The following is a 63682-nucleotide window of genomic DNA, read 5'->3' as shown; positions in this document are numbered from 1 at the left end:
TGCTAAACCTCAGAAACTGTAGCAGCCGTCCTTTTGTCAACAGACCTCAAGGGGCCTCAGGGGACGGGACAGGAGACATTCATCTCCACCCAGTTTTATTGGCCTTCAGCCCCACCTTGTGCTGCTGCCAGGATGGCAGTCTTTCCCCTGACGTTACCATTTTGTCAGGGTAAACAAGCTGTTCCCCAAATGGCGCCATCCACCCTCGGTAAGCATACGGGCCCTTTCCCCTGCCTCCTTGGAGCCCTCAGTAGGGTTATATGCAAACCAAGTGCCAACCTCACAATTTAGTAAAAATTTCCACTTCAGGTGTGCCTCTATTGCAGCAGTTACTGCTTGTCTGCCCCACCAGACTGTAAGTCCCTAGAAGTCTCTGGCACATGCCAAAGAGGATCAGTCTCCTGAGGAGAGGAGGGAAAGCCCTGGAGAGAAAAGGGTTGAGGGCCTTGTGCAGCTAGGAGAGCCTCTGTTCCCAGCATTTCCCCTGTATCACTCGCAGCAGTGATTCTGAATGCCAAGGGAGTGGAATATCTTTATTTTATTTTATCTTATTTATTTATTTAATCTTTTGAGATGGAGTCTTGCTTGGTCACCAGGCTGGAGTACAGTGGCACAATTTCGGCTCACTGCAACCTCCGCCTCCTGGGTTCAAACGATTCTCCTGCCTCAGCCTCCTGAGTAGCTGCGACTACAGGCACCCGCCACCACACCTGGCTAATTTTTTGTATTTTTAGTAGAAGTGGGGTTTTACTATGTTGGCCAGGCTGGTCTTGAACTCCTGACTTTGTGATCTGCCTGCCTCGGCCTCCCAAAGTGCTGGGATTACAGGCGTGAGCCACTGTGGCCGGCCAGATGATGCTTTTTAAAGAGTAACATCAGCCTGGCTATCATGGCAAAACCCCACCTCTACAAAAAACACAAAAATTAGCCGGGCATGGTGGCACGTATGTGTAGTCCCAGCTACTCAGGAGGCTAAGGTGGGAGAATCACTTGAGCCCAGGCAGCAGAGGTTGCAGTGAGCCTGAGATGGTACCACTGCACTCCAGTCTGGGCAAGAGTGAGCCCTCATCTCAAAAAAAAAAAAAAAAAAAAGAAGAAGAAAGAAAAAGGAGTAACAGGATTAGATTTTAGAAAAAATGACTCCCAAGTATAAACATGTATTTCCAGCTCCTTAATGAACATATCTATTGGAACATCTTGCAAGGACTACACATTCCTTGCATCCAGTGCTTGTAGGGGTCACCTAGGGTTTGTTTTATAGCTTAATCAAGGCATAATTGATGCACAGTAAATTGCACATAAAATATACAATTTGATAAGCTTTGATACATGTGTATACCCCTAAAACTATCACCATAATTAAAATTAAGAACATTTCTCGCTGGACGCAATGGCTCACGCTTGTAATCCTAGCACTTTGGGAGGCTGAGGCAGGCGGATCACCTGAGGTCAGGAGTTCGAGACCAGTCTGCCCAACATGGAGAAACTCCATCTCTACTAAAAATACAAAATCAGCCGGCATGATAGTACATGCCTGTAATCCCAGCTACTCGGGTGGCTGAAGCAGGAGAATTGCTTGAACCCAGGAGCACAGATCGTGCCATTGCAATCCAGCCTGGGCAACAAGAGTGAAACTCCGTCTCAAAGGAAAAAAAAAAGAACATTTCTTCATCCCTCAAAGTTTCCTCATGGACCTTTAAATTCACCCTCCTCGACTAGGCGCGGTGGCTCACACCTGTAATCCCAGCACCTGGGGAGGCCAAGGTGGGCAGATCACTTGAGGTCAGGAGTTCATGATCAGCCTGGCCAACATGGTGAAACCCCATCCCTACTAAAAATACAAAAATTAGCCAGGTGTGGTGGTGTGCGCCTGTAATCCCAGCTACTAGGGAGGCTGAGGCAGAAGAATTGCTTGAACCTGGGAGGCGGAGGTTGCAGTGAGCCAAGATAGCACCACTGCAGTCCAGCCTGGGCAACAGAGTGAGACTCTGTCTCAAAAAAAAAAAAAAAAAAAAAAAAAAATTCATCCTCCTTACCATGCTCCCCTCCTATCACTGGTCTTCTTCCCGTCACAGGCACTAACATGTCTGGTAATAGTGCCAGTCACAGTTTGCCATTTCCCTGGCCATAGGATGGACACATCATGCAAATTGGGCCAGTTGAGTTTTCTCTAAGGAATGTAGATCTGGAGAAAACACAGTGGCAGAAGGTGGCAGCTGCTGGAGGGGCTGTCCACATATTCCTGCTGCAGACATCTGGGAGCTGGCTCTTGTCCTTCTTGCAGCCTGGTTCTTCTTTTGGCTCTGTGAGCTGTCTAATATCAACACATCCTTTTTTCTTTTTCTTTTTTCTTTTTTGAGACAGGGTCTCACTCTGTTGCTCAGGCTAGAGTGCAGTGGCACAATCTCAGCTCACTGCAACCTCTGGCTCCCACATTCAAGCAATTCTCAGTGCCTCAGCCTCCAGATTAGCTGTGACTACAGGCTTGCAACACCATGCCCAGCTAATTTTTGTTATTTTTTGGTAGAGACGGAGTTTCATCGTGTTGCCCAGGCTGGTGTCAAACTCCTGGGCTTTGCCATGAGATCAGAAGCGATCTGCCCATCTCAGTCTCCCAAAGTGCTGGGATTACAGGCATGAGCCACCATTCCCAGCCCCAACATATTCATTTTTTTTCAGTCTCGCTCTGTTGCCCAGGCTGGACTGCAGTGGTGCAACCATGGCTCACTGCAACCTCTGCCTTCCAGGCTCAAGTGATCCTCCCATCTCAGCCTCCCAAGTAGCTGGGACCACAGGTACATGCCACCAGGCGTGGCTAATTTTTTGTAGAGATGGGGGTCTCACTATGTTACCCAGGCTGGACTTGAACTCCTGAACTCAAGCAATCCTCCGGCCTCTGCTTCCCAAAGTGTGGGATTACAGGTGTGAACCACCACGCTCAGCCCCAATATATCCTTTATTACTTAATTTTGTCAGTTTGTTGCTTGCAACCAGAGAACCCATATAAATGTACTTCTTTCTGTGGTCACTGTTAGAGGGAAAGACACCACCAAGTTCTAGTCTCTCAAGCCTAACTTAGAATAATTCCTGGCCAGGTGTGATGGCTCGCACCTGTAATCCTAGCACTTTGGGAGGCCATGGCGGGTGGATCACCTGAGGTCAGGAGTTCGAGACCAGCCTGGTCAACATGGTGAAACCCTGTCTCTACTAAAAATACAAACAGTTACCCGGGCGTGGTGGTGGGCACCTGTAATCCCAGCTACTTGGACGCTTGGGCAGGGAATCACTTGAACCAGGGAGGCAGAGGTGGCAGTGAGCCGAGACTGCGCCGTTGTACTCCAGCCTGGGCAACAAAGCGAGACGCCATCTCAAACAAAACAAAACGAAACAAAACAAAAACACCTCTGTTTTCATGATGTGTCCCCTTCTGGCCCATCACTAAATCTTGCCCATTCTGCTCCCTGCTCAATAGTCTATCTCATTAAAGATCTTATTTTTACCCCCCTCATCATTATTTCCCTCATTCCTAGTACTGGTACTCAGTGCTTGGTAGACAGTTGATGCTCAGTAAATGCTTGCAGAATGACTGAACGAATGGTGATATCATCACTCTAAAAACAAGAGCAAGGATGGAAGGGTTTTGGCATTTATCAAGGTGGCAGGTCTTCAGAGCTATTTTGAAAATGTTTTCACAAATATTTTCACATAAAGTAATGATAGGACTTGAATCCAAGACTTCCTTTTTTTAATTTTTAATTTTTTTTTTTTTTTTTTTGAGACAGTGTCTTGCTTTGTCACTCAGGCTGCACAATCTTGGCTCACTGCAACCCCTGCCTCCTGGGTTCAAGCAATACTCCTGCCTCAGCTTCCCGAGTAGCTGGGACTACAGGTGCGTGCCACCATGCCCAGCTAATTTTTGTATTTTTAGTAGAGACAGGGATTCACCATGTTGGCCAGGTTGGTCTTGAACTCCTGACCTCGTGATCCACTTGCCTCAGCCTCCCAAAGTAGCTGGGATTATAGGCGTGAGCCACCGTGCCCAGCCTTTTTTTTTTTTTTTTTTTTTAAGACAGGGTCTCCCTCTGTCACTCAGGTTGGCATGCAGTTGTGTGATTGTTGCTCCTTGCACACTCAACCTCCCAGGCTGGAGTGACCCTCCCTCCTCAGCCTCCTAAGTGGCTGGGAGTATAGGTGCGCTCTACCGTGCCTGGCCTAGTTTTTAAATTTTTTGTAGAGATGGGAGTCTATGTTGCCCAGGCTGGTGTCAAACTCCTGGGCTCAAGTTATCCTCCCGCCTCAGCCTCCCAAAGTGCTGGGATTAAAGGTGTGAGCCACCATACCCAGCCCTTTAAAATTTTTTTTAAAAATAAGAGATGGAGGTCTTACCATCTTGCCCCAGGTTAGTCTCCAACTCCTGGGCTCAAGCAGTCTTCCCCCGTTGGCCTCCCAAAGGAATCCAGGACTTCTGACTCCAAATTTCATGCCATTTCCAGGATATGATTTTTTTTTTTTTTGAGACAGAGTTTCGTTCTTGTTGCCCAGGCTGGAGTGCAATGGCGTGATCTTGGCTCACTGCAACCTCCGCCTCCTGGGTTCAAATGATTCTCCCGCCTCAGCCTTCCAAGTTGCTGGGATTACAGGCATGCACCACCACACCCAGCTAATTTTGTATTTTTTAGTAGAGACGGGGTTTCTCCATGTTGGTCAGGCTGGTCTGGACTCCCGACCTCAGGGGATCCACCCGCCTCAACCTCCCAAAGTGTTGGGATTACAGGCGTGAGCCGCCGCACCCAGTGGAGATGATTGTTATTATTATACTTTGTATCCTTTCAGTTTCATATCTTCCTCTCTTGTGCTCAGACCCTTACTCATATCAAGTACTAAATTGTAAACACTAGATCTAGCTCTAAAATGTTATTACCCCTTTCCAAGTATATCTGCTTATCAACCAAAGTGGGAAGTACATGCTGGATTAAGGAGAAGAGACTGTGGCCCTTGGTATCATAAAACAATTACAGTCAGGAGTTAGGGTGAGCTGGGGGTCAGGGATGTGACTAAAGCTTTCTGAACGTGGGGCAGAATCAATAACCGTACCTAAGTGGAAAACGGTGTGCTGGGCTGGAACAATGCCCTGTGTCAAATAAACAATCCACAGATAGTCAGAATCAGACTTTATTTAACAATCTGAAAATGTGTTCTTCTGGCTTTAAGTCTTGGAAAATGGGTCATAAGTCAAAGACAGATTTGTTCACTATCCTCTGAGTCATGTGTGGTTATGTCTCTGTGTAGACAAGTGTCTGTGTCTATAGATACTTTTGGTTTTTATAGTGATTAAAGCTCCACTTTAGTTAATGTATAAAGTCTTATTCTAATAATGCTAAAACCAGAATTAAATATTTCCTGAATCTAATGTTCTCTTCTCCCCAGCCTGCCTCCCTCCATCCCTCCCACAAGGCTGCTCCTCCACCTTGATTAATGCCAGGTCTTTAGACAGCACCAGCATTCCCACTGAGAACCCAGGAATAGATGCTGGCTCTTATATCCCTCTGACCTATACCCTCTGGTTGAAGAGCTTCTCTGGGGAGGTGTGGGGCAGGGGGAGTCTTGGCAGTTTCTCTTTAGAGTTGTGGATTTTCACTTGTAGACACCTGGAAAGTAAACATGATTGTGTTAGGTGTTGACCTGCCTTCCCACCAACCACTTATGGAGGGGTTAAACTCAATCTGCTTCTACTGAATTATACTTCATGTAATGCCACTGGCCTCTCTTGAGGGAGGCAATGTGAAACTGGTTGTTGGGATTATTGCAAGGACTTGTTGCAGACATTGTTCATTACATCATTCACAATCTCTTTAAGATGTTTCACAGGAGAATTTCCTTTTTTTTTCTTTTCGAGACATAGTCTTGCTCCCAGGCTGGAGTGCAGTGGCACAATCACAGCTAACAGTATGTAGCCTTGAACTCCAGGGCTCAAGTGATCTCACCTCAGCCTCTGAGTAGCCAGGACTACAGGCGCACACAACCATGCCTGGCTAATTTATTTAAAAAAATTTTGGGCCGGGCACGGTGGCTCACGCCTGTAATCCCAGCACTTTGGGAGGCCGAGGTGGGTGGTTCATGAGGTCAGGAGATCGAGAGCATCCTGGCTAACATGGTGAAACCCTATCTCTACTAAAAATACAAAAAATTAGCTGGGCGTGGTGGCGGGCGCCTGTAGTACCAGCTACTCGGGAGGCTGAGGCAGGAGAATGGCGTGAACCCGGGAGGCGGAGCTTGCAGTGAACCGAGATCGCACGACTGCACTCCAGCCTGGGCAACAGAGCGAGACTCTATCCCCCCAAAAATAAATAAATAAATAAATAAATAAATAATTTTTGTTGTCTAGAATGGTCTTGAACTCCTGGGCTCAAGTGATTCTCCCACTTCAGCCTCCCAAAGTGCTGGGATTACAGGTGTGAGCCACAGCACCCAGCCTCTTTTTCATCTTAGTAGGAGTTGTTGTTCTTTTAAGGAATGAGCATCATGAATTGGGTTAACTGATCAGGTTTTTCTCTTCTTGGATTTTAGAAAGTCTGGAACTAATTTCATGGTCATCCTTAGTAAGCTTATTTTATCGAATGCATTTTTTATACTTGCCTAATTCATGGCTCCATTTTATATCACTATCCTGTCTCATATAATTCTGAGTTTTTCTGCTATATGTTGTGTATATGTGTGTATGTTAATATAATAAACATATATATATGCAGTTCACGTGCCACATAATGACGTTTTGATCAACAATGGACTCTATATACAAAGGTGGTCCCATAACATTATAATAGAGCTGAAAAATTTATATTGCCTAGTGACGTGGCTGCTATTGCTAACACTGTAGCCTTCATAACATCACAGCACAACACATTACTCACATATTTGTGATGATGCTGGTATAAACAAACTTACAGTGCTGCCAGTTGTAAAAAGTACAGCACATGCAGTTATGTACAATACATAATACTTGATAACAATAAACAACTATATTACTTGATTTTTTATTTTTATTTTTTGAGATGGAGTCTTGCTCTGTCACCCAGGCTGGAGTGCAGTGGGCATGGTCTCGGCTCACTGAAAGCTCCACCTACCGGGTTCACACATTCTCCTGCCTCAGCCTCCCGAGTAGCTGGGACTACAGGCGCCCACCACCACGCCTGGCTAATTTTTTGCATTTTTAGTAGAGAAGGGGTTTCGCCGTGTTAGCCAGGATGGTCTCGATCTCCTGACCTCGTGATCCACCCGTCTCGGCCTCCCAAAGTGCTGGGATTACAGGCGTGAGCCACCGTGTCCAGTCACTTGATGTATTTAATATATTATGCTTTAAAAAATAATTTTCTATATATATTATTTTTGAAACAGAGTCTCACTCCATCACCCAGGCTGGAGTGCAGTGGCACAATCCTGGCTTACTGCAGCCTCCATGTCCTGGGTTCAAGTGATTCTCATGTTCTCATGCCACAGCCTTCCAAGTAGCTGGGATTACGGGTGTATGCCACCATGCCCGGCTAATTTTTGTATTTTTAGTAGAGATGGAGTTTCACCATGTTGGCCAGGCTGGTCTTGAACTCCTGGCCTCAAGTGATCTGCCTGCCTCGGCCTCCCAAAGTGCTGGGATTACTGGCATGAACCACCATGCCAGGCCTACAATACTTTTTATTATTATTTTAGTGTGTATTCCTACTTATTAAAAAAAAAGTTCTGCTTATTGGCCAGGTGTGGTGACTCATGCCTGTAATCCCAGCCTCCCAGCACTTTGGGCGGCTGAGGCGGAAGGATCACGAGGTCAGGTGATCGAGACCAGTCTGACCAACATGGTGAAACCCCGTCTCTACTAAAAATACAAAAATTAGCCAGGTGTGGTGGCGCCACCGGCTGTAATCCCAGCTACTCAGGAGGCTGAGATAGGAGAATCGCTTGAACCCAGGAGGGGGAGGTTGCAGTGAGCTGAGATTGTGCCACTGTACACTGTACTCCAGCCTGGGCGACAGAGAGAGACTCCGTCTCAAAAAAAAAAAAAAAAAAAAAAATCAGTCCTGCTTATTAAAAAAAACATTAACTGTAAAACAGCCTCAAGTAGATCCTTCAGGAGGAGGCGTTGTTATTACAGGAGATGACAGGTCCATTTGTGGTAGTACCCCGAAGACCTTCTAGTGGGACAAGATGTAAAGGTAGAAGACAGTGATATGGGTGATCCTAACCCTAGGCCAATGTGTATGTTTGTGTGTTTTTATTTATTTGTTTATAGATGGTGTCTAGCTATGTTGCCCAGGTTGTATTTGAACTCGTGGGCTCAAGTGATCCTCGTGCCTCAGCCTCCTGCATAGCTGGAACTACTATAGGCACATGCCACCACACTCAGCTCTGTGTCTTAGTTTTTAACAAAAAAGTTTTAAAAAGAAACAGAAAAAATATGGAAAAAAAGCTTATAGAATAAGGACATAAAGAAAATTTTTTTTTTTTTTTTTTTTTTTTTTGAGACGGAGTCTCGCTCTGTCGCCCAGGCTGGAGTGCAGTGGCCGGATCTCAGCTCACTGCAAGCTTCGCCTCCCGGGTTTACGCCACTCTCCTGCCTCAGCCTCCCGAGTAGCTGGGACTACAGGCGCCCGCCAACTCGCCCGGCTAGTTTTTTCGTATTTTTTAGTAGAGACGGGGTTTCACTGTGTTAGCCAGGATGGTCTCGATCTCCTGACCTCGTGATCTGCCCATCTCGGCCTCCCAAAGTGCTGGGATTACAGGCTTGAGCCACCGCGCCCGGCCATAAAGAAAATATTTTTTGGCCAGGTGTTGTGGCTCACGCCTGTAACCCCAGCACTTTGGGAGGCCAAGGCGGGTGGATCACCTGAGGTTGGGAGTTCAAGACCAGCCTGACCAACATAGAGAAACCCCGCCTCTACTAAAAATACAAAATTAGCTGGGTGTGGTGGCGCATGCCTGTAATCCCAGCTACTCAGGAGGCTGAGACAGGAGAATCGTTTGAACCTGGGAGGCCAAGGTTGTGGTGAGCTGAGATCATGCCATTGCACTCTAACCTGGGCAACTAGAGTGAAACTCCATCTCAAAAAAAAAGAAAAATATTTTTAATGGTGTAGCTTAAGTGTACAGTGTTTATAGTCTAAGTAGTGTACAGTAATGTCCCAGGCCTTCACATTCACTCACCACTCACTGACTCACCCAGAGCAGCTTCCACTCCTGCAAGCTTCACTCATGATAGTGCCCTATACAAGTGTATCACTTCTTACCTTTATAGGTATTTTTACTCTACTTTTCTATGTTTAGATACACAAATATTAACCACTGTGTCACAACTGCCTACAGAATTCAGTAAAGTAACATGCTGTATAGGTTTGCAGCCCAGAAACAATAGGCTCTACCATACAGCCACACATAATGACAAAATCGCTGAATAATGCATTTCTCAGGGCATATCCCTGTTGTTGAGCAATACATTACTGTATAATATGACCTTTTTGTATTTTTTAAAAATATCTTAACCTCTTTAACTCCTTTTTGAAATAACTTGAGATTTAATTAAATAAATACCTAGAAGATAGGGCCAGTTTAAGGTCAAGTATAGGGAAATGGGCACAGAGACACCATGAAGTCCCAGTTCATTCTTGTTTCTTCTGGTTCCCACCTGCTTGACTGCCCTAAGGGTATGGTTCCCTGCTGGATTCCCCTTGTAGCCTGTAGTGAAGATTCCAGCCTGTTCCCAAACCTGTTCCCAAACCCCTGTCAACCTAATGCCCAATCTATTCTCTGTATATCTGGTCTTACCTCTTCTTGAGGTTCAGGTGCTGTGAGGTTGTTGTTTTCTGGTACCGCGGAGACTTGAAGCTGGTCTTGGCCCTACAAAGAGAAGAGTTCTGTCAGTTAAGAGGTGGCTCAACCTTTCCAGCCTCTCAGCGTAGAAGTGTCTTCTGTGCCTTATACTTTACAAGGGTCTCAGTATTTGTACTATTACAAAGGGCAAAATACAATGTTGTTTCACCAGAGCCTGAAGGCATCGGGAAAGGCTTTCATCCATCCTCTTTTACAGATGAAGGAACAAGAAACTAAGATTCAAAGGGTAAAAAGACTTGCTGGGACAGGAAACCAGGTCTTTGGATTCCAGTGCTGCTTCCACGATCAAACACCACGTAATCTGTGTGACATGGTGTGGATGTGTATCTACAAGGGAGTGCGAGGTCTTAAAATTACTACCTGCCATTTTTAGATGAACCCTCCTCAAGAACATACTGCAACTCTCACACTTAAGTGATCCTAATCCATGACATGCAGTTAGGAGAAGCAAGTGGTAAAATGATTTCTTTGGGAAAAATTTTAGGTTCTGAGATGGGAACCCAAGGTGTAGGAAGCCCGGTCTAGGCCATGTGCAGGGGTGCTGTAGTCCTAGCTCCTCGAGAGGCTGAGGCAGGAGGATCACTTTGGGCCAGGAGTATCAAGGTTGCAGTGCACTATGATTGCACCTGTGAATACCAACAGCACTCCAGCCTGGGCAACACAGTGAGATCATCTCTAAAAATATAAATTTAAAAAAAAGAAAGAAAGCCCTGACTAGAAACCGCTATGCTAGGGGAAGATCCTGTGAGGTTTAAAACAAGTTTTTAAAAGAAAGAAAGCCCTGACTAGAAACTGCTATGCTAGGGGAAGATCCTGTGAGGTTTAAAACAAGTTTTAAAAAAATGAAATTTAATTTACAAACTATAAAATCCATATTTTAAAAACAGAACCAATTTCTTTTTAATTTTTTTTTCTTTTCTTTTCTTTTTTTTGAGAAGGAGTCTGGCTCTGTCACCTAGGCTGGAGTGCAATGATATGATCTCAGTTCACTGCAACCCCTGCCTCCCAGGTTCAAGTGATTCTCCTGCCTCAATCTCCCAAGTAGCTGAGATTACAGGCTCCCACCACCATGCCTGACTTTTAGTAGAGATGAGGTTTCACTCTGTTGGCCAGGCTGGTCTCAACCTCCCGAACTCAAGTGATCCACCCCCTCAGCCTCCCAAAGTGTTGGGATTACAGGCGTGAGCCATGGCGCCTGGCCAACAGAACCATTTTCTAGCAGTGTGATAGTCACTTGAAATTCCATGATTTCTCCTTGAAGGACATTTTCTCTCTTCTTACTCCCTCCTCCCTTTTCAGGTCATGAATTAGCTCAAAGGTGATGTTATATCACCTCCCAGAAAGTTATCAAACGTTCCATCTCTCTGAGATGATTCAAATGGTAAGCAAGAACAGATTTTTTCCCAGTAATTTTTTTTCAAAAATGTCTGTTTTTTCCCAGTTATATTTATATTTACCCATTTTTACATGTGACATGTACATAATTCTGCCTGAGAGAAAATATGATTTATAATGCATCTGCAAGGGAAGTGAGCATACATAGGCTTCAGAGGATTGATAACACGAATAGGCTAGGATCTAAGATGCTCTATTGCTTAATTCTATAGCAAAAATATTTCTCCTTAGCTGATGAACAAAGCAATCCCACCAGAGAACTGGAAATATTATAAATCTCAGATATAAGGAGAAAGACACAGGGGAAAGGAGAGTGTATCCTGTACCTCTTTTTCAGGGATGACAGTGTTACTAGCCTGTTTGTTAAAATGGTCAGAAAGAGTCTTGGCTCCTATAAACTCTTCCCTTTAAAAAGATTACTCAAAGAATGCAAGCTTGTTTTGTCATTCCCCAGAGGCAAACAAAAGGTCACTCTATTACTGTCTCCATCTAAAATCATATAATACATTATAAAACCAAACTGAAATCAATTCAACCACTGAGTTGCTCTTTTCAGTGCAGAAAAATGAGAAGTGGCTGTACTTACCTACTCAAAACCCTGCATTTATCTTGCGCTTATTCACTATCCACATGTCCTGCCTATCTCTCTCCATCGGCACAGTTGCCTCAGACTAAAACCCGACCAAGGAAAAGTTATTTTTATTATTAATTTAAAAAATCTTTTTTTGAGATGGGGTCTCACTCTGTTGCCCAGGCTGTAGTGCAGTGGCGTGATCACGGCTCACTGTACCCTTGACCTCCCTGGGCTCAGGTGATCCCACCTCAGCTTCCCAAGTAGCTGAGGCCATAGGCATGTGACACTATGCCTGGCTAATTTTTGTATTTTTTGTAGAGATGGGTTTTTGCTATGTTGCCCAGGCTGATCTTAAACTCCTGGGGTCAAGTGATCCACCTGCCTCAGCCCCCCACAAAGTGCTAGGATTACAGCCACTTTGGGAGGTTGAGGCACTGCACCCAGATCTTTTTATTAAAATTTTTTTAAAGAGATGAGATCTCATTGTGTTGCCGAAGCTGGAGTGCAGTGGCTATTCACAGGTGTGATCATAGCATACTACAGTGTTGAACACCTGGGCTCAAGTGATCCTCCCGCCTCAGCCTCCTGAGTAGCTGGGATTACAGGTTTGCACTACTGAGCCTGACTTAAGGAAAAGTTTTTTTTTTTTTTTGAGACGGAGTCTCGCTCTGCCGCCTAGGCTGGAGAGCATTGGCACGATCTTGGCTCACTGCAAGCTCCACCTCCCAGGTTCACGCCATTCTCCTGCCTCAGCCTCCGGAGTAGCTGGGACTACAGGCGCCTGCCACTACGCTCGGCTAATTTTTTTGTATTTTTAGTAGATAAGGGGTTTCACTGTGTTAGCCAGGATGGTCTCAATCTCCTGACCTCGTGATCCGCCCGCCTCGGCCTCCCAAAGTGCTGGGATTACAGGCGTGAGCCACCGTGCCCGGCCGGAAAAGTTTTCTTTCTTTTTTTTTTTTTTTGAGACAGTTTGCTCTTGTTGCCCAGGCTGGAGTCCAATGGCGAGATCTCGGTTCACTGCAACCTCTGTCTCCCGGGTTCAAGCAATTCTCTTGCCTCAGCCTTCTCAGCTGGGATTTCAGGCGCATGTCACCATGCATGGCTAATTTTTGTATTTTTAGCAGAGACGGGGTTTCACCACATTGACCAGACTGGTCTCGAACTCTTGAACTCCTGACCTCAGCTGATCCACCCACCTTGGCCTCCCAAAGTGCTGAGATTACAGGCGTAAGCCACTGCACCCAGCCTAGGAAAAGTTTTATATCTTGCTCTGTTAGGGCCCTCAGTGCTTCATGTGAATCAGGACTGAGGGCCTCTGAAAGATATACTTCTGGAAAAAGAAAAATAAATTTTAATATGTAAAAACAATAGGGCATAATTATGTAGATGACTTAGGCTTTTAGTACCTCTGAGGAGTCAGCTGAGATAAGCTTATCATCCTCTTCCTTGTCTTCCATCTTCTTTGCCTCTCCAGGCTCTGAAGCAATCTGTGAATCAAAGTGAACAGTGGAGGAGAGAGTCCCACACCTTCCCATCCTGGGGGCCATCCCTGTGCCCCTGGTCCATATTAGCTCCTCTCAGATAGCAGGAGGCTCCTGAGGTAGCCTCGATCAGACACAGGCAGTAGTAGGGTGGGATGACCTGATGAGTGCCAGATATCTCACACACTTCTCCCAGATACACACACGGCTCATGTGCTAGCCTTCTGCATTGCTCACGTCACCGCTGACTGCTCTATAAACTTCCAACTCAGCTCCCACTCCCTGTGCCCTTCCCTACTTAATTTTTCTTTGTATCACTTATCATTACTAGATTGTAATTTTATTTACTCTTTTTTTTTTTTTTTTTTGAGATGGAGTCTCGCTCTGTCTCCCAGGCTGGAGTGCAGTGGCGCGATCTCCGCCCACTGCAAGCTCCGCCTCCTGGGTTCACGCCATTCTCCTTCCTCAGCCTCCCAAGTAGCTGGGATTACAGGCACATGCCACAATGCCGAGCTAATTTTTTGTATTTTTAGTAGAGACGGGGTTTCACCATGTTGGCCAGGATCTCCTGACCTCATGATCCGCCCACCTCAGCCTTCCAAACTGCTGGGATTACAGGCGTGAGCCACTGCGCCCGGCCCTTAGCTCTTAACATCAAGGAAAGAGAACTAATTCTTTTTTTTTTTTTTTTTGAGACGGAGTCTCGCTCTGTCGCCCAGGCTGGAGTGCAGTGGCCGGATCTCAGCTCACTGCAAGCTCCGCCTCCCGGGTTTACGCCATTCTCCTGCCTCAGCCTCCCAAGTAGCTGGGACTACAGGCGCCCGCCAACTCGCCCGGCTAGTTTTTTTTTGTATTTTTTAGTAGAGACGGGGTTTCGCCGTGTTAGCTAGGTTGGTCTCGATCTCCTGACCTCGCGATCCACCCGTCTCGGCCTCCCAAAGCGCTGGGATTACAGGCTTGAGCCACCGTGCCCGGCCAGAGAACTAATTCTTAAGGCGGCCCATCCCACTTTTTTTTGGTCAGCCCCTTGTGTCTCCTTTGCCCTTCCACAATATTTTTTTTCATCCCATTTTAAAAATTGAGCTAATTGTTTAAAGTTCCTCTTGTATTGATCCAAAATGTATCTTAAAAAAAGTCTTTATACATAGTTTATGCCTCTGCCCTCTGGAGTGTCACAGAACAAGTCAAATCTCTATATGATAGCCTTTCCATATAATGTGACTAGAATATGACTTGAGGCCCAGCACGGTGGCTCACACCTGTAAGCCCAGCACTTTGGGAGGCAGAGACAGAAGGATCCTGGAGCCTAGGAGTTTGAAACCAGCCTGGGCAACAAGGCGAAACCCCATCTCTACCAAAAATACAAAAATGAGGCAGGCGTGCTATGCGCCTGTAGTACCAGCTACTTGGGAGGCTAAGGAGGGAAGATCACTGGGGCCCAGAGAGGTCAAGGCTGCAGTGAGTCGTGATCATGCCACTGCACTCCAGCCTGGGTGACAGAATGAGACCCTGCCTCAAAAGAAAGAAAAAAAAAGGGTATGACTTGATTTACAGATCCTTCACAGAACTATTTGCTCTTCAATGGGTTGGCATCTCTCAATTTTTTTTTCAAAAGCCTTAAAAATTTTTTTTGAGAAAGGGTCTCACTCTGGTGCTCAAGCTGGAGTGTAGTGGTGCTCACTGCAGCCTCAACCTCATAAGCTCAAGCAATTCTCCTGCCTCAGCCTCCCAAGTAGGGAGCAGCCTTTTTAAAAGGCTGTCTTTTTTGCTTTACTTCCCTCTGTGAGTTCCTGCTTCTAGGTCTTCTCATCAGAGAAGACACACTCTGGAAATTTGCTGCCATTTTTTTCAGGGTCTATTTACCATAGTCACAGGTATAATGAAATGAAGTGAGACCCACCCTCCTGCCCCCACTAAAGAAGGTAAAGCTCAGGATTCCAACTACTAGTTCTTCTTTGGTTTAAATTTATTATTTATGGCCGGGCGCGGTGGCTCAAGCCTGTAATCCCAGCACTTTGGGAGGCCGAGACGGGCGGATCACGAGGTCAGGAGATCGAGACCATCCTGGCTAACCCGGTGAAACCCCGTCTCTACTAAAAAAATACAAAAAACTAGCCGGGCGAGGTGGTGGGCGCCTGTGAGTCCCAGCTACTCGGGAGGCTGAGGCAGGAGAATGGCGTGAACCCGGGAGGCGGAGCTTGCAGTGAGCTGAGATCCGGCCACTGCACTCCAGCCTGGGAGACAGAGCGAGACCCCGTCTCAAAAAAAAAAAAAAAAAAAAAAAAAAAAAAAAAATTTATTATTATTTTTTTAATTTTTACATTTTGTGTTTTTTTTAACTTTTTCTTTTTCTTTTCTTTTCTTTGAGACACAGTCTTACTCTGTTGCCCAGGCTGTAATGCAGTGACGTGACCTCGGCTTACTGCAACCTCTGCCTCCTGGGTTCAAGTGATTCTAGTGCTCTTGTGCCTCAGGTCTTCCAAGTAGCTGAGACTACAGACGCCACCATGCCTGGCTAAGTTTTGTATTTTTAATGGAGACAGAGTTTCACCATGTTGGCCAGGTTGGTCTTGAACTCCTGGCCTCACGTGATCTGCCTGCCTCAGCCTCCCAAAGTGCTGAAATTACAGGTGTGAGCCACGACACCTGGCTTCAACTACAGGTTCTTTATACTAGGAACTCCCAGAAGTTGGAGGAAAAGAAAGAAATTAGTAAGAATCTGCTCATTAACACTACTAGAGATAAGCACCTTATAGAAGTCAATTACCGGCTGGGTGCGGTGGCTCATGCCTATAATCCCAGCACTTTGGGAGGCCGACGCGAGTAGATCACGAGGTCAGGAGTTCAGGACCAGCCTGACCAACATGGAGAAACCAGCCTGGCGTGGTGGCTCACGCCTGTAATCCCAGCACTTTGGGAGGATGAGGAGGGTGGATCACGAGGTCAGGAGATCGAGACCATCCTGACTAACATGGTGAAACCCCATCTCTACTAAAAATACAAAAAATTAGCCAGGTGTGGTGGCGGGTGCCTGTAGTCCCAGCTACTTGGGAGGCTGAGGCAGGAGAATGGTGTGAACCTGGGAGGCGGAGCTTGCAGTGAGCAGAGATGGCGCCACTGCACTCCAGCCTGGGCAACAAAATGAGACTCCGTCTCGAAAAACAAAACAAAACAAAACAAAAAAAAAGTGGAGAAACCCCGTCGCTACTAAAAATACAAAAATTAGCTGGGTGTGGTGGTGTGTGCCTGTAATCCCAGCTACTCTGGAGGCTGAGGCAGGAGAATCGCTTGAACCTAGGAGGCGGAGGTTGCAATGAGCCAAGATTGCGTCACTGCACTCCAGCCTGGGTGACACAGCGAGACTCCATCTCAAAAAAAAAGCCAATTACCCTAAAAGTAGATTACTAAATTGCTATGAAGACATGAAACAATCCCCAGAATCCAAAAAGGTGTCCAAGAGTATTCTGACTATAGTAAAGATACCTACATGGAGGTTATAAAAGAATATAAAGACACTACCAGAGCCAGGTGCAGTGGCTCACATCTGTAATCTCAGTACTTTGGGAGGCCAAGACAGGAGGATCACTTGAGACCAGTAATTCAAGATCAGCCTGGGCAACATAAGGAGACCCTATCTCTACTGGGGGAGGATCACTTGAGCTTGAGAGGTTGAGGCTGCAATGAGCTGTGATTGCACCCCTACACTCCAGCCTGGGTGCCAGAGTGAGACCCTAACTTAAATAAATAAATAAATTAAATCAAATTAAATACCCAACCAGAACTACTCTTACCTGAGATGTCATTAAGGTGGGGGAAGTACAAAGTTCTTCAGGGTTCTGATTGTGGTTGTTTTCATTTTCTTTGGCCTCAGGAGTTCTCACTGGCTTCTCTGGTGTTTCTGGATTAGGAGAGACCTCTAGGGAGGTCCTAGGACTTGGAGTCCCAGTCCCCAAGGAGGCCCTAGGGCTGGTGGGTGAACCCCCTCCAGAGGCTGGAGGGCTGGAGGGTATGTTCCCTGAGGAGGGCCTGGGGCTTGCAGTGGCTCTAGGTGGAGGAGGCCTACTAGGGGGTGCTGAGGTCCTCTGGAGAGAGGCTCTCTTCTTTGGTTGTTCGGATCCTTCACTTGCAGTGCGGGTTCGGAGGACTACTTCTGCGGCAGATGAAGGCTGCCCTGAAGGGCTCAGGGCTCCGCCAGGTGATGGAGCTGGGGAGCTGGGGAGAACTTCCTCCTGGGACTTGACACTCTCAATGGTAAGCGAGGGCTGGGCCTGGGCGGGGCCATTGCAGGCTGGTAGAGGCTCTTCTTCCTCAGAGGAGCTTGCTTCAGATCCTTCCTTCTCTATTTCCTCATCTTCTAAGAGCTCCTTGATCTCAGAATTGTCGTCCCCCTGGGCTGCATCAGGTGCCAGATCTTCAGTTGCTGAGACAGATTCACTCTCACTCTTCAAGGAAAGTGTAGAGGGACTAGTAGGTGAGGAAAGAGGACTGGAGACCATAGTTGTTTGAACTGGGGGAGAAATGACTAAAGAGCGCCTGCTGCTGATAAAAAAGGAAGATGTTCAGATTCAGAATGGCTAAAAACCAGAAGCAACGTAAATATGCAAAAATAAATTATGATGCATATAATAAACAGAATAAAGCAATTTAAAATGTTAGAAAGTTTGCATAATTTACAATAACACTTACAGAGTGAAGTGAAAAAAGGCCAAAATTTTATCTATATCATGAACTCAATTATGTAAAAATATGTACAGAGAAAGAGACCGGAAAGAAACACTGCAAAATGTTAGCAAATATTTTCTCTGGGGCAAAGATTAATGGGTGATATACAGTTGAACTACACAGATTTCGTATTTGTGAATTACCTACTTATTTATTTGGAACCCCTAAATCAATACTTGTGGCCCTTTCCCAGTCACTACTGGACATGCACAAGTAGTGAAGAATGAGTTGCCTGGCACACACTTTCCAGATGAAGTCTAACAAGACAACCATCTACCTTCTTGCTTCCGTTCTCAAACTGTAAACAAGTGTCCTTTCCACCATGTTTTCCTAACTTTGTGCTTTTTGTTGGTGATTTTGCTATTTAAAATGGCCCCCAAGCTGTAGTGCTAAGTGCAAAAAGACTGTGATGTGCCTTCCAGAGAAAATACATGTATTAGATAAGCTTCATTCAGGCATAAGTTACAATACTGCTGGTTGTGAGTTCAATATTAAGAAATTAATAATATAGATTAAATAAGGTGTCTTTAAACAGAAGCTCCCATAAAACAAGGTTATATGTTGGGTGGTTGATGAAAATTTTGTGATCAGGGGCTCACAGAAACCTGTGGTTTGATGTTCAGTGAGTGTGGCAACTTTATAGAACAAAACTACCATGAACAAGAATCAACTATAACATTTATCAAGTACCTACTATGTGCTGGATGCCATGCTTATCCTTGAGCATCCAGGATTAGAATCTAGAATATATCAGCAAACAAAAACTTATATAGATCAATTTTTTTATAAAAGGTCAACAACCCAATTGAAAAATGGGAAAACAATATATAGGAAAGTCACAGAACAGGAATGTTAAATGGCCAATAACATGAAAAGATACTCAAGGTAATTAGCAATTATGAAGCTATGACTTAAAACTGTAAAAAAAATTCCGTTTCGGCCGGGCGCGGTGGCTCAAGCCTGTAATCCCAGCACTTTGGGAGGCCGAGACGGGCGGATCACGAGGTCAGGAGATCGAGACCATCCTGGCTAACACGGTGAAACCCCGTCTCTACTAAAAATACAAAAACTAGCCGGGCGAAGCGGCGGGCGCCTGTAGTCCCAGCTACTCGGGAGGCTGAGGCAGGAGAATGGCGTAAACCCGGGAGGCGGAGCTTGCAGTGAGCCGAGATCCGGACACTGCACTCCAGCCTGGGCGACAGAGCGAGACTCCGTCTCAAAAAAAAAAAAAAAAAAAAAAAAAAAAGGCCGGTAGCGGTGGCTCAAGCCTGTAATCCCAGCACTTTGGGAGGCCGAGACGGGCGGATCACGAGGTCAGGAGATCGAGACCATCCTGGCTAATACGGTGAAACCCCGTCTCTACTAAAAAATACGAAAAAATAGCCGGGCGACGAGGCGGGCGCCTGTAGTCCCAGCTACTCGGGAGGCTGAGACAGGAGAATGGCGTGAACCCGGGAGGCGGAGCTTGCAGTGAGCTGAGAGCCGGCCACTGCACTCCAGCCTGGGCGGCAGAGCAAGACTCCGTCTCAAAAAAAAAAAAAAAAAAAAAAAATTCCGTTTCATACCCATGAGCTTGTAAGAATGAAGAAATCTGACAATTTCATATGTAGTGAGAATGTGGACTCATGAGGGCTCTTACTCACTGCTAATGGGTAGTAAACTGGAATCATCACCTTGCAGAGCAATATGGCAATATCTCATAAGGGTCGAGAAGCCCCATGACAGATCTTATGACTCAATAATCCTGCTCCAAGTATAGACAGACCCTAAAGAAACTCTTGATAATATTCACAGGGACAAATGTAAAACTTGTTCATCACAACATAATTTATAATAGCAAAAACCTAGAAGGTAATTCAAATGCCCCAAACTAGCAGGAGGATAAATAAATCATGAACTAGGCATACAGTAACAACTATAGAAAGAAAACAGCAGAGTTACTATAGCAACATATAGTAATAATGAAAAATCTTACAAACAATACTAAGAGAACAAAAGAAGTTGCAGAACAATACATACAGTATAAGTCCATTTATATAAAGTTTAAAAACATGCAAAACAGGCCGGGCACGGTGGCTCAAGCCTGTAATCCCAGCACTTTGGGAGGCCGAGACGGGTGGATCACGAGGTCAGGAGATCGAGACCATCCTGGCTAACATGGTGAAACCCCGTCTCTACTAAAAATACAAAAAACTAGCCGGGCGAGGTGGCGGGCGCCTGTAGTCCCAGCTACTTCAGAGGCTGAGGCAGGAGAATGGCGTAAACCCAGGAGGCGGAGCTTGCAGTGAGCTGAGGTCCGGCCACTGCACTCCAGCCCTGGCGACAGAGCAAGACTCCGTCTCAAAAAAAAAAAAAAAAAAAAAACATGCAAAACAGCCAGGCATGGTGGCTCATGCCTGTAATCCCAGCACTCTGGGAGGCCAAGGCGGGCAGATCACGAGGTCAGAAGTTCAAGACCAGCCTGGCCAACATAGTGAAACCCTGTCTCTACTAAAAATACAAAAATTAGCTGGATATGGTGGCGTGCGCCTGTAATCCCAGCTACTTGGAGGCTGAGGCAGGAGAATCGCTTGAACCCGGGAGGCGGAGGTTGCAGTGAGCCAAGATCGTACCATTGCATTACAGCCTGGGCAAGACCCTGTCTCAAAAACAAAAAAAACAAACAAAAAACACACAAAAAATGCAAAACAATATTTTATGTATGCATGTATGTGTGAAACAATACAATGTGTGCATGCTACATTTAGTATTACATTTAGTATTTCCATGCGTGTTATGTGTGAAACATACATGCACACATAAAATAAAACAACACACATGGAAATGATAAATACTAAATGTAACATAGTGGTTACCTTTAGTGGTGTCAGAAAGAAAAAGTGAGTGGGGGAGGAACAGCTATATTTACAACGTATTTACATGGCTATTTGTTATATTATTCTTTATACATTTAGTTATGTCTGAAATATTTAATTTTTATTAATTTTTTTAGAGACAGGGTCTTGCTCTGTCCCCCAGGCTGCAGTGCAGTGGCATGATCACAGCTCACTGCACCCTCAAACTCCTGCGCTCAAGTGATCCTCCTGCTTCAGCCTCCTGAGTAGGTAGGAGTACAGGTACGCACCACTGTGCCTGGCTGATCTTTATTTTCTTTTAATCTTTTTTTTGTAGAGATGAGATTTCACTATGCTGCCCAGACTGGTCTCAAACTCCTGGTCTCAAGTGATTCTCCTGCCTCAGCCTCCCAAAATACTGGGATTATAGGCATGAGCTACCATGTCTGGCCCTGAAATAATTTAGTAAAAAACAAAATAAATTATATAGGCGCATAGTATAAACAACAAACATCATCATACACATGCACCTAGGGACAGGTCAGGATTCTGGACTGGAGATGAAGATTTTGAATACGTTCACACATGGGACAAACGAAGCAAAAGAGTCTTGGACGGTGCTCACCTTGACAGTCCCTTCACCACAAAGACTTTATTGGAATGTTGCTTCTCCAGTTTGCTCATCACCTCGTAGAGATTGTGGTTCAGCTAGAGCCAGTAAGAAAGTAGGGGATGCTAGCCAACTGGGAACCCGAGAGTGGCATATCCCTTCTCCCCTCCCCTTCAGACAGCTTCCCAAAATAAAACCTCCCCCTTTCAACTCTGATCTGAATTCCTCTTCATCTGTCTAGCATTAGAGTCCAGGGTCCTTTCCCACCACCCCCTCCTTCCTTGTCTCTCTGTGTTCTAAGTTCTGCCTCTTCCATCGGACTGGCAGCTGTCTCAAGGCAGGGTCCATAACTGATGTCTGATTTGAGGTTCCAGCTTCTCACAGGTGATCCAGGGAATGAAAACTGATTTTTAGGCTGGGCGCGGGGCTCAAGCCTGTAATCCCAGCACTTTGGGAGGCCGAGGTGGGCGGATCACGAGGTCAGGAGATCGAGACCATCCTGGCTAACACAGTGAAACCCTGTCTCTACTAAAAATACAAAACAATTAGCCAGGCGTGGTGGTGGGCACCTGTAGTCCCAGCTACTTGGGAAGCAGAGGCAGGAGAATGGCGTGAACCCGGGAAGTGGAGCCTGCAGTGAACTGAGATTGCGCCACTGCACTCCAGCCTGGGCACCAGAGCAAGACTCCGTCTCAAAAAAAAAAAACAAACCTCATTTTTAATATTAACTAGGCAAATCACATGTTAGCCAAATAAACTACGGAGAGTGGTATGTGTAGCTGTGTGTGAATATAACTAATGTTGTAGTAACAAAGATCCTGGAATCCCAGGACTAGAAAAGACTTCATAAATTATGTTATATGGCTGCCTGTCACTGAGAGGATTAGTCTTATTTGAGACTAACCACCTGAGAAACTGACTTGTCCTTAAACACTGCACTCTCCAGTCCCCAGCAACAATAGATAGAGATTTCACAATGGGGTTCCCCATTTTAATTGTTCCTTCCATAGGCTTAACCTCCTTTATTCATGCTAAAGCTCAAATTTGGATGCACTTACTCAGTTGTTAAGGGAGATGAAGAGGGCCCTCTGATGTGTTTTAATACAGTTAAATATACAATGAAGTGCTCTTATTTCATCATGAGATAGAAGTCAAAATCTGTGGTGCCAATATGCATATTTAAAGAAATTATGTAAGTCAAGGCTACCTTCATATTTACTAAAAAACACACCCACAAGCCTCAATTGGCCAGACGCTTCTCACCTTGCTCATTTCCCTGTAGAAGACATCCCTCAAGTTGGAAATGTTTTGGAAGATGGTCACATAGCAGCCAATACGACTATTAGGAAGCAAAATAACAAATACACGGGTAAGGCATGGGAAAGTTCTTTGTTTGAAATACAAGGTATGACCTTAAGCCAAAACCAGCCACCAAGGCTCCTAAAAGAAAGCATCCCACTGGGCATGGTGGCTCACGCCTGTAATCCCAGCACTTTGGGTGGCCGAGGCAGATGTATCACAAAGTCAGGAGATCGAGACCATCCTGGCTAACATGGTAAAACCCCACCTCTACTAAAAAAAAAAAAAAAAAATTAGCCAGGTGTGGTGGCACCGTGCCTGTAGTCCCAGCTACTTCGGAGGCTAAGGCAGGAGAATCACTTGAACCTGGGAGGCAGAGGTTGCAGTGAGCCGAGATCACGCCACTGCACTCCAGCCTGGGCAATAGAGTAAGACCCCCTTTAAAAAAAGCCATCCCACATCCCACACTCAGGATGTTCTGGGATCTGGATTCATCAGAGCTAGGCCAGGAACACACCTGATTCTTAGGAGCAGGAAGGCCAGGGGAGACAGTATCAGTTCAGGTTGACACCAAAGTTTAACAGTTTCATGGAGTTATCTGATTTGGGCTCTTGAAGAGCTGAGCAGACATGAAAGGGGTTTGAATAATTTTTTAAAGGGCTATATAAATATAAGGCCACCTAATTATAATTATTACAGTAAGTAATTATTCTTTCCCATTATGCAATACAGGACAACTTCTACGCCTGTATGTACATTAATGGAATTCTCCTGTAAGTGAATCAAGGAAGTATACTTTTAAAGAAACCATATTAAATTTCATTTCTAGGCCAGGCACCGTGGCTCATGCCTGTAATCTCAGCACTCTGGGAGGCTGAGGCAGGTGGATCACTTGAGGTCAGGAGTTTGAGACCAGCCTGTCCAACAGGGTGAAACCTGTCAAAAAATACAAAAATGGCCAGGCACGGTGGCTCACACCTGTAATCCCAGCACTATGGGAGGCCGAGGTGGGCGGATCACAAGGTCAGGAGATTGAGACCACCCTGGCCAACATGGTGAAACCCCATCTCTACTAAAATACAAAAAATCAGCTGGAGTTGGTGGCACGCGCCTGTAGTCCCAGCTACTTGGGAGGCTGAGGCAGGAGAATTGCTTGAACCTGGGAGGTGGAGGTTGCAGTGAGCCGAGATTGTGCCACTGCACTCCAGCCTGGCAACAGAGTGAGACTCTGTCTCAAAATAAAACAAACAAACACAAAAATTAGTCAGGTGTGGTGGCACGTGCCTGTAGTCCCAGCTACTCAGGAAGCTGAGGTGGGAGAATTGCTTGAACCCAGGAGGCATAGGTTACAGTGAGCCATACTCCAGCCTGGGTGACAGAGTCAGACCCTGTCTCAAAATAAATAAATAAAATAAAATCAAAAATAAAATTTCAATTTTATTTTAATTAGGAGTCACATAATGTTTTAGAATACATGCATTCATTACAAAGGCTCCATCTTATGTACACCAATAAGTGACAATATAAAATATTCCGACCACAGTTCTATCTATTATGCCTATCTTGTACAATAAAAAGAAAAAAGGATACAAATGGAGTTTCTGCTCAGATTTCTCTTTAAATGTGGAAAATTTGGCCGGGCATGGTGGCTCATGCCTGTAATTGGAGAACTTTGGGAAGCCAAGGCAGGGGGATCACTTGAAGTCAGGAGTTCGAGACCAGCCTGGGCAACATGGTGAAACCCCATCTCTACTAAAAATACAAAAAAAAAAAAAAAAAAAATTTCAGCCAGGCATGTTGGCACAAGCCTGTAATCCCAGGTACTTGTGTGGCTGAGGCACAAAAATCACTTGAACTAGGGAGGTGGAGGTTGCACTGAGCTGAGATTGAGTGTTACTGTACTCCAGCCTGTGTGACAGAGTGAGACCCTGTCTCAAAAAAAGGGGGGCAGTGTGGGAATTTAAATTTAAAACACTTTTATCTACCTACTCTAAAGGCACAGAAGGTGCCTTTGCTTCACACAAGCAATTTCAGTCATTACCTATTATAAAGAATTTCAGTCATTACCTATTATAAAGAATAGGCAGCTCCTCTAGTAGTTCTTGGTTCAGATCTTCAAACACAGTCTGGGCTTTGTTGAACTCTTCCTCTGCCTAGGTGGTAAAAGAGACAAGACAATCTCCCTCAATTCTGAACCCAGTACTACAGCATGCCCCCTTCATTCTCTGCATTTTTTAGGCACTAGGCTTACTAGGAGCCATCCCTCTTCTTCCCCTGAGCATGCCCTCCCTAGGCTCAAGACTCTGACTATCCTTACAGCATCAGTGTCAGAAGAAACAGATTTCCTTCAGGACACTGGATGCTGAATTTATAATTTCCTATACCCACGTTGGCCCAGCCACCTGCCACCACCATGGGGAGGAGAACAGGAAGAATTTAACAGTTTTCGTTGTTGTTTTTGCTTTACCTTGGCAGTCTTGGCCTCATCCTTCTTCTTGGCATTCTGCACTGCCTCCAGGTGATGTCGGGTACTGTCATAGTCCACGAGTTTCCGACCCCGCTTGGCAATTCTCTCCTGACCCAGGGTAATGAGAAAGGGTGTGGATACTCACTCACTTTTTAGTGGCCAGGATGTAGGTAACAGAATACCAAACAGAGAGCAAGATTCTTGGATCCTATTATCAAATTTCACTTTCGCTGTTTTTTGTTTTTGTTTTTTTTGAGACAGGGTCTTGCTCTGTTGCCCAGGCTGGAGTGCAGTGGCGCGATCTCAGCTCACTGCAACCTCTGCCTCCCAGATTCAAGCAATTTTTGTGCTCTGGCCTCCCAAGTAGCTGGAATTATAGGCATGTGCACCAAGCCCGGCTAATTTTTGTATTTTTAGTAGAGATGGGGTTTCGCCATGTTGGCCAGGCTGATCTCGAACTCCTGGGCTCATGTGATATGCCCACCTCGGCCTCTCAAGGTGCTGGGATTACAGGTATGAGCCACTGCACCCGGCCCCAATTTCACTTTCTAATAGGGTTTTGTGCCCATGGGGTCTCCCTCAGTATCTGGGAAGAATGGGGGATTCTCAGAGGGAGATAGAGTCCTACAGAGCATGTGGAAATCTGTATTAATTATATATAGTATATATATAAAATAAAATACATATATATATTTCCACCTCCACCTCCCCCTGTATTAAATTTTAATATTTCCTATGAACCCATTATAAACTGCTTCAGTCTCCAGGAGAAATGGCCTGGAAAATCACATGAAAGTGAAAGTCTGGATTTTTCGGAATTAGTCCCAAATCTGCCATTCATTAGCCTGTGGCCAGTGGCAAGGCACATCTCTTTTGGAGCCTCAGTAGCCCCATTTTCCCTTATACAACTGCTATTTGAAAGACAGAATGCTGAATACAAAGTGCTCTGAAAGCTCTAAAACACAATAAAAGCTATAAATTACTCTGACCACTGAGAGAAAGTCTACTCAGCCTTATCCAAACTATAAATTATACCATTGAGAAGCAGACTATGTCATTGAACCGTTTCATTCTCTCAGTCACAGAATTTGAAAAGATCTTAGCAATTATCTGGTCCAACTTCCCATACAATACATGAGGCTTCTCTATAACATCCAAGATAAGAAGTAGTTTGACTGCTGTTTGCACAAAGAACAGACAACTCACTATCTTTGAATCTATTTCATTTCATTTTTGGAAAGCTTTAACTATTAGGAACTTAAGTCAGACTCCCTCTAACTTCTTCCTCTGAATCAGCACAGTGCCTCACAGAGTAGGTGTTTAACAAATACTAGAGCTGGGTGCAGTGGCTCACGCCTATAATCCCAGCACTTTGGGGGACCGAGGTGGGCGGATCACCTGATGTCAGGAGTTTGAGACCAGCCTGGCCAGCACAGAGAAACCCTGTCTCTACTAAAAATATAAAAACTAGCTGGGCATGGTGACGCATGCCTGTAATCCCAGCTACTTGGGACGCTGAGGCTGGAGACTCGCTAGAACCCAGGAGGGTGGAGGTTGCAGTGAGCCAAGACCGCGCCATTGCATTCCACCCTGGGCAACACAGCAAGACTCCATCTCAGAAAAAAAAAAAAAAAAAAAAAAAAAAAACCTAGCTGAATGAATAGATGAATTCTAATTCTGCTTTCTGGAACAGTTTAGAATAGGTGCAATTCCTCTTTTACCTAACAGATTTTCAAGTATTTGAAGATAACTATTTGATTGCTCCATGTTTCTTCTTCTATACAATAAACATCTTTAGTGCCATCAGCTGTTTCTCACAGCTAAAGGGGATGCCTCTAACTTGGATCTAATTTGAAATCAGCCCAAATATAGCTCACTGAAATCTAAGTTTATTTTATTTATTTACTTATTTTGAGACACCAGTCTCTGTCACCCAGGCTGGAGCGCAGTGGCATGATCTCGGCTCACTGCAACCTCTCCCTCCCTGGCTCGAGTGATCCTTCACCTCAGTCTCCTAGGGTGGCTGGGACTACAGACGCACACCACCACACTGACAAATTTTTTTTGTATTTTTTGTAGAGATGGGGTTTTGCCATGTTGCCCAGGCTGGTCCTGAACTCCTGGGCTCAAGTGATTCTCCTATCTCAGCCTCCCAAAGTACTGGGACTACAGGTGTGAGCCACTGTACCCAGCCTTGAAATCTAAGTTTAAACATAAACTTCACACTACTTCTGACCTTATATCCTAACCTCTTGTCTAACCCTCAACCTTAATCTTTCTCCTAACTTACCCAAACTTCATTCTTAATTGAGCTCTAATTCTACTTATAATGCTTAACCCAATATGTTCTCTAACCAGGATGGATCATCCACAAGCCAACCATGATTCTGTACATCGAGTACCTTAATTTCGCTGAACTGGGCAACGTAGTTTTCCATGGTCCTCACAGCCTGGTCAGCCAGTTTCTCCTCGTAGTCTTCCCAAAGGAGATCATTATTCTGTGGGATAGAGGCAGAGGCTGGTGAAGGCTCCACTCCCAACAACAACTGCCTACCAGGGAAATACCCAAATTCTCCCTGCAAAAACCTTCTTTTTTGTAGCACTGTATTTAGAATACCACGTTGGATTCCGGGGAATAGTCAGAGGAAGAAAAGAAACAGCCCCTACCCCAAGGAACTGCTCTATGGGAGTCTGAGCATACATTCAGAGATTACGAACAGGGCACAAGGTTAAAGCCTTGGACTCCAGAGCTTATATGGGAAAGTTTAAGAGTGTATAACTGCATGAACTTTGTTTTAAAAAACAACCCATCTTTAGGAGGTAAAACTTCCCATAATGTTTTAAAGAGGGGAAGAGAGTCAAAATTAGAGGAATCCACAGATTAGGGAAAACTTGTTTTTACCTTAACAGTTGTAGCTTCTTCCTACCACCCAGTGACTGAGGCTATACAAATGCACAGTGTGAACTGGCTCCTTTGTTTTCCTATTTTCTTGGATAGAGAAGCTAAGCTGAGGTTGAGATGCAAACAGGAATAAGTGCCAACAAGTTGTAAAACCCAAGCCACTTTTACCCCTACGATGGTCTTCAGCTCCTCATGACCGTCCCACTCGCTGTTGTAGATCTCCTGCAGGGTTTCTGACACTCTTTTTGAACTTTCATGCATCACTGAAAGGAGAGAATTCAGTCCCACCATCACGTTTCCCCAACAGTATTTGGTGTAATCACATGGGTGACAAATCAGTGGCTCCAATTCAGAAGGACAAACTCAGAAGGTTTAGGTTATGTAAGCGAGGAAAGCTGGATGGGGCTGAAAGGAAAAGTCACTCTTCCTCAGCCCACAAAGTTCCAGGAGTCAAGAGTAGACAAATGATAAAATGACAAAAACCTGGGGGTATGGCTGTTGTTTTCCACCCCCAAACCTCTTAGTAGCTGTATAAATGCCCTCTGGATTCTCCCATGCTGCAATGCCCACCTTTGACTGCACTAAGGAAGTTCTTCAGGTCCTTGTACAGCTTGTAGCCTTCTGCCTGAAAGAGAAAAGTACATTTGGTTACTAAAGAGATTCATATTTCAAAAGATGCTCCAGAGGTCAAAGTCGAAAAGTAGGTTAAAAGCAGAAATCACACCTGAAATTTCTTCAAATATTCACAATTGCTTATAAGTTAGCCTTTACTTTCTTTACCAACATGTTGTAGGTGGTCTCCTTTGTGTTAGTTTTTAAGATAGGGGCTTGCTAAAGCCCCCATTACACTGGCGTCTTCCTTCCAGTGAACAAGAGCCTATACCCAAGTTCCTCTGCTGAAATCTAAGTGTTCTCCATGTGACACTATGCGATTCTCTGGCTTGCACCCTTCTCTCTGGGTAAAGTGCTACCATTTTCTGCAGATACCAGGCCTCCTTCTTTCTCTGAACCTCCACACAGACATTCCTCTCCCCTCCAATATCCTTCTCTGCCTTGCCTCACTTTACCCTTCCCTTCCATCAGTCACCTGCTTTATGCTACTCCAAGTAGCCTCATCATTGCTTCTCCTCTTCCACCCCGAATGTCTTCATCTATAACTCTATCTATCCCTGCTTCCATCTTTGCTCCTGTGTCTGAAATCTCATTTTTTAGCCTAGGAATCCCAAGTTCAGACAACGGCTCCTCCTCCCTCTAAAAAAGGAAAAGAAGGTATCTTTTAGACTTGGAAGTTTAAATCTCAATCTGATAGATGAACTGCTTTTGTTATTACTCTGACAAATGTTCATTTAGCCTCTGCTTCTCAAATACTTCCAGGAACTGGAAACTAACATCTTGCCTGAGACAGTATCACTTGATTTTAAACGAGTTCTGTTAAAACTTTTTCTGGCTGGGAGTAGTAGTTCACCCTTATAATCCCAGCACTTTGGGAGGCCAAGGCTGGTGGATTACTTGAGGTCAGGAGTTCGAGACCAACCTGGTCAAAATGGTGAAACCCTGTCTTTTTTTTTTTTTTTTTTTTGAGACGGAGTCTCGCTCTGTCCCCCAGGCTGGAGTGCAGTGGCCGGATCTCAGCTCACTGCAAGCTCCGCCTCCCGGGTTCACGCCATTCTCCTGCCTCAGCCTCCCGGAGTAGCTGGGACTACAGGCGCCCGCTACCTCGCCCAGCTAGTTTTTGTATTTTTTAGTAGAGACGGGGTTTCACCGTGTTAGCCAGGATGGTCTCGATCTCCTGACCTCGTGATCCACCCGTCTCGGCCTCCCAAAGTGCTGGGATTACAGGCTTGAGCCACCGCGCCCGGCTGAAACCCTGTCTTTAGTAAAAATACAAAATATTAGCCGGGCGTGATGGCGCACACCTGTAGTCCCAGCTACACAGGAGGCTGAGGTAGGAGGATCGCTTGAACCTGGGAGGCGAAGATTGCAGTGAGCTGAGATTGGATCGTGTCACTGTACTCCAGCCTGGGTGACAGAGCAAGACTCTGTCTCAAAACAAACAAACCAACTTTTTCCTATATGAGTCTTGGGTTGGCCTTCTGTACCCATAGAGTAGATCTAATTTCTCTTCCACACATGCTTGAAGACAACTTGCATGTACCCTTGACCAAGTCTTTCTCATAGGTTTCCTCAGTTGTTCCTTATGGTGTTTAGACCCTCTTCCCATTTTGGTCTCCTTCCTATGTGTTAAACCCATTTTGAAGAGTTGGTTGGGAATTTAAGGCCAGACATCTGACATTCTGGAACCTGACTTCAGGACTGTGGACTGTAGGGATGGACTGAGAGGTGCAGCCCACTTTAAGGGTACTCTACGGAGCCAGCCTACAAATCAGAGCAGACCAGTTCAGGGGATGTTGTACTTGAAAGCCAAGTTGCATTATTCAGTACACCATAAAATTCTTGTTGTGAATTTGTTTATTTGTTATTTGCTGTATTCATTACTTGAGAGGCTATTGATGATACCAAAAGTATAAAAAATTATGGGGCCGGGCACAGTGGCTCACGCCTGTAATCCCAGCACTTTGGGAGGCCAAGGCAGGTGGATCACCTGAGGTCAGGAGTTTGAGATCAGCCTGACCAACATGGTGAAATCCCATCTCTACTAAATACAAAAAATTAGCAGGGTGTGGTGGCAGGCGCCTGTAATCCCAGCTGCTTGGCAGGTTTAGGCAGGAGAATCTCTTGAACCCAGGAGGCGGAGGTGGCAGTGAGCCAAGATTGTGCCATTGCCCTCCACTCTGGGCAACAAGAACAAAACTCCATCTCAAAAAAAATAAAAATAAAAAATTATGGGAGAGGCCAGGCATGGTGGCTCACACTTGTAATCCCAGCACTTTGGGATGCCAAGGCAGGTGGATCACAAGGTCAGGAGTTCAAGACCAGCCTGACCAACATGGTGAAACCCTGTTCTACTAAAAATACAAAAATTAGCCAGGCATGGTGGCATGCACCTGTAATCCCAGCTACTCAGGAGGCTGAGGCAGGGGAATCACTTGAACCCAGGAGGCAGAGGTTGCAGTGAGCCGAGATTACACCACTGCACTCCAGCCTGGGCAACAGAGCAAGACTCCACCTAAAAAAAAAAATTATGAGAAAAAAATGAAAATTCAGAAAATACACTGCACTCCAGCCTTGACGACAGAGTGAGACTCCGTCTCAAAAAAAAAAAAAAAAAAAAATTAAGACTTTTAAATTCTTTCTTGAAGGATAAAAAAGGACTCAATTTTTTACTTCACCATGAAAATTTTATTTCAAAAATAAATATAATAAAGTAATAAAAACCAGCAAATTACCTTGCACAGGCCAGGCGCTGTGGCTCACACCTATAATCCTACCACTTTGGGAGGCCGGGGCGGGTGGATCACCTGAGGTTAGGAGTTCGAGACCAGCCTGGCCAACATGGTGAAACCCTGTCTATACTAAAAAATACAAAAATTATCTGGATATAGTAGCATACGCCTGTAATCCCAGCTACTTGGGAGGCTGAGGCAGGAGAATCGCTTGAACCTGGGGGCACAGAGGTTACAGCGAGCTGGGATTACACCACTGCACTCCAGCCTGGACAATAAGAGCAAAACTCCGTCTCAAAAAAAAAAAAAAAATTACCTCACACAATTTCTACAAATAAAATTCCTAATTTTTTCCCATTAGTTATCATATGACCTGAAAAATCAGATCAGTAATCAAGGTTACCATGCATAAATGCAGTGTTCAAAACTAGGGGGTACTCTATCACAGCCCAGAAAATGAATGCCTTCTGCTTTCCACTGCAGCTCACAAAAGCCCAGTTCCATTTCTGTGTTTTAGGATCAAGCCTTTTAGTTACAAAGTTCTCCTTTATGCTCTTGCTCTTTCTTTTGAGAAGATGAAGTATGAGTGTGAGAGTGTGTGTGTGCGTGTGTGTGTGTGTGTGGTAGTGGTGTGCAGTGGGGGAGGAGGGAGAAGACAGGTCAGCAACAGGTATCATTTTCTTTCTCTGACCTACCTGTCCTCGCCTGGAATATCTCCAGGCTGAATAATCCCAACATCTTTCTCCTTTCCTGACAGACGTGACTCTCATAGTCTTGGGTTCTCGCTTGTCTGGGAGTCAAGAAACTTGGCTCTACCACCAACTAGCAAGTTACTCCACTTCTCTGCCTTCCATTTCTTCAACTATAAATGCAGGGTAAGGCCAGTTCTAGCTCTAAATCTTATGATTTTATCACTTCTGCTCTCTGAATCCTTGCCAAATTCTTGGCATTGCCATAAAGAGTCTGAGTCAGTCCTTTCCACCCATTATACAAACAGGCCCAACCCTCAGTTAATGAACCACTCACACCAGAAGCTTGTCCTGAGCAGTAAGGTGGACAGAGCTAGGTCTTAAGAGACTGGGGTACTGAGGATGGAGAAGGTTCTTGTCCTGGGGTTCCCTACTTTCTGGAGAAAAATGGACTCAGACACTCAGCAAAACAAGTGTAAACAGCATGCCCAAGTGTTGAAGTGATCAAGTATTGAAAGTGCTTGGTTTAATGTAGATCCAGGAGGGAAAGATGAAGCTAGATTATTAGATTTGATTTTAAAGGTAGAGAATTGGAAACAGCTGTCAATACCAGAAATAACAGGTTAAAGTGTTGCTTGAGGAAAATAATCCTTCCTATGTAATACACTCTGAAGAGAAGGAAAAGGCGGAAGCAAGTAGAGCCTCAAATAAAAATTACCTATAGAAGAAATGTGATCAGAGCTGGGCGCAGCGGCTCACACCCGTAATCCCAGCACTTTGGGAGGCTGAGGCGGGTGGATCACTTGAGGTCAGGAGTTCGAGACCAGCCTGGCCAATATGGTGAAACCCGATCTCTACTAAAAATACAAAAATTAGCCAGGCATGGTGGCACACACCTGTAATCCCAGCTACTCAGGAAGCTGAGGCAGGACAATCGCTTGAACCCGGGAGGCAGGGGTTGCAGTGAGCTGAGATCATGCCACTGCACTCCAGCCTGGGCGACAGAGCAAGATTCCATCTCAAAAACAAAACAAACAAACAAAAACAAAACAAAAAAGAAATGTGATCAGGAATGTGGGCAAGTGGCAAGACGTTGAAATTAGGCTAGGAAGTTTGGTATTGATAGCCTAAGCTATTAATAAAAAGTTTACCTGCAAGCTAACTGTGGGTGAGGGATAGGGCACATGACCAACCGGTTCAACTTCTGGAACACTCCACTCACACCTGTAATCCCAGCACTCAAGGAGTCAGAGGCAGGAGGATTGCTTGAGCCTAGGAGTTTGAAACCAGCCTGGGCAACATAGTGATAGTGAGACCTTGTCTTCACAAAAAGAAAAAAAAAATCCTTGACCTTGTCCTTTTTCCTCCTGTGTGTCTTTGCCACCCCGGGTCCTCAGGTCAGACATGACTGTATTGTCACTGTCTTCCTCCTTAAACTAAGAGCCTTGAGGGCAGGCAGGTTGTCTCATTCATGTTGAAGTCCCAACACCAAACACAGTTCCTGGTACTCAGCAGGTGCTCATAAAATGTTTGTTAAATGAATTTACCAAAAAGAGAATTTCAAAAGCATATTCAATCAGCACTTATTATAGGTGTATCATTCTCTCAATCAAGAAGTTTTTCCTTATTTACTTTTTTTTTTTTTTCTGAGACGGAGTCTCGCTCTGTCGCCCAGGCTGGAGTGCAGTGGCCGGATCTCAGCTCACTGCAAGCTCTGCCTCCCAGGTTCACGTCATTCTCCTGCCTCAGCCTCCCGAGTAGCTGGGACTACAGGCGCCCGCCACCTCGCCCGGCTAGTTTTTTGTATTTTTAGTAGAGACGGGGTTTCACCAGTGTTAGCCAGGATGGTCTCGATCTCCTGACCTCGTGATCCACCCGTCTCAGCCTCTCAAAGTGCTGGGATTACAGGCTTGAGCCACCGCGCCCGGCCTTATTTACTTTTTTAAAGAGACAAGGTCTCACTATGTTGCCAAGGCTGGTCTTGAACCCCTAGCCCTTCCGCCTCAGCCTCCCAAAATGTTGGAATGACAGGCATGAGCCACTGCACCCAGCTAGAAGCTTTTCCTTATTCCCAACCTAACTCCATTTCATTTCTTAAACATATTTTCCCCCTTAAGTGATGTTTAAATGGTGGGCTTCCATAGGGAATTCTGAGGGGATTGTCCCATCGGATCTTGTTCTTCCTGATGGTCCTGCTTCATCTCTTACCTTTTCTACCTACACATCTGCTCTTAGAGAGAGGACAGAGGGACAGAATGGACCAAGAATCAGAAACCTTCCACAATGGGTGTCAACTTACTGATTTTTCTTCTATTCATCCTGGAGTTGGAAATAGAACAGTAAGAAGAGTTGAGAAGAGGCCCAGGGAGGCCTCCTAGTGAGGCATAGTGAAAAAAGCTGAGTTTACGTCTAAATCCTAGCCCTGCAACTTATATGCTGTTACTTTACTATTAACATCACAAAAAAAGGAGACAGATTTTATGTGCCTCCTGATGGAAGAATACAATAACACCTATTAAGTATTCTTGCCATCAAAACAAAAACCTGAATCCTCATCAAGCCTCTAAGTCTATAAGCCATTTATAGAAAATATAGAAGACATAGGAACATATTAGCCAGTATCATGGGAATTCAATCAGCAAAATACAGACTGTAGGAAACTGCAGGACAAACAACCTAGTATCATTAACAAATAAGCTACAAGAAGGGAGGGATTAGAATATAGATTAAGAGATACAACCTTAAATCTAAGAAACTTAAAACATGTCAATGAGTTGCTGATTTAAACAAACCATAACAAAGTGAGACAGGGTCTCACTTTGTCACCCAGGCTGGAGTGCAGTGGTGCAAACAAAGCTCACTGTAGCCTCAACCTCTGAGACTCAGGCAATCCTCTTGCCTCAGCCTCCCAAGTAGCTGAGAATACAGGACCATACCACCATGCCCGGGTGATTTTTGTATTTTTGTATTTTTTGTAGAGATAGGGTTTTGTCATGTTGTCTAGGCTGGTCACAAACTTCTGAGCTCAGCACTTTGGCCTCCCAAAGTGCTGGGATTATAGGTGTGAGCCACCATGTTCCGCCTATTATTAATTTTTAAATTCATTTCTTTCTTTTTTCTTGATGTGGGAGCTGCTTTTTTTTTTTTTTTTTTTTTGAGACAGGGTCTTGCTCTATTGCTTAGGCTGGAGTGCAGGAGCACAATCACAGCTCACTGCTCAGTAGCTGGGACCACAGACCTGCACCACCATGCCCAGCTAATTTTTCTTATTTTTTGCAGAGTGAAGGTCTCCTGTGTTGCCGGGTTTGTCTCAAAATCCTAGTCTCAGCAATCCTCCCACCTCGGCCTCCCACTGGGAGGTGTGAGCCACTGTACCCAACCCCCAACCATGTACTCTCTGATTTGTTGTAATGAATACATATTTTATTTATACTTACTTGTTTATTCATTTTTGAGACCAGGTCTTGCTCTGCTGCCTAGGCTGGCATGCAGTGGTATGATCACAGCTCAATGCAGCCTGGAATTCCTGGGGTCAAGCAATCCTCCTACCTCAGCCTCCCAGGTAGCTAGGACTACAAGCATGCGCTACCATACCTGGCTAAGTTTTGTATTTTTTTGTAGAGACAGGATCTCACTATGTTGTCCAGGCTGGTCTTAAATTCCCAGGCTCAATTGATTCTCCTGCTTTGGCCTCCCAAAGTGCTGGTATTACAGGCATGAGCCACCATGCCCAGCCAAGTAAAGGTTGTATAGAAAAATATTTTGCTCAAGCCTGTAATCCCAGCACTTTGGGAGGCCGAGACGGGCGGATCACGAGGTCAGGAGATCGAGACCATCCTGGCTAATACGGTGAAACCCCGTCTCTACTAAAAAAAATACAAAAAACTAGCCGGGCGACGAGGCGGGCGCCTGTAGTCCCAGCTACTCGGGAGGCTGAGACAGGAGAATGGCGTGAACCCAGGAGGCGGAGCTTGCAGTGAGCTGAGAGCCGGCCACTGCACTCCAGCCTGGGCGGCAGAGCAAGACTCCGTCTCAAAAAAAAAAAAAAAAAAAAAAAGAAAAATATTTTGAGGTGTGATAATGGTATTGTGGTTACATTTTAAAAGAGTTCTATTTTTAGAGATTGATAATGAATTTTTTTTTTTTTTCCTTTTGAGACAGAGTATCACTCTGTTACCCAGGCTAGAGTGCAGTGGTGCTATCTCAGCTCACTGCAACTTCTACCTCCCAGGTTCAAGCGATTCTGCTTCAGCCTCCCAAGTAGCTGGGATTACAGGCATGTGCCACCACGCCCAGCTAATTTTTGTAGTTTTAGTAGAGATGGGGTTTTACCATGTTGGCCAGGCTGGTCTCGAACTCCTGACCTCAGGCGATCTGCACGCCTTGGCCTCCCAATGTGCTGGGATTACAGGCGTGAACCACTGTGCCCAGCCTCATAATGAAATTTTTATAGATGTGTAAATGTTGTTGGAATCAAAATGGAGTCATTAGTGTTAAAAAAAAAAAAAGTCTGATAATACAGCCAGGGGAGGCTATGAAGACAGTGTTCTCATGCTTATATGCCTGGTAAGAATTATCACAAAAGACCCTATGAAAACCACAACCTTGCACAAAGGCCATCATAACCTTATACAAAAAATATTTCTGCAAGGACTTCTGCTCGGTAACTGCATGTTCAACCTTAGACTGGTGTCACCCTTATTATTGATCTTTGTAGCCAATGATAATTATTTTCAAACAATCACGTAATCCTTCTCATTTTTTCCTTTGAAAACATTTGATTTCCTTTACCTCCCTGAATACCAGCATAGTTTACTATGGTACACATATTCCCACATAAATACCTTTTTCTCTTAGACAGCCTCCCTCTTTTCGTTACTTAGGTTGACGAATGAAATGATATACCTGGAACTTGTTTCATAATAATCAAGGATAGGAGAAAGTGAGTAGGGACACAGTGAAACATGATTGCCCATGAGTGGATAAATTACGGAAGCTGAGTGATGAGTACATGTGAATTCATTATACAAGTTTATCTGCCTTTGCACATATTTGAAATATTCCATTAAAAAAAAAGTTCATCAGATCTAAGATAGTAAACCAACAACAACAAGTTTAAAAGCAAGATTCCCAGGCCCTACTCCCAGAGAACTTGCATTTAAAAATATTTCCCGGGCCGGGCGCGGTGGCTCAAGCCTGTAATCCCAGCACTTTGGGAGGCCGAGACTGGCGGATCACGAGGTCAGGAGATCGAGACCATCCTGGCTAATACGCTGAAACCCCGTCTCTACTAAAAAATACAAAAAAACTAGCCGGGCGACGAGGCGGGCGCCTGTAGTCCCAGCTACTCGGGAGGCTGAGACAGGAGAATGGCGTGAACCCGGGAGGCGGAGCTTGCAGTGAGCTGAGAGCCGGCCACAGCACTCCAGCCTGGGCGGCAGAGCAAGACTCCGTCTCAAAAAAAAAAAAAAAAAAAAAAAATATTCCCAATGATTCTGATATACACTCAGCTACCGAATTAGATGATAGCTAATAACCCATTAATATAATTTAAAAAAGTATTTTCTATATAATTCAACTAACTTGATACTTATATAGTAAAGAATTTGTGGGCCAGGTGCAGTGGCTCATGCCTGTAATCCCAGCACTTTGGGAGGCCTAGGTGGGTGGATCATGAGGTCAGGAGTTTGAGACCAGCCTGACCAACATGCTAAAACCCCGTCTCTACTAAAAATACAAAAATGAGCCAGGCGTGGTGGCGCACACCTGCAATCCCAGCTACTCAGGAGGCTGAGGCAGGAGAATTGCTTGAACCCGGGAGGCAGAGGTTGCAGTGAGCCGAGATCGTACCATTGCACTCCAGCCTGGACAACAGAGCAAGACTCCATCTCGAAAAAAATAAATAAATAAATAAATAAATAAATAAATAAATAAATAAATAACATTTCTCTGTTCCCCAAAATGACAGTCAGCAGCAAGAAAAAAGATAAATTCCTTTATTTTTAACTCTACTTTTTTTTTTTTTTTGAGATGGAGTTTCACTCTTGTCACCCAGGCTGGAGTGCAATGGCAAGATCTCTGTTCACTGCAACCTCTGCCTCCCGGGTTCAAGTGATTCTCCTGCCTCAGCCTGCCGAGTAGCTGGGATTACAGGTGCACACCACCATGCCCAGCTAATTTTTTGTATTTTTAGTAGAGGCAGGGTTTCACCATGTTGGCCAGGCTAGTCTCAAACTCCTGACCTCCGGTGATCCACCCACCTCGCCCTCCCAAAGTGTTGGGATTATAGGGGTGAGCCACTGTGCCCGGCTGGTAAATTTCTTTAGTTCACCGAGGAAGGATAAGCAGCAGATCACCCTGTAGCCCTTAACCCTAGGGGGAAGGGTGGCTTGGTGGGGATGTTTGCCAGTTCGTAGAACTTATTGTTCTTCTGCCACTCAGCCCTCTCCTTTCTTCTTCCAAGCTTCCCTCCCCTGCCCTCCAGATTACCTGTTGTTGGTAGAAGTTGTTAGCGCTTTGTTCAAATCGTTCATCTTTGGTTTCTACAGCTTTCCCCAGTTTCTGCAGCACCTAGGGATATAAGTCAGACAGGCCCTTAAGGTTATGGTCAAGTCTCTCTTACCTGTTGGCCTCATATGACCCTGGCTTCAGTCAAGAATCTGCAACCTCTGCCTCCCAGGTTCAAGCAATTCTCCTGCTTCAGCCTCCCGAGTAGCTGGGATTACAGGTGTGTACCACCACGCCCAGCTAATTTTTGTATTTTTAGTAGAGACGGGGTTTCACCATGTTGGCCAGGCTGGTCTCCAACTCCTGACCACTAATGATCCACCCGCCTTGGCCTCCCAAAGTGCTGGGATTACAGGCGTGAGCCACCACGCCTGGCCTTGAAGGGCTATACTCTTACTGGACCAACAGAATTAGGAATGTAACAAACTGCTGAAAAAACAATCCTGTTTTGTTGTTCTTTTCAAATTAGGGGTAGCTCTAGGGGGTACATAGTAGTAAGCTAGAGGATATATATTAATATAAAGCTCAGAAAAAATAAGGTATATCTGGCCAGGTGTAGTGGCTCACGCCTGTAATCCCAGCACTTTGGGAGGTCAAGGCAGGTGGATCATCTTAAGTCGGGAATTGGAGGCCAGCCCGACTAACATGGATAAACCCCGTCTCTACTAAAAATACAAAATTAGCTGGGCATGGTGGTGCATGCCTGTAATCCCAGCTACTTGGGAGGCTGAGGCAGGAGAATCGCTTGAACCTGTGAGGTGGAGGTTGCAGTGAGGCAAGATCGCGCCATTGTACTCCAGCCTGGACAACAAGAGCGAAACTCTGTCTCAAAAAAAAAAAAAAAAAGAAAAAGAAATAAGGTATATCTTTCTGAATATCACTGTTATTATTATTATTATTTTGAGACAGGGTCTTGCTCTGTTGCCCTGGCTGTAGTACAGCAGTGCAATCACAACTTACTACACCCTCACCCTCTCTGGGCTCAAGCAATCCTCCCACCTTGGCCTCCCCAGTAGCTGGGACCACATGCTCATACCACCACACCTCGCTAATTTTTAAAATTTTTCTGTAGAGACAGGGTCTCACTATGTTGCTCAGGCTGGCTGAACTCCTAGGCTTAAGTGATCCTGCTGCCTCAGCCTCCCAGCGTGCTGCAATTATAGGCATGAGCCCCCAGGCTGGCTGGTATTGTTATTAATATTTAAAGTGGGTTTTTGAGAAGGAAGGAGAGCATTATATTAAAACAAGTATTGATGAGAAAAATATAAAATGTGCATGGCTTTTAAGTAAAATGTTAGCTTTGAAGACATTTTTTACTTGAGAGACTGTTTTCAACTATAGCCATAGGTTCCTCTAGATAGATGAGGTTAGAGAGGTTAGGCAGGGACATTTCTCTCATGGGGGCTTTTGTGGAAAACTTTGAGAGGCCCCAATATAATGCATTTGAAACTCAGCTACACCTGAATGCTATCCATGTATATCGCCTCTCAACTAGAAAACCTGAGAGCCAAACCATCATACTGATGTCAGTGCGAATGCAAAAGACATGTGGATGAATAAGACCCAGTCTCTGTTCTAATAGGACACTCACTTATAAACAGGCAGTTACACGTAGTAAGAAAGCCCTGACTCTTCTGCCTATAACCCCCATCTTGGAAGGAGATACCATCATCCTGCCAAGCCCAAGTTAGAATCTCAAGAGTTGCCTTCAACTACTTTTTCATCCTTTTCATTGAATCCCTCGCCATGTCCATCTCTAGAAACCATCCTATTCCCCTGGTCTCACTGCCACAGCCTTAGTCTAGGCCCTCACCGTTTATTACCTGGCCTGCTGCAATAGGTCTACCATGTTGCCACTCCTTAAAATCTTCTAATGGTTCCCCATTCATCTGTTCAACAAATTTTTATTAAATGCCCAATATGGGCTGGGCACGGTGGCTCACGTGCCCAGCCTTGGGAGGCCGAGGCAGGCGGATCACTTGAGGTCAGGAGTTCGAGACCAACCTGGCTAACAGCATAAAACCTTGTCTCTACTAAAAATGCAAAACAAACAAACAAAAATTAGCCGGGAGTGGTGGCAGACACATGCAATTCCAGCTACTCGGGAGGCTGGGGCAGGAGAATCACTTGAGCCTAGGAGGCGGAAGTTGCAGTGAGCCAAGATTGTGCCCCTGCACTCCAGCCTGGGTGACAGAGGGAAACTTGTCTCAAAAAAAAGAAAAAAAAAAAAGTCCAATATGTATCTTGAAGTAATAGTTCAAATTCTAGCATGCATGCAGGTCCCAAGGATCGGACCCTGCATTAAGTCTCACCTCTCACACTCCTCCTTTCTGCAGGTCTCCTTCCCTAACACTTTTTTGGTTTCCTGAGTAACCCATACTGTTGCTTGTCACAGATGCTGGTCCCTCTTTCTAGAACGCCTTTCTCCACCTTGTCTGCCATGCAAGTATCTTACAAAACCCAGTTCGTACTCCATATCTTTTGTGATACTTAACCACATCCACTTCATCCCACTGATCGATTATTCACTCCCTCTCAATTACTTGCAACTTCTGTATCTTGTATACAGTTCAATTATTGTTTTATTACTATTATTATTACTATTATTTTGAGACAGAGTTTCACTCTTGTTGCCCAGGCTGGAGTGCAATGGCGTGATCTTGGCTCACCACAACCTCCGCCTCCTAGCTTCAAACAATTCTTCTGCCTTAGCCTCCCGAGTAGCTGGGATTACAGGCACGCACCACCACGCCTGGCTAATTTTGTATTTTTAGTACAGATAGGGTTTCTCCATGTTGGTTATGCTGGTCTCAAACTCCCGATCTCAGGTCATCTGCCCTCCTCGGCCTCCCAAAGTGCTGGTATCACAGGTGTGAGCCACCTTGCCCAGCCTGTTTTATTATTTCTATTTGTTTATTCTCCTAAACTATAGACTCCTTAAGGTTTAGGTACTTGCTTTGCTCATTTAGATTTCTCAGTATCCAGGAACCAGATATGTGACAATTGTAACAGGAAGGAGAGTAAGACTGATATAGGATGGGATGAATGAGTGGAGCCTTGGAGTAGGATTTTGCTAGATTGAAATAGAGTATAGGGGCTGGGCGCAGCTGCTCACGCCTGTAATTCCAATACTTTGGGAGGCCAAGGCGAGTGGATCACCTGAGGTCAGGAGTTTGAGACCAGCCTGACCAACATGGTGAAACCCTATCTCTACTAAATACAAAAAAGATTAGCTGGGCGTGGTGGTGCATGCCTGCAATCCCAGCTACTTGGGAGGCTGAAGGCAGGAGAATTGGTTAAACCTGGGAAGCAGAGGTTGCAGTGAGCTAAGATTGCGCCATTGCACTCCAGCCTGGGCAACAGAGTGAAACTCTGTCTCAAAAATAAAATGAAACAAAATAAAATAAAAAGAAATAGAGTATAAAGGGTGGGAGTAGAAAGAGGATTCCAGTTAGAGACAACAGCATCAGCAAAATCATAGGAGTACACAGCTTCACGAGCTGGTTCAGCATGGCTGTTATAGGGAGTGGTGGGGAATGAAGCTAGAAAGGGAGACAGGAGTTTCATTATGAAGGGCTTTGAATGTCATGGAAGACTGCCCAGATCTGGGGAGTGTGGCAGGTTCTGTGGAGAGACTCTGATTCATATCTCCATTCTTTTTTTTGAGACAAGTCTTGCTCTGTCGCCCAGCCTGGAGTGCAGTGATGCCATCTCAGCTCACTGCAACCTCTGCCTCACCGGTTCAAGTGATTCTCTTGCCTCAGCCTCCCAAGTAGCTGGGATTACAGGCGCCCACCACCACATCTGGCGAATTTTTGTATTTTTAGTAGAGACGGGGTTTCGCCATGTTGGCCAGGCTGGTCTTGAATTCCTGACCTCAGGTGATCTGCCCATCTCAGCCTCCCAAAGTGCTGGAATTATAGGCATGAGCCATCGTCGGCCCGCCAGTATCTCCATTCTTAATCTAGGGGGTGTGTCTCATTCCTGGAGCTCTTGCTGTAGTGGATAAGATCAAGCACACTGGAATTAGACAGATGTGGGCTCCTATCTTGGCCTTTCTACTTACTGACTGTAAGTCTTCAGGTAAGTCATTAAACCTTTTGAGCCTCAGTTTACAGAACTCCCTTTCCCTATTAGATAATATTTATCTCCTGGAGTTGTCAGGAAGATTAAATATTTTGCATGTAAATTGCCTTCTCAGAGCTGCCCTACAAAGAGCACTCAAGAGGTACTCACTGTCATTCTGTTTAGTTTTGCTCCCTTGCCTGTAAATGCTTGTATTTTTGGTTTGGCCATATCTGTTTGTGTCTGTCTCTAACTGTACCTCACTTGCCACCCAGCCCTGGATGTGCAGAGTCTGCCATCCTCCCTGGCTCCACCCTTCCCCGCTAACAAAACACTGTCCTCTACCAGAAAGTTGCAAAACCACCTTGTTTAGTGGTAAGTGCAGCTCTTAACTTCCTTTCTGCTACCCCTCCCTTCCTTTGCCCCTAATTTAGTTCTTCTTAGGTAGAGAGGATAGAAAAAACAGAAAAGAGAAAACTCAGTCTAGAGTCAATGTAGGAGATGACTGGGGCAGACCAATCTCCCCAGTCCCCAAAAGGCTCAAGGCCAAAAGACTTGGAGGGTGTGGGGTCAGGGGTGGAGGGTACTGAGAGAAACTTCCTCACCTTCCAACTCTGAAAGTGAAAAGGTGTTACCACCCTGAAACATACCCCAGTGCTCTGGGGCCAAAGTAATTTGTTGCCATAAGCAACAGGTACATGTTAGGGCACTTATACTATGTCATGGGTGTTCTTCTCAACGAAAGACCTTGAGGGAACAGGGTGTACAGATGCTAAACAGATGTTTGTTGAGATAATGAATAAATTCTACTTTTGGATCACTTCCTAATGAAAACCCATATAATGCTAATCCCTAAAATCCTGCTTTGAGAATTCTGTCCCAATTCACCTGGCCTGGCAGCTAAATTAGAATGTAGATATTTAAGGAGAACGCGCAAGAGCAAGGCAAGAAAGTAAATGTGGCAAAATGTTAACACTTGGTGAATCAGCATGAAAAATATTCCAATGTTCACTGATTATTTATAACTTTTCTGTAGATCAGGGTTGGGGTGGAAATAGAGCTTTAAAAAAATTACTACATATATCTTTGGTGGCTATAGTTCCTTACCATTGCCTCTCCCATAATCATTTATTATATTTTAGTTAATTCCCTTGATTGGGGTAATTTGCATAGGGCCTGGATATTTGATATTATAAAATTTTGCTAATATTTTCTCTTAGGTGCAGTAAATTTTTGTGGTTATGTAGGAAATTTTCTCTTTTTTTCTTTCTTTTCTTTCTTTCTTTCCTTTCTCTCTCTTTCTTTCTTTCGAGACAGAGTCTAGCTCTATCACCCAGGCTGGAGTGCAGTGGCACAATCTCAGCTTACTACAACCTTCACCTCCCAGGTTCAAGCGATTCTCCTGCCTCAGCCTCCAAGCAGCCAGGACCACAGGCACGCGCCACCATACTCAGCTAATTTTTGTATTTTTTGGTAGAGATGGGATTTTGCCACATTGGCCAGGCTGGTCTTGAACTCCTGGCCTCAGGTGATCTACCCACTTTGGCCTCACAAAAGTGCTGGGATTACAGGCATGAGCCATGACGCCTGGTCAGAAATCTTTATTTTTAGGATATATGATAAAGTAAGCTTTCCTTAAAAGGTCCTAATATACTATTTCCAGGCTTTTCTCTGACCACTCCCTGTGTTTCAGCTGAGCTGTATTTCTCACTCCAGGGTCCATGCCTTGCTTATGCTGGCATTTCTCAGCTAGAATACTCTCTGACCACTTGTCTGAAAAACTACTAATCTTCCATAATTCCTATTTCAAATTCAGCCTCCACTATAAAAGCTCTCGATTCTCCCCAATCCTTTTGTCCTCTGAATTCCCATAGACCTGCATCTCTCAGGTCAGTTATTTTATTATTATTATTATTATTTATCTTTTTAACTAGATTGTAAGCTTTTGGCAAAGCAAGAGTGTTTCTTACCCCTAAATTCCCTGCTGGGTCCAGCCCAGTACCCTGAACAAAGGAGTTTTTCTGTAAATATTTGTTGAATTTAACCCTTTGGGACTTAAGCTGAGTAGATGTCAACAGAAAAGAAGAGCAACAAAGGAGAGGTAAACAACGCCCCTTCTCAGGGGGATCTGAGAGGTTTGCCATAGAGAAATCACAAACAGATGGTGAAAGCAGTACTGTAGTTGGAAACGAGAAGATGTATCATACTAAAAACACACACACACACACACACACACAATAAAGTCAGCTTAAATTCAGTCTCATGTTGCGTTTGGGCAGGAAATCGAAAACAGACCAAGAATGTTTCATCCCTATTGTGTTTAATGGTCACCAGACCTCCACTCCCAGCTTTTCAGAGGATGCCTGAACAAAAAGTTTCTCTACTCCTGAGCTCTGCTCCTCAGAGAGGATCAGGAAGTGGGGGAGGCACAGATGTGAGTGGCTTATCAGGAACGTTGTAAAGCAGCAGCCTCAGTGAGGTTAGGATTCAGAGGCAGGACACCTGGGTTTCAGTAATATTTCTGCTACCTACCAATCTCTTTTGAGCCTTGTTTCCTTATTTCTAAAACAGAGATGTTAGTAATCTGCTTTTTTTTTTTTTTTTTTTTGAGACGGAGTCTTGCTCTGTCACCCAGGCTGGAGTGCAGTGGCCGGATCTCAGCTCACTGCAAGCTCCGCCTCCCGGGTTCCTGCCATTCTCCTGCCTCAGCCTCCCGAGTAGCTGGGACTACAGGCGCCACCACCTCGCCCGGCTAGTTTTTTGTATTTTTTAGTAGAGATGGGGTTTCACCGTGTTAGCCAGGATGGTCTCGATCTCCTGATCTCATGATCCGCCCGTCTCGGCCTCCCAAAGTGCTGGGATTACAGGCTTGAGCCACCGCGCCCGGCCAGTAATCTGCTTTTAAAGGGTTGAATAGATGAAGGGAGATGACATCGGTAGAATGTTGGCTCTGTAAAGGGAGAGATAATCACTTTCTTTCTTTTCTTTTTTTCTTTTTTTTGAGACAGAGTTTCACTTTTGTTGCCCAAGTTGGAGTGAAATGGCGCGATCTCAGCTCACCGCAACCTCTGCCTCCTGGGTTCAAGTGATTCTCCTGTCTCAGCCTCCTGAGTAGCTGGGATTACAGACATGCACCACGCCTGGCTAATTTTATATTTTTAGGAGAGACGGAGTTTCTCCATGTTGGTCAGGCTGGTCTCGAACTCCTGACCTCAGGAGATCCACCCGCCTGGGCCTCCCAAAGTGCTGGGATTACAGGTGTCAGCCACTGCACCCCGCCAATAATCACTTTCTTATATCCCTGTTTCTGGTCCATAATAGGCGCTTGATATTTGACACATATTGCTATTTGACACATTAGCTATTACTTATTACTCAGAAGATTACATCCAACTGCTTGCAGAAAAAGCAGTAAGTGTTGAAAGGAATCCTTTCATTTTAGTGCAAATTTCTCCCTCTTTATCTTGCTCTCAATAACTTCCCAAGACTCAAGGACTGGCCTCAGGCTGACTGAGCTGAGCTCCCTTCTGGCATTCCAGGCCATTCCCACCTTATCCAAGTTCAACCTCTGCCTACCCTTGTGTCTGGTCTAGATTCAGAGTATCTTGTTTTCTGCATCAACTGGGAATTCCCCATGGCAGATATGAGTTTGCTCCTCTTTCTCTACTTCCTCAGGGTTCAGGCCAGAAGAACCTGAGAGGCTGGTTCTCTCTTTGGGAAGTATTTGACTCTGAGTCAAATGTGACTCCTTTTCAATTTAGTGTTCTTACCATATTGAGTTTCATCAAGAGCATCCACCCTCTCATTTTACAGGTGCAAGATCTGAAGCCCAGAGCAGGACACTATTTAGCCAAGGTTTGGAGTCTATGCTTACAAAGGAGTGAAGGCCCAAAGCAAGGTCATAGTGTTGACAAGAGGCCAGATGAAGACAGAAGATGCAAGAGTGAAATACAATCAATTGTATGTCTTTTATTTTTATTTATTTTTTATTTATTTTTTGAGGACAGAGTCTCCCTCTGCTTGAGTGTGGTGGTGTCATCACTGCTGACTGCAGTCTTGATCTCCTAGGCTCAAGCAGTCCTCCCACCTTGGCCTCCCAAAGTGCTGGAATTACAGGAGTGAATCACTGTGCCTGGCTGGTATGTCTTTTTAAAATTACTATTATTCATGAGTGTTTTGTCTTTTAGGGCTTTTGTTTTGTTTTTCTTTCAACCACAGTGTGGCCTTCACTACCTCCAGTACCTCCTGCTCGCTCACACTGTTTCTAGCTAACCTTCCCATAGCCCGTGCTCTCAGGTCTACCAAATTTGTAAGCCTTCAGAGAGGCTGAAACTAGGATCAAGGTGAAGTTAGGGTAAGTGATTAGTAACAAAGTCTGGCAACACAAACTCTTTCCCTTTTCTTCCTCTCTTTCACATGACCTCAAATGATAGAAAAAAAACCTCCCTTCCATTGTGGTCTCTTAAAGTCAGGAGCTACATCTATATTCCATCAGTTTTCTGCTGATAAATCAACTCTGGAGAGCTGGTTGCCTTTAAGCCTTCCCAGGGCTCAAACCAGTGCTCCACCTTTAGAAGAGGGATATTTCAGTTGTTAAGCAGAGCTGTTCATCCAAATGCTTCTAAGTCCATCAGCTCTTAGAAAACCAAAACTTCTCCGTTGTAGAAGGTGGGTAGGCTTAATAAAGAGAGAGAGAAAAAAAGGCAAACTGAAACTCTATCTCAGGTCCTTCTTGTCTCTCTTCCCCCGCTCTCTCTTCTGGCTGACATGTTTTCCCAAACCGCCTTGTCTACTAGAGGGTTGGTAGGTGGAGAGCAGAGGTTCAGGTTAGAAGCAAAGAAAATATTCTGGACAGGTAGAAACAAAAATGCCATCAAAATGTGTAGAGAATGTCCCCATGATCTAGATTGCCAAGCCAAGTAATAGATGGGCTATCTAAATGCCCGTTCTGGGGCAGGGCTACCTGGCACTAACCAAGGACACACTCTGAACACAGATGTGGTTCATCACCCTGGGAGGTGTACTCCCCAACGCCAAAGGAAGGGTACAAGAAGCAGATTTGGGCTTCTGCTTACATCAGCCGAAACACCACCCAGAGGCCAGGCAGGGAGAGGTAGGGGGAGAACTATGCAAAATTATTCCAGCCTTCGGTGGGGGGTGCACGCTGGCATCCCGCTGCATCACTGTTTTTGGGGAAATTGCCCTCTGAGGAAAATTACCCTTCAATTTCATCATCTGTCAAATACCAATTTTGGATTGCTAGCACAAAACTTGATACAAAGTTTCACCGCCGTCACTTCCTTTCTTTCACCTTTTTTCTGGGTCAGCCTGAGGGTTGTCGAAGGTTCTGCCAGAGACTGTTGTCTCCCCAGCTTCCCTCATCCTTGCCCAAGATCAGGTGGCGGTCTCCGACCTCTCTCCCATCTGCCAGTTTTCATGGAAGCCCACTCCTCGCTCCCGTTTCCCTGGGAGAGCGGGAGACCCTTCTCTTCAGCCCAGGCCCTTCGGGGCCCCTGAGCGCCCTGCCCACCCCTCCTGCCCGCCTGGGCTCGGCCTCGGCTCCTATGGGCCAGATAGACGGCGAGGCCCGGCCACCTACCTTCTCCTGGGCCCTGCTGAACTTCTTCTGCACCTGCTTGGCGAAGAGGCCGGCCGCGCCGCCAGCCTTGCCCTCTGCCATTGTGCCGGCTCCCCGGGGGCCGCCGCCCTGGCTCAGCGCCCTGTGGTTTTCTGAGGCCCCCAAGGAGGAAGTGCGGGCTCCCGGCATGCCTCGCATCCGGCCCTGAGCCACTTCAGGCCGCCCCTGGCCAGCCCTGAGGCCCGCCCCGCGGCCCACCACGGTCAGCCGGAGTGGGCCGGCTCGGAGGGGCAGGGGCGGGGGCGGGGCCTGCCCTCAGGCAGCACTCGCTCGAAGCCAAGCTTCCGAGCTCCAGCCCCTGCCAAAAGCCTCGGCCTCACTGAACCAGATCCTCAGCGGTGGGCCCAGGCTCATTCGCTCTGGAAAGCCAGTTCCCATCACGCTGAGCACTGGAAAGTAACTGCAACCGCAGGGTAGAAAATGGTGTGGGTTCCACTCAGCGAGAGGACCTACCCTATCGAAAACACGTTTAGGTTTTGTGAGTATGTATGCGAGGCCGCCATGTAAAGTGCGTTTCTTGTTCCAGGTGGCGGTGTAGGCGCTAAGCCTGGAACTGGTAGGGATAGAGTGCAGAAAGCGGGCAGGACACCCGATCCTGCCTTGAAAGAAACAGGCCGGACGGACGCAGTGGTTCACGCATGTAATCCCAGCACTTTGGGAGGCCGAGGCGGGTGGATCGCCTGAGGTCAGGAGACCAGCCTGACCAATACGGTGAAACCCTGTCTCTACGAAAAATACAAAAATTAACTGGGCATGGTGGCGCACGCCTCTAGTCCCAGCTACTCGAGAGGCTGATACAAGAGAATTGTTTGAACCCGGGAGGCAGAGGTTGCAGTGAGGCGAAATCGCGGCACTGCACTCCAGCCTGGGGGGCAGAGCGACACTCCGTGTGAAAAAAAAAGAAAAAAAAAAAAAAAAAAGAAGAAAGGGAGGACCAACAAAGCTGGAGATAGAAACAGGGTAGGGGGCTAGTTCTTAGGCAAGGGAATGATCGCATTGAAAAAAGGCTGAGGAGGATAGTATGGATGCCCGTGCCGGGGATGAAGAGCAAGTTTTTCTAGTTGGAGTACAGTGTACTGGATGGATGCAGAATGTGAGAATGTGAACAGGGACAGATTGTGCAAATTGGGGTGGGGCTATTGAGATGACAACTGTTGTTTCTCTAGGGAGAAGTTCTCTAAAAAATTCCTCCCTGACCTGTTTGAGGGGATAGCTGGAGATTAGGACACTAGGCGTGGAGGAACCACATACTCAGATTTTACAGTGCAGGTAAAATTTCCTCAAGGAAGGGAAGAAGGTCAAAATAACACTTCCTAAAGAGTGGAGGGGGAAGCTGGGGGCCTGACACAAAATTAGAGGCCCTTGTATGCTATTGTGTTCCTCTTCTTTCTCCAAAACAGTCATTACTGCACTCAAGATCAACTGTGTAGCAGGCATTGCTGGGTGTTCTGAAACCAAGGATGAATAAAATGCAATCCCTGACCTTAAGATGCTTAATAAAGTCTGGCCAGGCACCATGTCTCACACCTGTAATCCCGACACTTTAGGAGGCCAGGGCAGGCAGATTGCTTGAGTCCAGGAGTTTGAAACTAGCCTGGGCAACACAGCAAGACCTTGTCTCTGCTAAAAATACAAAAATTAATTGGGCATGGTGGCACACACCTGTATTCCCAGCTATCAGGGAGGCCGAGGTGGTAGGATCACCCGAACCACGGGAGGTAGAGACTGCAGTGAACCCTGATGGTGTTGCTGCAGTGAGCCCTGATGGTGCCACAAATAAATATTAATAAATACAAATAAGTATATAAATAAAGATGCTTAAAGTCTGGAGGTGGAGATAGGTAGGTAATCAGGTGATTATAATGTAATATGTTCATTTGTAGAGATGGATACAAAATTTTCTGGCAATAGGTGATTAGGGTTTGTTTGTTTGTTTGGAGACAGGGTCTTGCTTTGTTGCCCAGGCTGGAGTGCAGCAGTGCCATCAGGGCTCACTGCAGCCTCTACCTCCCAGGCCCAAGTGATCCTCTCACCTCAGCCTTCAGAGTAGCTGGGACTAAGGTGCATGCATGCCACCACTCCTGGCTACCCAGGCTGATCTGGAACTCTTGAGCTCAAGCAATCCACCTGCCTCAGCCTCCCAAAGTGCTGGGATTACAGGTATGAACCACCGTGCCCTGCCAGGCGATTAGGGTTTATTCTGGATGTTAGCTTTGGTGATGCCCTGGAAGAGGCAGGGTGACGAAATGGAAAGTCTTGATGTTGGATGGGGAGAAGTGGGGAGAAGCATGGAGAATAGCAGTACTGCGGGAACACTGAGGGTAGATGGCAATGCTAACAGGTGTGTCACTGGCAGAAGGAGGCCAATACCTGTGTCCCTGCCAGGACTACATGGCATCCTCAGCAATGCACCCCGGCCACTGTCTCCTAAGAAATTCTGTTTAGTGCCAATATCTTGCAAACTGAAATTGATGGTCTCCAAATTATATAGTGTTAGAGAAGAAACAACCTTTAGAAGTTAATTAGATAGGGAAATTGAGTCACAGAAAGGGCTGACGACTTGCCCACAGTCACCCAGCTCCTCAGTGGTGGAACTGTGATGGCAACAGACTCAGCCTCTTATAGCACACAGAGTATTCTAGAGGCCTCTGCTGAGCCTGCCAATTCCAGGGTCTGCCTCAGCCAGTTTCTCCTTCTGTAATGTTTAATATCCTAGTCCTTTTTGTCTGGTCTTCAGTGATTGACATGAAAAACTGCTTCTCATCCTTTTTAGCCTTCCCCTTTCAGTTCCCCCTTTGCTTTCTCATAGGCCACTCTAACAGACTGAGCCCTGGCCCTGCAGGATACAGCAGAATTATCAGTTTCCCAGTTCTCTGTGGTTTATAGAACCCTGGATCCGGTTGCCTATTTTAGTCCCAGCCTTGAAGTGCTGATTCACACTTAGCTTCAGGCCCTATGTTGTCTCTTCCTTTCTGTTCTGCCTCTTCCCCTCAACCCTTTCCTTTCTTTGTTTAGTATTTTCTCTTCTGTCCTTTTTTCTATTCTTAGCTCTCCAGTCTCCTTTTTTTTTTGAGACAGAATCTCACTCTGTTGCCCAGGCTGGAATGCAGTGGCGCAATCTTGGCTCACTGCAGCCTCCACCTCCCAGGCCCAAGCGATTTTCTCCAGTCTCCTTTCTAATTTGTCACTTTCATAGTCTGCTGGTATCTGCCCTGCCTCCTAATCTTACACTTCTATCTCTGGTGTATCCTAGTAGTTGCCATCACCCAGAAACTTGGAGTGGGCACTCGTTTTAGGCACTAAAGGGGAAAACAGAAGAAGGATGAACCCACGGTCTACCTGGGAATGTTAGGGCACATTCAGTCACTCAGGAACTTTTTTTATTTGTTTGTTTTGAGACAGAGTCTTGCTTTGTTGCCCAGGCTAGAGTGCAGTGGCACGATCTCGGCTCACTGCAACCTCCGCCTCCTGGATTCAAGTTTTCCTGCCTCAGCCTCTTTTTTTTTTTTTTTGAGACGAAGTCTGGCTGTGTCGCCCAGGCTGGAGTGCAGTGGCGCGATCTCGGCTCACTGCCAGCTCCGCCTCCCGGGTTCATGCCATTCTCCCGCCTCAGCCTCCGAGTAGCTGGGACTACAGGCGCCCGCCACCACGCCCGGCTAATTTTTTGTATTTTTAGCAGAGACGGGGTTTCACCATGTTAGCCAAGATGGTCTCGATCTCCTGACCTTGTGATCCGCCCGCCTCAGCCTCCCAAAGTGCTGGGATTACAGGCTTGAGCCACCGCGCCCAGCAACCTCAGCCTCTTGAGTAGCTGGGATTATAGGTGCCTGCCACTACGCCCAGCTAATTTTTGTATTTTTAGTAGAGACGGGGATTCACCATCTTGGCCAGGGTGGTCTCGAACTCCTGACCTCGTGATCCACCCACCTCGGCCTCCCAAAGCGCTGAGATTACAGGCGTGAGCCACCGCAACCAGCCTACTCGGGAACTTTTTTTTTTTGAGATGGTCTTTCACTCTTGTTGCCCAGGCTGGAGTGCAATGGTGCAATCTTGGCTCACTGCAACCTCCACCTCCCGGGTTCAAGCGATTCTCCTGCCTCAGTCTCCTGAGTAGCTGGAATTATAGGCGCCCACCACCACACCCAGCTAATTTTTGTATTTTTTTTAGTAGAGACGGGGTTTCACTATGTTGGCCAGGCTGGTCACGAACTTCTGACCTCGGGTGATCCACCCACCTCAGCCTCCCAAAGTGCTGGGATTACAGGCATGAGCCACTGCATCCGGCCCACTTGGGAACTTTTTAAAGCACTCTGTGCCTTCGAATATAGTAAATATCCACAGGAATAGGGCAGATGGACAGATTAGTGGACAGGTAGATCCTAAAGTAACCCAAAATGTATAACATAAAACTACTCCCACTGGGTTTGTGTTGTAGACTGGTAGAGGTAGCAGCAAAGGGAAGACCCTGCACACAGATGTGGTGAAATCCAACTTGGATCCTATAACTGCATTTCTTCCAAATCAGTGGTCCCCAACTTTTTTGGCACCAGGGACCAGTTTCATGGAAGACAATTTTCCACGAACCAGGGTGGGGGATGGTTTCGAGATGATTCAAGGGCATTGTATTTATTGTGTACATTGTAATATATAGTGAACTAATTTACAACCCACTACAATGTAGAATCAGTGGGAGCCCTGAGCTTGTTTTCCTGCAGCTAGACGGTCCTGTCTGGAGGTGATGGGAGACAGTGACTGATGATCAGGCATAGGGACCCCTGCTCTGGAGGGCTTAATTACAAATAGACACAGTATGATAATGTATATCCAGTTTTATTTGCTTTTCTATCAATGGCTCAATAGTCTTTTAGAATGTTTTTTACTTGATGATCGCAAGTCCTGTTGCAGATCTAAGAACCATTTTGGGAAGGTCATTGGATGCAGGAAAATGTTCAATTGGAGGCAATGGTCTGAAGGAAAGACAGTTATGTCCACAGTCAGTAACTCCTGCCTACCTCCTTTCTTATTTCCTCAGGGCTCCAAGTTAAGTATGGTTTTGTACTGGGTTTATGGGAAGTTGACAGGGTGTGGAGGACAGGGCAGCAGGAAGTCAGCCTCAACTGTGATAGGACAGCTCAGTGTTATAGGTACATACCCAGAACACAGTGGCAAAGACAGACCTTAAAGTGGCCGTGAGCCAAGATTAATACACAAGGCTCCAGAATGTGTTTGAAGGGTGGAGGGCACAGTGAAATGTGTTGTGTGGCCTTTCTACCAGGTCAGTGTAGGCAGAGCCTCACCTAACTCTCAAGCATTATTTAAGGCGGTAAAACCTTTCAAAAATTAGAGTAGGCTTGGCACTGTGGCTCATGCCTGTAATCCCAGCACTTTGGGTGGCAGGTGGATCACCTGAGGTCAGGAGTTCAAGACCAGCCTGACCTACATGATGAAACCCGATCTCTACTAAAAATACAAAAAAAATTTAGCCGGGTGTGGTGGTACATGCCTATAATCTCAACTACTTTGGGAGGCTGAGGCAGGAGAATCACTTGAACCCAGAAGGCAGAGGCTGCAGTGAGCCAAGATCAAGCCACTGCACTCCAGCCTGGGGACAGACTGAGACTCCGTCTCAAAAAAAAGTTAGAGCAAATTATCCTAATGTCCTTAGAAAGACCTTGTGGGAGAGGAAGTCGGTGCCTCCTTCCCTTGCCTAGGAGTACGCAGGCCTTTCAGAACCTGTTTTTCCCTGGGCTTCGACTTAGGAAGGCACTGATATGTGCCTGGTTCAGATTTGATGTTGCCACTGTCTTACCCTAAGCAATAAATAATACAGTGAAGTCTGCTCTGTGCGTATGTGGAGGGGAGGGAATTCAGGATGGCAGCATTATTGAGGGAAAGTATGCTATGGAATGAAGAGAAGGGAGTAAACACATGAATGTAGTAAGGAAGATGACGGCTTGCCCAGTCCATCCAACTTTTGTTCCCCAACCCAGCCAGTGTGTGGGTCTCCAGGTGACCCCATTTCAACCCATCATTTGAGAGGACTCACTTTATTTATCCAGGAAATGTAAGCAGAGACCCGGGTGAAGACTGTAGGCTTCTTGGAAACATTACAACCCTGACTGGACACAAAGCTGGTCACTCCGTGGACAGAATACTTGCCATTCACCAAGCAATGGAGGGGACCCCCAGAATCACCCTGCAGGGAGGAGAAACAGAGTCCTGACACTCCAGATCTTTGGGCTTTTGCTTGCAGTCCCCCTGCCCCGTGTCTCTGGTTATGAAATTCTGTACAGTTTTAAAGCTCCAGGCCGGGCGCGGTGGCTCACGCCTGTAATCCCAGCACTTTGGGAGGCCGAGGCGGGTGGATCATGAGGTCAGGAGATCGAGACCATCCTGGCTAACACGGTGAAACCCCGTCTCTACTAAAAATACAAAAAAAAAAAAAAAATTAGCCGGGCAAGGTGGCGGGCGCCTGTAGTCCCAGCCACTCGGGAGGCTGAGGCAGGAGAATGGCGTGAACCCGGGAGGCGGAGCTTGCAGTGAGCTGAGATCCAGCCACCACACTCCAGCCTGGGAGACGGAGCGAGACTCCGACTCAAAAAAAAAAAAAAAAAAAAAAAAGAAGCTCCAATGCAAATCTCCACTTCCTTAATGTCCCCACAATCAAAATGAATCTCTTCTTCCTTTCTAAACAACCACAATACTTCTTCTCTTTTGCTGCACTTCTTTCATGTTCTGCCTTGTATTTTGGTTTCATAATTTGTTTCTGCCTCCCACACATGTCTATGAGCTTCCTGAGACAAAAACTCTTACCAAGATCTTTCCTCTCCACAATGCTAGCGTAGTACTTTAAATATCTGAAGTTCAATTGCTTTTATTGGCTTAAATTGAACTTGAGGTGGCAAAAATAGGGCATTCTAATAATTTCTTTATCCCCAGCATTTACACCAATGGGTGTAATCAGATCAAGTATTTAGACTTGGTAGTCAACACATGCTAAACTAAACTGGAATGAAGAGGAAAGTGATGTATTGGGTTACGTGCTCAATTGGGAACCTGGGTTTATGGAATATGATCTTGCCTCCCTTCTTACTCAGCTTCCAGAATGCCAGGTCCATAATGCCACACATAAAACAGGAAGATACTTCTCTGGAAAAACTGAACAGCCTGCCGGGCGCGGTGGTTCACGCCTGTAATCCCAGCACTTTGGGAGGCTGAGGCAGGTGGATCACAAGGTCAGGAGATTGAGACCATCCTGAATAACACGGTGAAATCCTGTCTCTACTAAAAATAAAAAATAAAAAAAATTAGCCGGGCATGGTGGCGGGCGCCTGTAGTCCCAGCTACTCAGGAGGCTGAGACAGAAGAATGGCATGAACCTGGGAGGCAGAGCTTGTAGTGAGCCAAGATTGCGCCACTGCACTCTAGGCTGGGCGACAGAGTGAGACTCTTGTCTCAAAAAACAAAACAAAACAAAACAAAACAAAACTGAACAGCCCAAGAGGAAAGACTTGAAGATACTGACATTGGAGGTCCTCCACTAAAGTGGCCTAGCCAGATCGTCTGACAAGAGAATCCACTATTGATGAACCCCATCTAAGGCTCAGAGCTACCAATCAGCCCACTCATTCTGGATAAAAATACCACCCCCACTCTGAAAGAAGCAGATGGTTAAGGATCACTGAACATCTAAAGAATGCCTCTAATATAAAAATAAAGATTGAAACAAAGAAACAAGGAGCTAAATAAAAAATGAAGACAACCAAGACTATGTAGGGAGAAGAAAACAAGCAATAAAACCATGACTAATAGGCCAGGCACGGTGGCTCACACCTGTAATCCCAGCACTTTGGGAGGCTGAGGCAGGCAGATCACCTGAGGTCAGGAGTTCAAGACCAGCCTGGCCAACATAGTGTAAACCCCATCTCTACTAAAAATACAAAAATTGGCCGGGCCTGGTGGCACACGCCTGTAATCCCAGCTACTCAGGAGGCTGAGGCAGGACAATCGCTTGAACCCGGGAGCTGGAGATTGCAATGAGCTGAGATTGTATCACTGCACTCTAGCCTGGGCGACAGAGCAAGACTCCAGCTCAAAAAAAACAAAACAAAACAAAAAACACGACTAATATGCATCCATGATACAAGAATGGCATACTACTAAACAACATTCAGACAGCAAAAAGAGCCTTTGGAAATTATAAATTTGATAGATTTAGAAATGATAGACTAGAAGAGTTGGAATATAAGGTAGAATAAACAAGATATAGAGAAAATAAGAGGACCAGCTTGGGAGGTAAACATGTGAATAACAGAAATTCTAGAAAGAGAAAAGAAAATAGAGTGGGAGGAAATCAACAAATAAACAACATTTTCTGGATCAAAGGTCTGGAGTTTCCAGGAAAACCCACCCATTAAGTGTCCCTCACAATGAATGCAAATAGATCCACATAGACCACTAGGTCAAGAGAAGATGATACAGGTCACTTAACAAATTAGTGGAGAGTGTGTGGGGTTGAATTAATGAAAAATTGACTATATTAAGCAAATAAAAAAGATAATTATTAACAGGGAAAATTGAAAAGTTGTGCAGTGAGGGCTGACCATGGTGGTTTAGGACTGTAATCCCAGCACTTTGGGAGACTGAGGCAGGAGCACTGCTTAAGCTAAAGCCAGGAGTTTGAGACAAGCCTGGGCTACAAAGCGAGACCCCCATCTCTATAAAAAAATTTTTAAAAATCAGCTGAGTGTGGTGGCATGTGCCTGTCTTCCTGGCTACTCAGGAGACTGAGGTGGGAGGATTTCTTGAGCCCAGAAATTCAAGGATGCAGTGAGCTGTGATTGTCTACTACTACACTCCAGCCTGGGTGACAGAGTAAGATCCTGTCTCAAAAAAAAAAAAAAAAAAAAAGTTATGCAGCAAATGAAAAGTAAACCTAGAATATATTACATGATTTTGTTGTAAATAGTATTTTGTATAATCATAGTAAATACCGAATGTTGATCTAACCAAAATATTTTGAGAGGTTGAGGTGGTGATCAGAAAATGTCATGCTTGGAGGGCAGGTATATGTATATAAAAAATGAAGAGAATCACATCTGCCATAATATCTGAACTGAAAAATAGCAGTATAAGTATGTAATTTTAAAGATATAGATGTAGACACCAAAAGAATCAGCTGAAGAGTTGAAAGTGGCCTCCCGTGGGGTGGGAGAACTAGAGTAGCTATTCTTTTCCATTATTGAGCTCCATAATCTTATTTGCCAACTTAAGCTACAATAAAAAGTAAAACTTGGGGCCAGGTGTGGTGGCTTACACCTGTAATCCCAGCACTTTGGGAGGCCGAGGTGGGCGGTTCACGTGAGGCCAGGAGTTTGAGACCAGCCTGGCCAACATAACGAAACCCCGACTCTACTGAAAATACAAAAAGAATTAGCCAGGTATGGTGGCACATGCCTATCATCCCAGCTACTGAGGAGGCTGAGGCACAAGAACCCAGGAGGAGGAGGTTGCAGTGAGCTGAGATTACCCCACTGTACTCCAGCCTGGGCGACAGAACAAGACTCTGTCTCAAAAACAAACAAAAGTAAAACTTAAAAAAAAAAACTAGGGAAAGAGACCAAAATTTCAAATTGGCATAATTCTGTGTGTGTGTTTGTTTTGTTTTGAGACGGGAGTCTCCCTCTGTCACCCAGGCTGGAGTGCAGTAGTGCCATTTCGGCTCACTGCAACCACCACCTCCCGGGTTCAAGTGATTCTCCTGCCTCACCCTCCAGAGTAGCTGGGACTACAGACGTGCGGCCCCATGCCCCGTTAAATTTTTTTTTTTTTTTTTTTGAGACGGAGTTTCGCTCTTGTTGCCCAAGCTGGAGTGTAATGGCACAATCTCAGCTCACTGCACCCTCCACCTCCCAGGTTCAAGCAATTCTCCTGCCTCAGCCTCCCAAGTAGCTGGGATTACAGGCATAAGCCACCACACCTGGCTAATTTTGTATTTTTAGTAGAGACTGGGGTTTCCCCATGTTGGTCAGACTGGTCTTGAACTCCTGACCTCAGGTGATCCCCCCCTGTGGCCTCCTAAAGTGCTGGGATTACAGACATGAGCCACTGAGCCCGACTCTTTTTTTTTTTTTTTTTTTAAAGACAGAGCCTCTGCCCGGGCTGGAGAGCAGTGGTATGATCATAGCTCACCGCAGTCTCAATCTCAGCTCAAGCAATCCTCCCACTTCAGTATCCCAAGTAGCTGGGACCACAGTGTACGCCACCTTGCCTGGCTAATTTTTTAAATTTTTGCAGAGACAGGGTCTCCCTATGTTGCTGAGGCTAATCTCTAACTACTGAGTTTAAGTGATCCTCCCACCTCAGCCTCCCAAAGTGCTGGGATTATAGGCATGAGCCACCGTGTCCAGCCAGGGGTAATTATTTTAAAGTGGAGCTACCTGTACTCCACCCTAACTGCTATTTAGGAAAGGATGTTTTCTTTAGATTATTGTACTCAAAACAAAACAGTCTCTTCCACCTAAATTCTATTAGGGATTCGAGAGTATTTCAGGGGCTAGAGGAATGATAGATAAATGAATTGTATATAATACTATTGTCTTGTACTAATTGACCTGAAAAGAGACCGAGCCTCTGGAGAGCTGGAGGGTGGGGCTGAGGATTTTAGAGCAGAAGGAATAGTTGGAAGAGAACTCAGTAGGGATGGGCTGATTGAAATGGGAGATTCTAAGTGAATCCAGTCTGAGGAGAAGGGTTGGAGACCCAGAACTCTGAAAGCCCAGAAGACACAGTATTTGAGAAACTCCAGTGGGGAGGGACCTGGGGACACAATTGCCTCTGAGAATTGTCAATTTGGAGTGGCAGCCAGAAGAAAAATACTCGTTTTTTAGAGCTCAGGGCTTATGGGAGAGCACAGCCATGTGTATTCACTCAGAAAGGTTAAACCTTAGGAAGTTATAGGTGAAGCTGGCTGATGAGGGCCTAGAAGAGGTTGCATTATGCATTTAGTCTCTCTATTTTCCCCCTTATTTCCAGGTAGAGTCCCTGGGATACAGAACTTTTAAATGTTAATACCAGGAAAGTCTAGGGCAAACTAGGATGAATTGGCTAGTTTATTTCCATGGTTCTTTGCACTCATACACCCAAAAAACTTTTTAATCCTTTTTTTTTTTTTGAGACGGAGTCTTGCTTTGTCGCCCAGGTTGGAGTGCAGTGGCGCGATCTCGGATCACTGCAAGCTCCACCTCCCGGGTTCACACCATTCTCCTTCCTCAGCCTCCCTAGTAGCTGGGACTACAGGCGCCTGCCACCAGGCCTGGCTAATTTTTTGTATTTTTAGTAGAGACAGGGTTTTACCATGTTAGCCAGGATGGTCTCGATCTCCCGACCTTGTGATCTACCCACCTTGGCCTCCCAAAGCACTGGGATTATAGGCATCAGCCATGGTGCCTGGCCTAACCCTTTCATTTTATAGTTTCAGCCAGCCTGCCAGCCTCCTGCCAGCTTCTCTTTCTCCTCCATCTAGTTTGGACCTTGCAGTTGATCCGTAATCCTGTCCTTTTACCCCAATCATACAGGAAATTGTCTTTGAGTAAAACAGAGTGAATCATATACCCATGTGGTCATAGTCTGGTCTCAGAACAACCAATCAGCAACATCTTGGACGACAATCCTCCCATTCACATTAACTATTCCAGACCCATACAACCCTGTCCCCTTCATTTTCAGCAGTCAAATTGACTCCTCCTAGTTCATGAGTAACTACAAGCAATAATGTAGAACACCTGCCAATGTTCGGCTACCTTTTCTGCAAAAATCCTGCAAACTTTTCCATGTCTGTGTGCACATCTGGTATCCCTCTTCCTGTTCAGAGCCAGCTCCATCTGTGCTCTTAGTTCCATATCTTTCTTCTCCTGTGGGATCTTGTGCCATCCATTATTATTATTACCTCTCTCTGACTACAGGATTCTTTCCTTTCTGCCTATTTATGCACTCAGTTTTCTTTTCTCTTTTCTTTTTTGAGACGGAGTCTCACTCTGTCGCCCAGGCTGGAGTGCAGTGGCGCGATCTCGGCTCACTGCAAGCTCTGCCTCCTAGGTTCAAGCAATTCTCCTGCCTCAGCCTCCTGAGTAGCTGGGATTACAGGCATGTGCCACCATGCCTGGCTAATTTTTTGTATTTTTAGTAGAGACAGGGTTTCACCATGCTGGCCAGGCTGGTCTCGAACTCCTGACCTCGTGATCCGCCTGCCACAGCCTCCCAAAGCACTGGGATTACAGGTGTGAGCCACTGCGCCCAGGCCAATTTTTTTCTCTTAGAAGATCCATTCCCTCCTTGACTTGCTGTCCTTAAAGCTACCAGACATTTTTGTTCTTCCTTTTTTTTGTCCTCTTTTGAGACAGGGTCTCACTCTGTTCCCAGGCTGGAGTGCAGTGGTGCGATCATAGCTCACTGCAGCCTCGAACTCCCCGGCTCAAGTGATCTTTCCACCTCAGCCTTCCAAGTAGCTGGGGCTACAGGTGCACTCCACCACATCCAGCTAATTTTTTTTTTGAGACAGAGTCTTGCTCTGTTGCCCAGGCTGGAGTGCAGTGGCACAATCTCTGCTCACTGCAAGCTCCACCTCCAGGGTTCATGACATTCTCCTGCCTCAGCCTCCCCAGCAGCTGGGACTACAGGCGCCCGCCACCACGCCCGGCTAATTTTTTGTATTTTCAGTAGAGACGGGGTTTCACCGTGTTAGCCAGGATGGTCTCGATCTCCTGATTTCATGATCCGCCCATCTCAGCCTCTCAAAGTGCTGGGATTACAGGCATGAGCCACTGCACCTCGCCTAATTTTTAAAATTTTGTAGAGATGAAGTCTCCCTATGTTTCCCAGGGTGGTCTCTAACTCCTGGGCTCAAGTGATCCTCCTACCTCAATCTGCCAAAATCTTGGGATTATAGGCATGAGCCACTACACCCGGCCAGTTATATTTCTTATTGCCTCTTTCATTCCTTACCCTTCAGACAAGCTTCTGCCCTCACCACTCCACTGAAACTGCTCTTGCCAAGGTTACAATTGCCAGAGTGGCCACTTTCAGCTCTTATCTACTGTGGCTTCTGGGTGAATTGTATATTATGTGATATCTGTAAGTACTTCCTGAGATTTCATAATACCCTTATTACCAGATTTTTATGTTACATCTACTTCTCCTTTCTTAGATCCTAGTGGTTTCTTTGTCCTCCACCTATCCCTGAAACACTCAAGTATTTATGTTCTGACAGTTCTTTCCCAACCCACTGCTCTTTTCTCATTCAACAGTTTTTCCCTGGGATGGGATCTGATTTGTTCTCAGTGGGTATCTTTAGCCCAGCTCTTTCCCGAGGCCCCACTCTTTCTATCTAATTTCTTGGCCAGGCGTGGTGGCTCATGCCTGTAATCCCAGCACTTTGGGAGGCTGAGGTCAGGAGTTCAAGACTTAGCCTGGCCAACATGGGGAAATCCCATCTCTGCTAAAAATACAAAAATTAGCCAGGCATGGTGGCATATGTCTGTAATCCCAGCTACTCAGGAGCCTGAGGTAGTAGACTCACTTGAGCCCATGAGACAGAGGTGGCAATGAGCTGAGATAGCACTACTGTACTCCAGCCTGAGGGTGAGAGAGGGAGACTCAAACACAAACAAACAAACAAACAAACAAAAGACAACAAATTTCTTACCAGTTGCTATACCTGAATCTCAGGTATAGATCTCAGACAAAGCTTGTCCGGAACCAGACTCATCATCTTCTCTCTCAAACTCTGTAAATCTTGTCTCAGGGCAACAATGCCCTCCCCCAAATCACTTAAACCAGATGCTTGACTGTTGTTCGAGATCCTACTCCTTCCCTCCTCCGGTTCCTGTCACCACTGCCTTAATTCAGGCCCTCAAACTTCTTGCCTAGATCATTGCAATAGCCCTCTAGGCAAGCTCCCTGCCTTTCTTGCCTTCTTCAAAAACATGCCTAAACAACACTTCTAAAAGGTGAATCTGGTTGTACTAGTCCCCTGTTCAGAAGTCTTCGATGGCTTCCCAATGCCCAAGAGATAAGGTTCATGTCCCCAAGCCTGGCATTTGAAGCCCTGAGTTGTACGGCTCTTGCTTGCCTCTCTAGTCTTGCCTCTTGACATTTCCTAGTATGGTGGTAGCTTCTATTCTAGCCCAGGGGTTGGCAAACCTCTTCTGTTAAGGGCCAAATAGTACGTATTTCAGGCTTTGCAGGCCATACAGTCTTGGTTGCAACTACTTTGTGTTGTAGTACAAAAGCAGCCATAGGCTGGACATAGTGCCTCACGCCTATAATCCCCGTACTCTAGGAGGCCAAGGCAGGAGGATTGCTTGAGGCCAGGAGTTCAAGACCAGCCTGAGCATCATAGTGAGACCTTGTCACTACCAAAAACAAAACAAAATTAGCTGGGTGTGATGGCATGTGCATGTGATCCTAGCTGCTTGGGAGGCTGAGGTGGGAGGATCATTTGAGCCCAGGAAGTTGAGGTTGCAGTGAGCCAAGATGGCACCACTGCACTCCAGCCTGAGTGATGGAGCAAGACCTTGTCTCTTCCAAAAAAAAAGCAGCCATAAACAGTTTGTAAATGAGCAACTGTGACTGTGTTCCAATGAAATGTTATTTATGGGCACTGAAATTTTATATATTTTTCATGTGTCATGACATATTATTATTCTGATTTTTTTTTTTTTTTTTTTTTTTTTTTTTGAGACGGAGTCTTGCTCTGTCGCCCAGGCTGGAGTGCAGTGGCCGGATCTCAGCTCACTGCAAGCTCCGCCTCCCGGGTTTACACCATTCTCCTGCCTCAGCCTCCAAGTAGCTGGGACTACAGGCGCCCGCCACCTCCCCCGGCTAGTTTTTTGTATTTTTTAGTAGAGACGGGGTTTCACCGGGTTAGCCAGGATGGTCTCGATCTCCTGACCTCGTGATCCGCCCGTCTCGGCCTCCCAAAGTGCTGGGATTACAGGCTTGAGCCACCGTGCCCGGCCTTATTATTCTGATTTTTTTTCCTTACCATTAATAAATGTAATAATCCCAGCCTGGGCAACATGGTGAAACCCTGTCTCTACAAAAAACACAAAAAATTAGCTGGGCGTGGTGGTGTGTGCCTGTAGTCCCAGCTACTTGGAGTAGCTGAGACATTTGGCTGAGGTGGGAAAATCACTTGAGCCCAGGAGGCAGAGGTTGCAGTGAACCATGATGGCACAACTGCACTCCAGCCTGGGCAACACAGTGAGACCCTGTCTC

The 63682-nt window shown here is 45.7% G+C and overlaps 2 protein-coding genes across 3 annotated transcripts in view; both read right to left on the bottom strand.

The window, feature by feature from the left end:
* Positions 1–5156: 5156 nt before the first annotated feature.
* On the bottom strand, positions 5157–48539 carry BIN2 (bridging integrator 2). Of its 2 annotated transcripts, none has more exons than XM_010385315.2 (13): positions 48368–48539; positions 38686–38766; positions 28734–28788; positions 28332–28426; positions 27664–27759; positions 25262–25369; positions 24862–24947; positions 22759–22834; positions 21511–21593; positions 17121–17868; positions 13255–13335; positions 9811–9882; positions 5157–5648 (listed from the first exon to the last, which is right to left on the bottom strand). In XM_010385315.2, the coding sequence occupies exons 1-13, from the start codon at positions 48533–48535 to the stop codon at positions 5619–5621; spliced, it is 1779 nt and encodes a 592-aa protein (XP_010383617.2). In that variant the 5' UTR covers positions 48536–48539; the 3' UTR covers positions 5157–5618. The 2 variants fall into 2 exon arrangements, with proteins under 2 accessions (XP_010383617.2, XP_030794826.1); XM_030938966.1 differs by having other exon boundaries at positions 17121–17865.
* A 4678-nt stretch (positions 48540–53217) lies between these two features.
* The window catches only part of CELA1 (chymotrypsin like elastase 1), a 20521-nt gene continuing 10056 nt past the window's right edge, over positions 53218–63682 (bottom strand). Inside the window, exons 7-8 of the mRNA XM_030939028.1 lie at positions 54453–54602; positions 53218–53373 (exon numbers count right to left, since the gene is read on the bottom strand). Coding sequence (XP_030794888.1) covers positions 53356–53373; positions 54453–54602 — 168 coding nt within the window. The 3' untranslated portion in view covers positions 53218–53355. The remainder of the gene's footprint in view (positions 53374–54452; positions 54603–63682) is intronic.

The sequence above is a fragment of the Rhinopithecus roxellana genome, chromosome 10, assembly GCF_007565055.1.
Source record: "Rhinopithecus roxellana isolate Shanxi Qingling chromosome 10, ASM756505v1, whole genome shotgun sequence".
Lineage (NCBI taxonomy): Eukaryota > Metazoa > Chordata > Mammalia > Primates > Cercopithecidae > Rhinopithecus > Rhinopithecus roxellana.
This window is presented reverse-complemented; position numbering and strand designations above follow the sequence as displayed.

Coding starts and splice junctions, on each gene's coding strand:
- BIN2 (XM_010385315.2), bottom strand. CDS start 48,535: ATGCCGGGAGCCCGCACTTCCTCCTTGGGGGCCTCAGAAAACCACAGG. Junction 28,427..28,733: donor CTTCCTTAGTGCAGTCAAAG/GTGGGCATTGCA, acceptor CTCTCCTTTCAG/TGATGCATGAAAGTTCAAAA. Junction 25,370..27,663: donor CCCAGTTCAGCGAAATTAAG/GTACTCGATGTA, acceptor ACCCTGGGTCAG/GAGAGAATTGCCAAGCGGGG.